The 72089-nt window shown below is 44.5% G+C and overlaps 2 protein-coding genes across 2 annotated transcripts; both read left to right on the top strand.

Annotated features, from left to right (window-relative positions):
* Positions 1 to 29058: 29058 nt before the first annotated feature.
* On the top strand, positions 29059 to 29997 carry LOC143774850 (olfactory receptor 8D1-like). Its single transcript, XM_077262620.1, has one exon. It carries the CDS (start codon positions 29059 to 29061, stop codon positions 29995 to 29997), a length of 939 nt encoding a protein of 312 aa, XP_077118735.1.
* Positions 29998 to 51191: 21194 nt separating this feature from the next.
* LOC143774849 (olfactory receptor 5AR1-like) lies at positions 51192 to 52130 on the top strand. The gene has a single exon (XM_077262618.1). It carries the CDS (start codon positions 51192 to 51194, stop codon positions 52128 to 52130), a length of 939 nt encoding a protein of 312 aa, XP_077118733.1.
* The last annotated feature ends 19959 nt before the right edge of the window (positions 52131 to 72089 follow it).

Here is a 72089-nt window from a genome sequence, read left to right as displayed (position 1 = left end):
GATTGGTCGCGTGACCGCTCATGTGACCGCACACGCGACCAATCACACGCCGCGACGTCATCGCAGGTCCTACACTCACTGCATTCTTAGGAACGGAGGCTGCCGGTTGCATGGCTGAGGTCCGGGTCCATCGGAGGGGTGAGTATATCCATATTTTTTATTTTTATTCTTTATTTTTTACATGAATATGGATCCCAGGGCCTGTAGGAGAGTTTCCTCTCCTCCAGACCCTGGGAACCATACGCACCGCACACGCCTAGGAACTTATAGGAACTTCCGATTCTGATTTCCGATATCACAAAAATATCGGAACTCGGTATCGGAATTCCGATACAGCGAATATTGGCCGATACCCGATATTTGCAGTATCGGAATGCTCAACACTAGTTATAGTGTGTATTGTTATGTACAAAGTGATGCCAATTATGATTGTGTACTTTCGTAGCGGGGCATTATTTTTTTTTTATTATTTATAGTTTGATTTGGGAATTTTGGAGTGTATTTTTTGCTATTAATTTTTATCAGTCTTTTATTTTTACAAAAATGTATCAGTCCCGAAGGGGACTTGAACAATATGATCTTTATATTGTTTGAATAAACCAGTGCAATACACATGTCATGCAGTGCATTTCATCTGCAGTATATCACTAAAGTGAGAACACCCCTCACATATTTGTGAATGTGACCTACAACTTTCATAACATTTTACTCAAATTAAATTCAGATTGAATTAGTTGTTGTCTCTATTTGCAATGGTAGCAGGAGACTTCAGGATTTGCCAAGTATAGAAGAAGCCTGTTAGATCCTATCTATCAGTATTATGCTCACAGGTACAGTATATCACAAAAGTGAGTACATCCTTCACATTTTTGTGCATATTTTATATCTTTTCATGGGACAACACTGAAGATATAACGCTTTGAGACAATGTAAAGTAGTCATGGTACAGCTTGTATAACAGTGTATATTTGGTTTGCCCTCTAAATAACTCAACACACAGTCATTAATGTCTAAACCACTGGCAAGAAAAGTCAGCACACCCGTAAGTGAAAATGATCAAATTGTGCTCAAAGTGTCAACATTTTGTGTGGGCACCATTATTTTCAAGCACGGCCTTAACTCTCTTGGGCATGGAGTTCACTAGAGCCTCACAGGTCGCCACCGGAATCGGTTTTCACTCCTCCATGATGACATCACAGAGCTGGTGGACGTTAGAGACCTTGAGCTCCTCGACCTTCCATTTGAGAATGTCCCAAATATGCTCAATAGGATTTAAGTCTGGAGACATGCTTGGCCAGTTCCGCACATTTACCCTCTGTTTCTTTAGCAAGGCAGTGGTCGTCTTGGAGCTGTGTTTTGGGTCATTATCATGTTGGAATACTGCCCTGCTGCCTAGTTTCCAAAGTGAAGGGATCAGGCTCTGCTTCAGTATGTCACAATGCATGTTGGCTTTCATGGTTCCCTCAAACTGTAGTTTCCTACAGTCAGTAGCACTCATATAGCGCAAACCAAGACACTGCTACCACCATGCTTGACAGTAGGCAAGAGACACACTTATCTTTGTAATGCTCACATGGTTGCCACCATACATGCTTGACACCATCTGAGCTAAATATACCTCATCAGCTCACAGGACATGGTTCTAGTAATTCACGTGTTTAGTCTGCTTGATTTCAGCTGTTTTCTGACTTTCTTGTGGATCACCTTTAGAAGATGATGTGCACTCAATTTCTTTGGTAGACCATGGTGAGGCCTGTTCTGAGTGGAAACTGTCTTGATAGAGTGCTGTATGGTCTTGGCCAAGGTATTGCAGCTCTGTTTAGAGGTGTTGGCAATCTTCTTGTAGCCTAGGCCAGTGATGGCAAACCTTTTAGAAACCGAGTGTCCAAACTGCAATCCAAAACCCACTTATTTTTCTGCAAAGTGCCCTGAATACTGAAGTTTTAGATTAGAATGGCAACTCATACATTATCATGCTATAGAGTTAATATCAAAGAGCTTGTAAGTGCTGCACTCCAAGCCTAAGATACTAGCCACCAATTGTAGTGAAGGTCTGTTCTTGAGATTGGAGAGGATTTTTAATCGAAAGTAAAATTGCAAAGTTGTTTTTTTTACAACCTCTTTATAATTGTAACCCTTTATCGAAATGAGAACAAACATTTAAAGGCAGGGATATCAAAGTCAAATCTACTGAGAGCCAAAGTTAAAAGCCTGCAGAAAGTTTCAGGCCAACAATATTTGATAAAAAATGTCTACAATTGAGGAAGGTTTTCCTTATCAAATAAAACGATTATGTAATTACAAAGGATCAAAAAACCATGAATAAAACAGATAATAAAGTATGATGCAAACAAAAGTGCTCCCAAACACAGTATGGTATCCCACAATGAACTACTCCACACACACAGTATGATGACCCTACTGTACGCCCTCCCTCAGTTCACCCAACAAAGAATGGTGACTTCATCACAGTATGATTCTCCAACTGTAATTCCCATACAACCCTCCATACAGTATAATGGGCACATAAAGTCCTCCATACAGTACAATGGCTCGACAAAGATTTCCATAAAGTATAATGGCTCCACATAGTCCACTATACAGTGTATTGGCCCAAACAAACATAGTCTTGCATAAAGTGTAATGGGCCCCACATAGTGCTCCATGCAGCATAATCGCCCCACACGATGCTCCATACTATAAAATGGCCCCACCTAGTGCTCCTTACTGTATAATGGCCTCACATAGTGATCCATAGTGTATAATGGCCCCACACAATGCTCCATACAGTATAATAGCCTCACATAATGCTCCACACAGTATAATGGCCTCACACAATGCTCCATACTGTATAATGGCCCCACACAGTGCTCCATACTGTATAACTGTATAATGTCCTCACACAATGCTCCACAGAGTATAATGGCCTCACACAATGCTCCATACTTCATAATGGTCCCTGTTATGCGCTGGTGGTTTAGGAGCAACATGGGACGTGCTCTGGAGGAGGTGGTACCTGTACTGACCGCAGTTTCTGAGCTTAACACAACACTAGAAGTAGCCGTGGGATGTTCCTGTCACTCCCTAGACACCTCGTCACAGCCGGAGGACTAACTACCCCTAAAGATAGAAACAGGAAAGCTATCTTGCCTCAGAGAAAATCCTCAAAGGATAGGACAGCCCCCCACAAATATTGACTGTGAGTGGAGAGGGAAATGACATATGCAGAATGAAACCAGGATGTAGCAAAGGAGGCCAGTCTAGCTAGATAAATAGAACAGGAAAGAATACTGTGCGGTCAGTATTAAAAACTAGAAAAATCCACCACCGAGTTTACAAAAATCTCCACACCTGACTAAAGGTGTGGAGGGTAAATCTGCTTCCCAGAGCTTCCAGCTTCACTGAATAAATCCATACTGACAAGCTGGACTAGAAAAAACATAGAAAGTGCAGAAAGATTAAGTCCACAACAAGTGGACTGCAAAAGAACAAGCAGGGACTTATCTTTGCTGAACTGGTCAGAATATCAGGGAAATCCAAGCAGAGATGTGAATCCAACCAGGAACCATTGACAACTGGCACAGGCTGAAGGATAGAACCAGGCTAAATAGCCGAGCCAGAAAGACAATCAGTGGAAGCAGCTGCTGACAACTAAATCCAAGGAGCAGCAGTACCACTTAAAACCACCGGAGGGAGCCCAAGAGCAGAACTCACAAAAGTGCCACTTACAACCACCGGAGGGAGCCCAAGAGCGGAATTCACAACAGGTCCCACACAATGCTTCATACTGTATAATGGTCCCACTGGATGATCCATACTGTACTCCCCTTTTTATTTTGATATTGGTTTGTGGATGACCACCACTGCTGCCGTGCACACTGGGGTTTGCACGCCATTCTTTCTGTGTTCATTGTGAGTGACCTAGGCTGCTGTACACACATACAGCAGCCCTGCCCTGCCCTAGACTCTGTTTGATTGCTCACCTGTGTCTGGGCCTGTCTCACCTTTTATCTGTGATGCTGGTTAGGCATTGTGGACGTTAGACCTGAAATGTCAATGTCCTGACCTGGTCCACCTTTATCTGCTCTTCTCCTTTCTGACGCCATGGGAGTGATTCAGAAAACACTTCAGGTACAATTTGCATTTAATGTGGTTTTGCTTTTAATACATTTAGGGGGCCGTAATGGCACAGCGAATATAAAAAACATAGAGTAGGACTGCCCCATTTGAGAATGCCTTGACGCGGCAGGGTGGCTCAAAGAATTGATCAATTGTTTGCTAAATGTCTCATTTTGAAATACAGTTAGAAATTAATATGTGCATATGCACTTTATTTATTGCATTCTGACCATCAGCAGTGCTGGCTTCTGCCCTTTTTATTTTTGTACTGTATTATAATGGTATAACACAATACTCCATAGTGTATAATGGTCCCACACAATGCTCCAAACTGTATAATGGCCCCACAGGATGCTTCATACTGTATAATAGCCCCACGTGGTGCTCCATACAGTATAATGGCTCACACAGTGTTTCATACTGTATAATGTGACCATATAGTGCTCCATACAGTATAATGGCCAAAATACCATATATACTGGTGTATAAGCTGACCCAAGTATAAGCCAAGGCACCTAATTTTGCCACAAAAAAACTGGGAAAAATTATTGCCTCAATTATAAGCCGGGTATGCATTGTCCCCTAATCCCTATTCTGGCATGCATGGTTCCTCATCCCCATCCTTGTCTGCATGGCTCCTTATCCCCATCCTTGTATGCATGGCTCCTTATCCCCATCCTTGTCTGCATGGCTCCTCATCTCTATCCTTGTATGTACGGCCCCAATGAGAAAAGCATAAAAAAAATCCTATTTACATTCCCTACGTGCCCTTGCAGCATCTTGTTCCTGTGCCAGCAGCATTTGCGGCTGAGCGATCACCTGTCCCCACTCATTAAGATAATGAATATTCACCTCTTTCCATGCCTATTGGAGTGGAGAGAGGTGAATATTCATTACCTTAATGAGAAGGCACTCGTGTTAGCCCGGCAGTTGCTGGAAGCCGGCTGTTGCTGCTGACACTGTGCATGCTATAAGAGAAATGAATATTCACTGTAGGTGCAGTGAAAATTAATTTAGCTTTAGCAGCAGGCACAGGCTTTAGCCACAGCTGCCAGCTCCTGCCTCCTGTCACCCGCTGCTTTGCTGCTCCTCTTCCCCCACCGTCTTCTGGGACAATGACTCGTGTATAAGCCAAGGGGGACGTTTTCAGCACAAAAAAATGGGCTGAAAAACTCAGCCTATACACGAGTATATACGGTAACTCACTTCTGCCTGTTCCAATGCTGATCTGGTCTCTTCATATATCACAATCCTAACTGTTGGCACTACCGTCACTACTCTCCTCAGCCTGCATGCAGACTGATGGGAGGATGCGTGACCTGATGGGACAGCACGCATGCAGAGGAGAGTGGACACAGTGCTAGTGTTGAGGGAGATGGCGAGGAGGCTGCGAAGAGTGGTGGTAGCACTAGTCCTGAGGAGATGGCGTGTTTGCCCACCGGGAGGGCACTGCATGCCCCCTCTGGCACATGTGTCATAGATTCACCGCCACTGGCCTAGGCCATCCTTATGTACTGCAACAATTCTTTTTTTCAGATCCTCAGAGAGTTCTTTGCCATAAAGTGTCATGTTAAACTTCCAATGACCAGTATGAGAGAGTGTGAGAGTGGTGACGCAAAATTTAAAATAAAAACAAAATTCACACCTGAGACCTTGTAACACTAGTGAGTCACATGACACCGAGTAGAAAGAAAAGGTAAAATGTTCACCATTTGACCATTTTCACTTAGGCGTGTATTCAGTTTTATTGCCAGCGGTTTAGACATTAATGGCTGTGTGTTGAGTTATTTAGAGGGTACATTAAATATTCACTGTTATACAAGTTGTACACTGACTACTTTACATAGTATCAAAGTGTCATATATTCAGTGCTGTCCCACTTTTGTGATATCCTGTAATTGTGAGCATAATATTGATAGCCAGGATCTAACAGGCTTCAATACTTGGCAAATCCTGAGATCTCAGGCTGCCATGTCAAATAGAGATAAAAAACTGATTTCATTTGAATTAAATTTGAGATAAAAATGTTATGAAATTCGTAGGTCATGACGAATTTGAGCAATTTGAGTGTGACGCTAGTCACAACCCACAGTCAGTCCGTGAGTCAATGAAGTCAGACGTTCTGGGGTCAATACCAAAAGAACTAAGGGAAAATACAAAATCGTAAGTCAGGTCACATGCCAGGGTCAGAATACCAGAGAAATAGCGGATAAGCAAAGGGGCAATAACAAACGGGTAATCAGAACACGGTCCTATGGTCAGCAGCAGAATATCAGATACAAAGGGGCAAATACAAATGGGTAGTCAGAACACGGTCCAAAGATCAGCAGCAGCAGATCAGAACTTACAGCACAGGGAACAGGCAAACATGCAGCAGGGAGCACAAGCTTAGAACAAGCTTTGACTGACAGTGATCTGGGCCAGACAGCTCATCTAAATAGCAGAGCTATTACCAAGAACATGGAGCACCTGTGGAAATCTCTGCCCCTTCCAGACTCAGATAGGGCAACCGAGCTGTCAATCAAAGCACTGACAGCTCAGCAGTTCCCAGCACAGGATAGGATGACAGAGCTGTCCATTACCGAGTCCCAGACACTCTGAAAAGAGGAATTGTGACAGTTCCTCCTGTTCAAGGGGGGCCACCAGACCCCCACTTTTCCCAGGAAACCTACAATGAAAGCTCCGACCAAATGATCAGCCTTCACTGAGTGAGCCAGAACACAGGATCTCTCCTTGGGTTTACATCCCCTCCAGTGAACAAGATATTTAACAGGGACTTGAAAACATTAGGTACACGAAGGGACTGCAGAAGCTTTAATCTGAAGGCAACTGGATTTATTACCTCCAGAATCTCGTACAGGCCAGTGAATTTTGGACCCAGCTTTGCCGAAGGTACTTTTAACCTAATTTTCTTTGACGATAACCAAACTTTATCCCCAACTTTGAAAGTGGAGCCAGCCGAACATTTCCTATCGGCTTTATGTTTTGCCGTAACTGAACCACCCCAATATTCCTCTGATCCTCCCTCCAAACATCCCCAAGTTTCTGAATGGTCAATTCCACTGAAGGGCATCCAGAATTCATCCTAGAAAATTCACCCAAATGAGGATTAAAACCATAGTTACCAAAGAACAGAGAGGTTCCAGTGGACTGATTCACCCGACTGTTAAAAATGAACATAGATTGTTGAACTCCCATATCAAACCACCCTTCTTGCAAACTTAATAAACTGATACAATGAGAACACTCCTGTGTAGTGTTGAGCATTCCGATACCGCAAGTATCGGGTATCGGCCGATATAAGCTGTATCGGAATTCCGATACCAAGTTCCGATATTTTTGAGATATCGGAAATCGGAATCGGAAGTTCCCAGTGTATGGTTCCCAGGGTCTGGAGGAGAGGAGACTATCCTTCAGGCCCCGGGATCCATATTCATGTAAAAAATAAAGAATAAAAATAAAAAATATGGATATACTCAGCCCTCCGGCGGACCCTGGACCTTAGCGGTGTAACCGACAGCCTCCGTTCCTAAGAATGCAGTGAGTGTAGGACCTGCGATGACGTCGCGGCTTGTGATTGGCCGCGTGAGCGGTCACATGAGCGGTCACGCGACCAATCACAAGCCGCGACGTCATCGAAGGTCCTTCACTCTGCATTCTTAGGAACGGAGGCAGACGCTTGGACCGGTGAGAGCCAGGGGCCGTCCGAGGGGTGAGTATATCAATATTTTTTTTTTTAATTCTTTTTTTATACATGAATATGGATCCCAGGGCCTGAAGGAGAGTTTCCTCTCCTTCAGACCCTGGGAACCATTCCGATATTTTGTGTCCCATTGATATGCATTGGTATCGGGTATCGGTATCGGCGATATCCGATATTTGTTGGGTATCGGCCGATCCAATCCGATACCGATACCTTTGCATATCGGAAGGTATCGCTCAACACTACTCCTGTGTAGTCCGTGGTATAGCTCATGCAGATAACAGGGCAAGCGTGTCAGCTTTATGCTGTATACTCAGTGCAACATGTCACTAATTCCCTGGTTCTGTACCAGGGGGTAAACTTGGTATATAAGCAATGGACCTCCTTTACCTGTAATTTTACCCTTTTTCAAATACATAAATCCCATTCATATAGAATTAATCACTGGATTCAGATATGAATTAATTTTTCATTGTGGAACCGGTTAATTAATTAATCCCTTTGGATACATAAAATGACAGATCGTGGTATAATATTTTTAATATATAAAAAATCTGAATGGAACCACTAAACTTAATTTTATAATAATAATAATAATAATAGTAATAATTTTTATTTTTATGTAGCACTAACATATTCCGCAGCGCTTTACAGTTTGCATACATCATTATCGCTGTCCCCGATGGGCTCACAATCTTAATTCCCTGTCAGTATGTCTTTGGAATGTGGGAGGAAACTGGAGTAGCTGGAAGAAACCCACGCAAACACAGAGAGAACATACAAACTCCTTGCAGATGTTATACCTTCAGGAATTCATGAACACGAACTTATTTAATTTTTAAAACACTTCATAGACATTATTCACACAAATAAATAACACCAGGTATGGAGAGGAATAGATTGAACTGTATTAAAGAACACATCATCTTTTATTGAACTTTAACCCCTTAGTGACAGAACCAATTTTGTGCTTAATGACCAAGCCAATTTTCACAATTCTGACCACTGTCACTTTATGTGGTTATAATTCTGGAATGGTTCAACGGATCCCACTGATTCTGAGATTATTTTTTGTGACATATTGTACGTCATGTGAGTCATAAACTTTCATCGATATGACTTGCGTTTATGAAAAAACTGAAAATTTTGCAATGTTCAAACTTTAAATTTTTATGCCCTTAGATCAGAGAGTGGTGTCACACAAAATACTTAATAAATAACATTTCCCACATGCTTACTTTACATCAGCACAATTTTGGAAGCAACATTTTTTTTATTTGGAAGTTATAAGGGTTAAAAAGCGATTCTCATTTTTACAGCAAAATTTATAAAACCATTTTTTAGGGACCACCTCACATTTGAAGAGACTTTGGGGGGTCAATATACCAGAAAATACCCCAAAGTGACACCATTCTAAAAACTTCACCCCTCAAGGTGTTCAAAACCATATTCAAGAGGTTTATTAACTCTTCAGGTGCTTCACGAGGACTAAAGCAATGGGAAAGGAAAAAATGAACATTTTACCTTTTTCACAAAAAATTACTTTGGAACAAATTTTTTTATTTTCCCAAGAGTAGCAGGAGAAAATGGACAACACAATATGTTGTACACTTTCTCCTGAGTAAGATGGTACCCCATATGTGGGGAAAAGCCACTATTTGGGTGCATGGCAGGGCTTAGAAGGGAGGGAGCACCATTTGACTTTTTGAATGCAAATTTGGCTGGAATCAATAGTGGTGCCATGTTGCATTTGGAGACCCCTGATATACCTAAACTGTGGAATAAAATATGATATGTCAGCAGGAAATTCATCAGCCATGATTAAGACATCAAGCTGAAATTCGTCGGAATAACGCTGCCACTCCATGAATTTTTTATGCGTGATGCTGTGCAATACTTTTTGAGTGGTTTACCATTATCCATATTTTAAATATGAAGAAATAAATAAGAGTTTTACTTGAATTTCCTGCTGGACCTATCGTATTTTTTTCTTGTGGTCTGTGTGCTCCTACCTTGGTGCAGGAACAGATGAGAGGTGGCAGATTTCCAGGGGAGCTGACTACTTGTGTGTTGTTTGTAAACTATGGAATCCCCCAATTCTATCTCCAACCCTAACCTTAATCCCAGCTCTAACAATAACCCTAACCACAACCCTAACTCCAACATACCCCTAACCCTTATCCCAACCCTAACCGTAATCCTAACCCCAACCCTAAGCCTAGCCCTATCCCTAACCCTAGCCCTAAATTAAGCCCAACTCACTTTAGCCCAACTTTAACCCTAACTTTAGCCCAACTCACTTTAGCCCAACTCACTTTAGCCCAATCCTAATGGAAAAATGGATATAAATATGTATTTCTTATTTCATTATTTTTGCCTAAATAAGGGGGTGATATTCTGACTCTGGGAGGCACTATACCCTTATTCCTCAGCGCCGTTAATTAAAGGCGCTGTGGTACTCTTAATTGCCGTCATTAAAAGGTGTACCGGAGGTCGTTAAGGGATTAAGCATTATGTTTTAAGCATCATCAACAGATCAAATAGCCCAAAACATACAGAGACACAAAGCAAATAAACTCCTCTTTGATGTGTGAAACATGAGTTCTAGACCCAAATTTAAGAAATAATTAATAAACATCTTTTATTTTAATTTTATTTTTATTTTAAACATATGAGAACTAAATTTGATATTATAATGTGTTTATACCTAAAATATATGACAATCTTTTTTAATTTTGTGGGTATCATGTGTATCACTGAACTTTGACATGTCTGTCATGTGGTATGTTGGCACTCAGATTCAAAAATCAGACATATACACACATGTGTACATGTGATTGTTTCCTGAAGAAGTGATTTATACGCGTAGAATAAATCACGTATATACTTTATCTATCCATCTTTGTACAGACGACTTTATTCATTCAGCAGTGCGGAAATATATCCACAAATATCCTTTTGTATCCGGACACCAATGGTCACCCGCTGACTAGTGTTGAGCGATACCTTCCGATATCGGAAAGTATCGGTATCGGAAAGTATCGGCCGATACCGTCAAAGTATCGGATCTAATCCGATACCGATACCCGATCCCAATGCAAGTCAATGGGACGAAAATATCGGAATTATAATAAACCCTTTCTTTCCTTGTAGGTTAATTCTACATGAAGGAAAACAACTAAGAATAATGTAGGATGTATTGGGGGAAGTGGCGGAGACATTAAAGGCACAGAGGTTTAGCCCAATCAAATAGAATAGCATGATTTTTTATTTTTTTTATGACGTTCGGCGTTAGAAAGATTTTGACTATGTTATTTTTTTTTTTATTTTGTCAGATATTGATGTTTCACTACTTCCACGTCCTTCACCTTCTTTTTTACTTCTCCCACACTTTCTTCTTCATTATCCTCATCATCAGCTTCTTTGACATCAACTTCTTCACCTTATTCATCTTCTTCTTCATCTTCTACCTATTATTTTTTTTCTTACATTGTTCATATTCTTTTTATTTAACTATTATCTTCTTCGTATTCAACTTCTTCATCATATTCTTATTTGTGACAGGCATTCCCGTAGTTGTTATCTATAAAAGTTTGAAGATTACACCTTCCGTTCTGCCTGTCACAAAAGAGTTACATTTGTCCGCGTTCAGTTTGGCCTGCAGCATCAGGCTTTATCCAGGGGCACCACGAGGAGGAACGGACTCACCCCCATACACTGCTTAGTCTTCTTCTGCTTATAATTTAGATAATATATTTTGCTCTGATATTTAGTCTCATGCTTAATGTTCTCCTGCTCTTTGTTCTGCAGCCTCTTGTTCTTCTGCTTCTCGGTCTTCCAGGTCGTCGTAGTCTCCAGGGTCGACGTCTCCGGGGTCGTCGTCATCGGGGTGGTCTTCAGGGTCATCGTCTCCAGGGTCATCGTCATCTCGGTGGTTGTCGTCTCTGGTGTCGTCGTCATCTTAGGGGTGGTCTTCCGGGTCATCGTCTTTAGTCTCTTGAACTTGGAAATGTAGCAGAAGGTACAAGAAGGCTGAGAAAATGCCGAGAAACAGCTGATGGAACTGGAACTCGGATGGCTACCCGAAGGTCCAAGAGCCAATGGAACTACTGAGGACCAGCTGACGTTACTGGAACCCGGTTACTAAGCAGGAGGTACCCGTGCCTGAAAGCACTACCAAGGACCACCTGACGTTGGTGGAACTCGGATACCCAGAGGGAGGCACCTAAGCCAAAGGCTCTGCCCGGAACCAGCTGACGGTACTGGAACCAGGATGGGGAGCAGAAGGTACAAGAGCAAAAGACACTGCCGAGAACCAGCTGACGGTACTGGAACCCGGATGGGTAGCCGAAGGTCCAAGAGCCAATGGAACTACCGAGGACCAGCTGACGTTACTGGAAACCGGTTACTAAGCAGGAGGTACCCGTGCCTGAAAGCACTGCCAAGGACCACCTGACGTTGGTGGAACTCGGAAACCCAGAAGGAGGCATCTAAGCCAAAGGCTCTGCCCGGAACCAGCTGACGGTGCTGGAACCAGAATGGGGACCTATTCAAGCTTGTCTTCCTAGAGCCCCAACTAGCAGTGTTGGAGCAAAGGGTCAGCAGGGGGAGCAGAGTGTAGGCCGAAGCCTGCACTGGCGGCAGCTTTGGGTCTGTTGTGTCTGCGTGGCTGTTGCAGGACACGTTGCCGGCTACACAGCAGGGGAACAGCTGGCGGTGCTGAACCCCACTGACACATTGGCGAGGTGTTTGGCTCTGTGCAGCCAGCACTTCTGTGCCCCAACTGGCATTGTTAGAGCCCAGGGTCAGCAGGAGAAGTAGAGGGAGCGGAGTGTAGGCCGAAGCCTGCACTGGTGGCAGCTTTGTGTCTGCGTGGCTGTTGCAGGACACGATGCCGGCTACACAGCAGGGGAACAGCTGGCGGTGCTGAACCCCACTGACAGAGTGGCGGGTGTTTTGCTCTGTGCAGCCAGCACTTCCGGACAGCAACTAGCGGTGTTGGAGCCCGGGCTCTGCAGGTGGAGCAGAGTGTAGGCCGAAGCCTAATTGAACCGATTTCAAAGGTAACCTTTAACCCCCCCCTCAGGGGTTACAAACTACAAGAGCCACAGCTTGGGCAGCAGTAATGCTGCACAAGTCTAAGGTTGCTCTTTTAATTTTGCTCCTTGCACATGCAGAAAGAAACACGTCTAACATTTAGGCCCTTAAGCAGTCAAACTGTTTTGGAGGCGTGAGTTCCCTTCGTAATGAGACGCAGCACAGCTGTCAAAAATCCCACCTTGGTGCTGGGCGCGGCCTCCTGAGCGTCGTTATTTGCTGCACAGGAGTCTGCTCTGTCGTGTTATCCCTTGGCCTTGCGCTGTAAGCGCTGCCCATCTTCTGACATCATTTAATGTCGGCCGGTGCGGTTCACGATGACCATGAATCCCAGCCCCGCAGTGTCTTAACATTGTTAAAACACTGCGGGGCTGTGATTCATGGCCTGGCGCAGTACATATGTTCGCCTCTCACACTCGGGTCCTTACACCTGCTTCAGACTGTGCGGCGTCAGCTGATCCCTTATCGCATGCCACGGCCATGAAGCCGCACAGTCTGAAGAAGGTGGAAGGAGATGAGGGACAGGCGAACATATGCACTGCTCATGCCCATCAATCACACCCTCGCAGTCAAAATAAATAAGACACCGAGGGGCGTTGTGTGGGGCAGGGCGGCCGCAGAGGCGCAGCCAACCAAACAATGATGCCAGAAGACGGGCAGCGCTACCAAGGGGGTTGCAGCGTGTCATTACAAAGGAAAGTCACACCTCAGGGATGGTTTAATGGTCACAGAGGACACATTTTAGACGTGTTCAGTTCCACATGTGCAAGGGGAATAAGTTTATGAGCCACCTTGCACACATGCAGCATTACTGCTGTACAAGGTGGCTGTGAAACATACAAACGCCTGGGGGAGGGGGGACAGGTTCCCTTCAATTTCAGTTCTTGTGTCTGCGTGGCTGTTGCAGGACACATTGCCGGCTACACAGCAGGGGAACAGCTGGCGGTGCTGAACCCCACTGACACATTGGCGGGTGTTTTTCTCTGTGCAGGAAGCACATCTGGGCCCCAACTGGCATTGTTAGAGCCCAGGGTCAGCAGGAAGAGCAGGGGGAGCAGAGTGTAGGCCGAAGCCTGCACTGGCGGCAGCTTTAGGTCTGTTGTGTCTGCGTGGCTGTTGCAGGACACGTTGCTGGCTACACAGCAGGGGAACAGGTGGCGGTGCTGAACCCCACTGACAGATTGACGGGTGTTTTTCTCTGTGCAGCTAGCACATCTGGGCCCCAACTGGCGTTGTTAGAGCCCAGGGTCAGCAGGAGGAGCAGAGTGTAGGCCGAAGCCTGCACTGGCGGCAGCTTTAGGTCTGTTGTGTCTGCGTGGCTGTTGCAGGACACGTTGCCGGCTACACAGCAGGGGAACAGCTGGCGGTGCTGAACCCCACTGACACATTGGCGAGGTGTTTGGCTCTGTGCAGCCAGCACATCTGGGCGCCAACTGGTGTTGTTAGAGCCCAGGGTCAGCAGGAGGAGTAGAGGGAGCGGAGTGTAGGCCGAAGCCTGCACTGGTGGCAGCTTTGTGTCTGCGTGGCTGTTGCAGGACACGATGCCGGCTACACAGCAGGGGAACAGCTGGCGGTGCTGAACCCCACTGACAGAGTGGCGGGTGTTTTGCTCTGTGCAGCCAGCACTTCCGGACAGCAACTAGCGGTGTTGGAGCCCGGGCTCTGCAGGTGGAGCAGAGTGTAGGCCGAAGCCTACACTATGTTCCAAATTATTATGCAAATGACGTTTTTCTCAGATTTTCCTAAATGGTCGGTGCAAATGACAGTCAGTCTAATAAAAGTCATCACCCGATAGAGTATACATCGAATTTTATTGAAGAAACCTCCCAATGATAACAGTATAATCTCTAAAATGAATAAAAACTCAAAATGCACTGTTCCAAATTATTATGCACAGTAGAATTTATAAACATTTGGTATGTTTTAAAGAACTGAAAATGCTCATTTGTGGAATTTGCAGCATTAGGAGGTCACATTCACTGAACAAAAAAGCTATTTAACTCCAAAACATCCTAACAGGCCAAGTTACATGTTAACATAGGAGCCCTTCTTTGATATCATCCTCACAATTCTTGCATCCATTAAACTTGTAAGTTTTTGGAGAGTTTCTGCTTGTATTTCTTTGCATGAAGTAAGAATCGCCTCCCAGAGCTGCTGTTTTGATGTGAACTGCCTCCCACCCTCATAGATCTTTTGCTTGATGATAATCCAAAGGTTCTTTATAGGGTTCAGGTCAGGGGAAGATGGTGGCCACACCATGAGTTTATCTCCTTTTATGCCCATAGCAGCCAATGACTCAGATGTATTCTTTGCAGCATGAGATAGTGCATTGTCATGCGTGAAGATGCTTCTGCTCCTGAAGGCACATTTCTGCTTTTTATACCATGGAAGAAAGTTGTCAGTCAGAAACTCTATACACTTTGCAGAGGTCATTTTCACACCTTCAGGAACCTTAAAGGGCCCTACCAGCTGTTCTGGACCAAAACATGACTCCTCAACATCCTTGCTGACGTCGCAGCCTTGTTGGGACATGGTGGCCATCCACCAACCATCCACTACTCCATCCATCTGGACCATCCAGGTTTGCTCGACACTCATCAGTAAACAAGACTGCTTGAAAAATAGTCTTCATGTATGTCTGGGCCCACTGCAACCATTTCTGCTTGTGATCACTGTTTAGGGGTGGCCGAATAGTAGGTTTATGCACCAAAGCAAGCCTTTGAAGGATCCTACACCTTGAGGTTTGAGGGACTCCAGAGGCACCAGCAACTTCAAATAACTTTTTGCTGCTTTGTAATGGTATTTTGGCAGCTGCTCTCTTAATTCAATGAATTTGTCTGGCAGAAACCTTCCTCAATATGCCTTTATCTGCATGAACTCTGTTTCAGTCATAAATCTCGTCATAGTATGATGATCACTCCTAAGTTTACGTGAAATGTCTAATGTTTTCAAACCTTGTCCAAGGCATTGCACTATTTAACACTTTTCAGCAGCAGAGAGATCCTTTTTATTTCCCATATTGCTTGAAACCTGTGGCCTGCTTAATAATGTGGAACATCATTTTTTAAGTAGTTTTCCTTTAATTAGAATCACCTGGAAAACTAATTATCACATGTATTTAAGATTGATTTCAGTGATCCATTGAGCCCTGAGACACAATACCATCCATGAGTTTATTTGAAAAACAAAATGATTAAATCTTTATGACACTTAAATCCAATTTGCATAATAATTTGGAACACAGTGTAATTGAACCGATTTTAAAGTTAACCTTTAACCCCCCCTCAGGGGTTACAAACTACAAGAGCCACAGCTTGGGCAGCAGTAATGCTGCACAAGTCTAAGGTTGCTATTTTAATTTTGCTCCTTGCACATGCAGAAAGAAACACGTATAACAATTAGACCTTTAAGCAGTCAAACTGTTTTGGAGGCGTGAGTTCCCTTCGTAATGAGACGCAGCACAGCTGTCAAAAATCCCACCTTGGTGCTGGGCGCGGCCTCCTGAGCGTCGTTATTTGCTGCACAGGAGTCTGCGCTGTCGTGTTATCCCTTGGCCTTGCGCTGTTAGCGCTGCCCGTCTTCTGACATCATTTCATGTCGGCCGGTGTGGTTCGCGATGACCATGAATCCCAGCCCCGCAGTGTCTTTACAATGTTAAAACACTGCGGGGCTGGGATTCATGGCCTGGCGCAGTACATATGTTCGCCTCTCACACTCGGGTCCTTACACCTGCTTCAGACTGTGCGGCGTCAGCTGATCCCTTATCGCATGCCACGGCCATGAAGCCGCACAGTCTGAAGAAGGCGGAAGGAGATGAGGGACAGGCGAACATATGCACTGCTCATGCCCATCAATCACACCCTCGCAGTCAAAATAAATAAGACACCGAGGGGCGTTGTGTGGGGCAGGGCGGCCGCAGAGGCGCAGCCAGCCAAACAATGATGCCAGAAGACGGGCAGCGCTACCAAGGGGGTTGCAGCGTGTCATTACAAAGGAAAGTCACACCTCAGGGACGGTTTAATGGTCACAGAGGACACATTTTAGACGTGTTCAGTTCCACATGTGCAAGGGGAATAAGTTTATGAGCCACCTTGCACACATGCAGCATTACTGCTGTACAAGGTGGCTGTGAAACATACAAACGCCTGGGGGAGGGGGGACAGGTTCCCTTCAATTTCAGTTCTTGTGTCTGCGTGGCTGTTGCAGGACACGTTGCCGGCTACACAGCAGGGGAACAGCTGGCGGTGCTGAACCCCACTGACACATTGGCGGGTGTTTTTCTCTGTGCAGCTAGCACATCTGGGCCCCAACTGACGTTGTTAGAGCCCAGGGTCAGCAGGAGGAGCAGGGGGAGCAGAGTGTAGGCCGAAGCCTGCACTGGCGGCAGCTTTAGGTCTGTTGTGTCTGCGTGGCTGTTGCAGGACACGTTGCCGGCTACACAGCAGGGGAACAGCTGGCGGTGCTGAACCCCACTGACACATTGGCGAGGTGTTTGGCTCTGTGCAGCCAGCACATCTGAGCGCCAACTGGCGTTGTTAGAGCCCAGGGTCAGCAGGAGGAGTAGAGGGAGTGGAGTGTAGGCCGAAGCCTGCACTGGTGGCAGCTTTGTGTCTGCGTGGCTGTTGCAGGACACGTTGCCGGCTACACAGCAGGGGAACAGCTGGCGGTGCTGAACCCCACTGACACATTGGCTGGTGTTTTTCTCTGTGCAGCCAGCACTTCCGGACAGCAACTAGCGTTGTTGGAGCCCGGGCTCTGCAGGTGGAGCAGAGTGTAGGCAGCAGCCTGCACTGGAGCAAGTTGAAAGGGAACCTTTAACCCCCACCCCCAGGCGTTTGTAGCTGAAAGAGCCATCTTGTACAGCAATAATGCTGGAAAAGGTAAACTTAGCTCTTTTAATTATGGTCCTTGCACATGCTGAACCTAACACTTTTGAAATGTGTCCCCTCACACGGTTAAACCGTCCGGTCGGTGGAACTTTCCTTTGTCATATGACGCAGCACAGCCGTCATTCTTACCCCCTTTGCGCCGTGCGCCGTGCGCCTCCTCCTCAGCGTTGTTTGAATCTGTCCCGGAGTCTGCGCTGTTATGTTATCCCTTGGCCAGGCACACTTAGCGCTGCCCGTCTTCTGACATCATTTGGTGTCAGGCTGGCTGCGCCTGTGCGGCCGCGCTGGGCAAAATCCTGCCTCGCTGTGTCATCTAATGTAATCACTCTGCGGACCTGTGATCCATGGGCATGAGCAGTGCATATCCTCGCCTCTCACTCCCCTCCCTACGGCTTCTTCAGACTGTGCGGTGTCACGGCCGTGGCATGCTATTAGGGATCAGCTGATGGCGCACAGTCTGAAGAAGGCGTAGGGAGATGAGTGAGAGGCGGAGGTTAAGATATGCACTGCTCATGTCCATGGATCACAGATCCGCAGTGGGATTAAATCAGAAGACACTACGAGGCGGGATCTCGTCCAGCGCGGCCGCACAGGCGCAGCCATCCTGACACCAAATGATGTCAGAAGACGGGCAGCGCTAAGTGTGCCTGGCCAAGGGATAACATAACAGCGCAGACTCCGGGACAGATTCAAACAACGCTGAGGAGGAGGCGCACGGCGCCAAGGGGGTAAGAATGACGGCTGTGCTGCGTCATATGACAAAGGAAAGTTCCACCGACCGGACGGTTTAACCGTGTGAGGGGACACATTTCATAAGTGTTAGGTTCAGCATGTGCAAGGAGCACCACGAAAAGAGGCACTTTTCCTCTTTGCATCATTACTGCTGCACAAGGTGGCTCCTTCAGGAACAAACGCCTGGGGGGGGACAGGTTCCCTTAAATTTAACTTGTTGTGTCAGTGTGGCGGTCGCAGGACACGTTGCCGTATACACAGCAGGGGAGCAGCAGGCATTACTGAACCCCACTAACACATTGGCGAGGTGTTTGGCTCTGCGCGGACAGCACTTCTGGATGGCAACTAGCGGTGTTGGAGCCCAGGGACAGCAGCAGGAGGAGGAGGTGGAGGAGATAGGAGGGATTGCCACACACACAGCTGGGGAACAGCTGACGTTACTGAACCCCAATAACAGAGGAGCGACTGTTGGGACTGTGCGGACAGCACTTCTGGATGGCAACTAGCGGTGTTGGAGCCCAGGGACAGCAGCAGGAGGAGGAGGTGGAGGAGATAGGAGGGATTGCCACACACACAGCTGGGGAACAGCTGACGTTACTGAACCCCAATAACAGAGGAGGGACTGTTGGGACTGTGCGGACAGCACTTCTGGACAGCAACTAGCGGTGTTGGAGCCCAGGGACAGCAGCAGGAGGAGGAAGTGGAGGAGATAGGAGGGATTGCCACACACACAGCTGGGGAACAGCTGACGTTACTGAACCCCAATAACAGAGGAGCGACTGTTGGGACTGTGCGGACAGCACTTCAGGACGGCAACTAGCGGTGTTGAAGCCCAGGGACAGCAGCAGGAGGAGGAGGTGGAGGAGATAGGAGGGATTGCCACACACACAGCTGGGGAACAGCTGACATTACTGAACCCCAATAACAGAGGAGGGACTGTTGGGACTGTGCGGACAGCACTTCTGGATGGCAACTAGCGGTGTTGGAGCCCAGGGACAGCAGCAGGAGGAGAAGGTGGAGGAGATAGGAGGGATTGCCACACACACAGCTGGGGAACAGCTGACGTTACTGAACCCCAGTAACAGAGGAGGGACTGTTGGGACTGTGCGGACAGCACTTCTGGACAGCAACTAGCGGTGTTGGAGCCCAGGGACAGCAGCAGGAGGAGGAGGTGGAGGAGATAGGAGGGATTGCCACACACACAGCTGGGGAACAGCTGACGTTACTGAACCCCAATAACAGAGGAGCGACTGTTGGGACTGTGCGGACAGCACTTCTGGACAGCAACTAGCGGTGTTGGAGCCCAGGGACAGCAGCAGGAGGTGGAGGTGGAAGAGATAGGAGGGATTGCCACACACACAGCTGGGGAACAGCTGACGTTACTGAACCCCAATAACAGAGGAGCGACTGTTGGGACTGTGCGGACAGCACTTCTGGACGGCAACTAGCGGTGTTGGAGGCCAGGGACAGCAGCAGGAGGAGGAGGTGGAGGAGATAGGAGGGATTGCCACACACAGCTGGGGAACAGCTGACGTTACTGAACCCCAATAACAGAGGAGCGACTGTTGGGACTGTGCGGACAGCACTTCTGGACGGCAACTAGCGGTGTTGGAGACCAGGGACAGCAGCAGGAGGAGGAGGTGGAGGAGATAGGAGGGATTGCCACACACACAGCTGGGGAACAGCTGACGTTACTGAACCCCAATAACAGAGGAGGGACTGTTGGGACTGTGCGGACAGCACTTCTGGATGGCAACTAGCGGTGTTGGAGCCCAGGGACAGCAGCAGGAGGAGGAGGTGGAGGAGATAGGAGGGATTGCCACACACACAGCTGGGGAACAGCTGACGTTACTAAACCCCAATAACAGAGGAGCGACTGTTGGGACTGTGCGGACAGCACTTCTGGACGGCAACTAGCGGTGTTGGAGCCCAGGGACAGCAGCAGGAGGAGGAGGTGGAGGAGATAGGAGGGATTGCCACACACACAGCTGGGGAACAGCTGACGTTACTGAACCCCAAAAACAGAGGAGCGACTGTTGGGACTGTGTGGACAGCACTTCTGGACGGCAACTAGCGGTGTTGGAGCCCAGGGACAGCAGCAGGAGGAGAAGGTAGAGGAGATAGGAGGGATTGCCACACACACAGCTGGGGAACAGCTGACGTTACTGAACCCCAATAACAGAGGAGCGACTGTTGGGACTGTGGGGACAGCACTTCTGGACGGCAACTAGCGGTGTTGGAGCCCAGGGACAGCAGCAGGAGGAGGAGGTGAACACAGTGTAGGCCGAAGCCTGATTGGAGAAAGTCTAAAGGGAACCTTTAACCCCCCCCAAGGCGTTTGTAGCTGAAAGAGCCAGCTTGTGCAGCACAAAGGATGCAAAAGGAAAAGGTGGCTCTTTTCATTATGCTCCTTGCAAACACAGAACTAAACACTTATAAAATGTGTCCCCTGATACCGTGAGACAGTCCCGGAGGTGGGACATTCCTTCGTAATATGACGCAGCACAGCCGTCATTCTTACCCCCCGGCGCCGTGCCCAGGGTCCTCAGCGTTGTTTGATTCTGTCCTGAAGCCTGTGCTGTTATGTTATCCCTTGGCCAGGCACACTTAGCGCTGCCCATCTTCTGACATCATTTGGTGTCAGGCTGGCTGCGCCTGTGCGGCCGCGCTGGCCGAGAGCCTGCCTCGCAGTGTTGTCTAAATGTTAAGTTCTGCGTGTGCAAGGAGCTAAACAAAAATAGCTACCTTTTCCTTGTGCATCATTACTGCTGCACAAGGTGGCTCTTTCAGTAACAAACGCCTTGGGGGGGGGGACAGGTTCCCTTACATTTCAGTTGTTGTGTCAGCGTGGCGGTCGCAGGACACATTGCCGGCTACACAGCTGGGGATCAGCTGACGTTACTGAAACCCAATAACACTGGGTCGTATGTTTTGACTGTGCAGATGGCACTTCTGAGCCTCAACTGGCGGTGTTGGAGCCCAGGAATTTAAGTTCAGGTGGTAGAAAGATGAACACAACAGGATACCTGGATAACGTAGACAGTCACCTAATTATTTAATCAGGAAGAGGAGTGGCAAATTCCTGCGAGATCCAGGCCTTGTTCATTTTCAGGAAAGTAAGCCGGTCAACGTTATCGGAGGATAGTCGCATGTGACGGTCAGTTAGTACACCACCTGCAGCACTAAAGACGCGTTCCGATAATACACTAGCCGCAGGGCAAGCCAGCACCTCCAATGCATACTGGCTTAGCTCTGGCCATGTATCCAGCTTTGAGACCCAAAACTTGAAAGGTGAAGAGCCGTCTGGGAGTACAGCAAGAGGGCAAGACATGTAGTCTGTCACCATCTGACGGAACCGTTGCCTCCTGCTGACTGGAGCCATCTGTGATGGTGTAGACTTTTGTGGCGGGCACAGAAAACTGTGCCACAGTTGGGCTATACTAGACTTGCCGTGGGCAGAGGCACTGCTTCTGCTCCCTCTTTGTGCAGAGCCTCCACCACTGCCTGGACGCACTGAGCTGCTTTGTAATGCACTAGCAGCACTTCTCTCACTTGGAATGGAGAAGATGATGGAATTCACCAGTGTGTCTTGGTACTCCCGCATTTTTCGCTCCCGGTTCAACGGTGTGATGAGGCTTTCTACGTTGTCCCGGTAGCGAGGATCGAGGAGGGTGAACACCCAATAATCAGACATGTTGAGAATGTGGGCAATGCGGCGGTCGTTTCTCATGCACTGCAGCATGTAATCCACCATGTGCTGCAGACTGCCAACTGGCCAAGAAACGCTGTCCCCTGCTGGAGGCGTGATCTCTGCCCGCTCGTCATCACCCCACCCTCGCTGTACACACTGAGTACTGGACAATTGTGTAACTCCCTCCTCTGGACGGATGTCTTCCTCCTCCATTGACTCCTCCTCATCCTCCTCACAAACTGTCCCCTGCCTACGCGTTTGTGAGGAAACACGTGGCGCTGACTGTCCAGAAGATGATGGAAATGGTGAATCCTCATCCTCCACCTCTTCCACAACATCATCCCTTAGCGCTTGCAGTGATTTTTCAAGCAGGCAGATAAGGGGGACAGTCATGCTGACTAGTGCATCATCTGCACTCGCCATCCGTGTGGAATAATCGAAGGGACGCAAAACCTGGCAGACGTCCTTCATAGTGGCCCACTCTGTGGTTGTGAAGTCTGAACGGCGCGGAGTGCGACTTCTTTGCGCCTGATGCAGCTGGTACTCCATTACAGCTTGCTGCTGCTCACACAACCGCTCCAACATATGTAACGTGGAATTCCACCTGGTAGGTAGGTCACATATGATGCGATGTTCCGGCAGGTGGTGTCGGCGCTGCAGAGCCGCAATGCGCGCTTTTGCCGTGCTGGAACGCCGCAAGTGAGCACACTCTAGGCTGACCTTGTGCAGCAGTGCATCAAGATCCGGATAGTCCCTCAAAAAACTCTGCACGACCAAATTGAGCACATGTGCCAGACATGGGATGTGAGTGAGGTTGCCGAGGCCCAGAGCTGCCACCAGATTTCGGCCATTATCACACACTACCATGCCTGGCTGGAGATTCGCTGGCACAAACCACACATCGCTCTCCTGCTTGATGGCATTCCAGAGCTCCTGCGCTGTGTGGCTTCGATTCCCCAAAGAAATTAATTTCAAGAAGGCCTGTTGACGTTTGGCCACGGCTGTGCTCATGTCGGTCGTAACAGGTAAACGTTCATCACGGGTCCATGTGGAGGTGGACTGTGACGGCTCCTGCAGCGATGATTCTGAAGAACTGGTGTAAGAGGAGGAGTCAATGCGTACAGAATGGATTCCTGCAATCCTTGGAGTGGGCAGGACACGTCCTGCGCCACTCGTACCATCTGTACCCGGCTCAACAACATTAACCCAATGGGCAGTGAGGGAAAGGTATCGCCCCTGTCCATGTTGACTGGTCCACGCATCGGTGGTGAGGTGGACCTTGCTACTGACGGCATTCAGTAGCGCGTGTTTTATGTGTCCCTCCACATGCTTGTGCAGGGCAGGGACAGCTTGCCTGCTGAAGTAAAAGCGGCTGGGCACATTGTACTGTGGGACTGCCAATGACATCAAGTCACGGAAGCTGTCAGTCTCCACCAGCCTGAATGACAGCATTTCCAGTGACAGAAGTTTGGCAATGCCTGCAGTCAGAGCCTGTGCTCATGGGTGGTTTGACGAGAAAGGCCGCCTTTTCTCCCATGCCTGTACTACCGATGGCTGTACACTGGGCTGGGAGTGTGTGGATGACTGGGAAAGTGGTGCTGCGGGTGGAATTACAGCGGGTCTCTGGACAACAGGGCCAGAGGTTCTTCCACGGCGATCCTGGGAGGAAGCCGAACCAGCTGCGTGTGAGCTGGAGGAAGAGGCAACACGAGCTGAAGAGGTGGTAGCTGCCGCTGTTGGTTGGCCTAGCTCTTCAGTGTGTTTTTCTAACTCCGCCGCGTGCCTGTTGCGCACATGTTTCCACATGTTGGAGGTATTGAGGTTGCTGACATTTCGACCTCTTTTGACTTTGTGATGACACACCTTGCATTTCACATAGCAAATGTCATCTGCAACTGTGTCAAAAAAGGGCCAGACACTGCAAGTCTTGGGAGCGCTCTTTTTGGCTTTTGGAACAGACATGCTCCTAACGGGTGCCAAAGTGGAGGCTACAGGCTGCGCAGTCTTCCCCCTCCCTCTACCTCTTTGGCCCGTTCTAGGAATCTCTTCCTCAGAACTGCTCCCACCACCTTCGTGTCCCTCACGCCACAATGGGTCAAGGACCTCATCATCTACACTACCCTCTGCCACCAACTGCTCCTCCTGGGTAGTCTCAGCAGCAGAGCACGCACCAGAAAGTGGCACCTGAGTGTCATCATCAGCGGATGCAGCCTGCGATGTGGTGACCGGAGGCACTGGCCCACCCGCCTCTTCAGAGGAAGAGAGAAAAAGCTGTTGGGCATCACTGCACCCTGCCTCTTCTTCCATTTCTCCAATGCTGCTTGGCTGGCCCCCTGTTTCCAAGCCAAGAGATTCAGAGAACAGAAGTAGAGACGGCTCCTGTCCTGGGCTCTCTGTCTGCCTGGGCAATTTGGCAGGTGGTGAAGAGACAGACGGCTGCTCTCCAGTGCTCTGTGTCTGAGAGGATGTGGCACTAATTGAAGTCGATGCGTTAGCTGCCATCCATCCGACAACGGCTTCAATTTGGTCTTCACGCAGCAGCGGTGTACGGCGCTCTACGACAAAGCTGCGCATGAAGGACTGTTCCCTGGTGAAACTGGGTGCTGGTGAGTCACCGGTGCCCGCAGCAGGCACAGAATCCCCACATCCTCTCCCTGCTCCGCGCCCACGCCCACGTGCCTTACTCACTGCCTTCTTCATCTTGGTTGACTGATAAAGATAAGCAGAAAAGTACTAACGGCTTTGTGTGCTTATTCCTGAACAGCTCCTAACAGGTATAAGAAACACTAATTTTCTAAAGTGTGGACTAGACTTTAATATGAGCTAATGTGGCCTACACAAATGTAAAGTGGTGTCACTGGTGTCTTTGGTGAACTTTATTATTTATTTATTTTTTGGGGGCTGAACTGACAACAGAGAGAGCTGCAGTCACACGGAGACCGTGCAGACAGCCGTAAACGGCGCTGCAAGGCCCAAAAACCCTCCTCTACGTTATCCTATGTAGTGTTTTTCCACAAGTTAGCTGGAGACGGGTGGAAAGACACTAATAGGAATTTTTTGAAAAAATTTGCAGCAGCCTGCACTACTTAAAACAAAAGGAAAATTGATTTTACGGTATGACGCAGTGAAGAACCCTGAGCTGGAGACAACCAGGCTATGGCTGCTCACAGACTACAGGGCGAGCTGCAGTCACACGGAGACCGTGCAGACAGCCGTAAACGGCGCTGCAAGGCCCAAAAACCCTCCTCTACGTTATCCTATGTAGTGTTTTTCCACAAGTTAGCTGGAGACGGGTGGAAAGACACTAATAGGAATTTTTTTAAAAAATGTGCAGCAGCCTGCACTACTTAAAACAAAAGGAAAATTGATTTTACGGTATGACGCAGTGAAGAACCCTGAGCTGGAGACAACCAGGCTATGGCTGCTCACAGACTACAGGGCGAGCTGCAGTCCCACGGAGACCGTGCAGACAGCCGTAAACGGCGCTGCAAGGCCCAAAAACCCTCCTCTATGTTATCCTATGTAGTGTTTTTCCACAAGTTAGCTGGATACAGGTGGAAAGACACTAATAGGATTTTTTTGAAAAAATGAGCAGCAGACTACACTACTTGAAAAAAAAAAAAAAAGAACAGTATGAGGCAATGAACCACCCTCCCTGAACTGAATACAACCAGCTATGGATGGCCTATGGCTGCACTCAGACTAGAGAGTGGGCTGCACTCACACACACACACACAGACCTTGCAGATCGCTGTGAAAACAGCGCTACAAGGCAAAAGCAAGGTGATTAGTGGGTGAACACAGCGGTTGCTAAATTAGCCTTTGAAAAGCACAAAGAAGCAAATCGCTATCTCTAAACCGGCCCTCAGTCAGCAAACAGCGTCCTGTCACTAACTCAATTCACAGCAGAGTGAGCGCAAAATGGCGCCAGCAACTTTTAAACTGCATCATGACATCATTTCAGCAGCCAATCACAGCCTTGCCAGTAGTTTCAGGCCCTCCATGCTGAACAGGATGTGCCCACACTTGGAATCATTCTCATTGGCTGATTTCGTACAAATTTGTGCAGTTTGAATCCTGGGAACTTCCGATTCCGGTATCCTATACGCGGCAAGTATCGGATCTCGGTATCAGAATTCCGATACCGCTAAGTATCGGCCGATACCCGATACTTGCGGTATCGGAATGCTCAACACTACCGCTGACCCATGAATCTGCTGCAGCTGTCATTCATACTTAAAACCTCAGACATTGGATGTATCAGGTTAGCATAATCTGATGATACACGTGTAAGTTTATCGGATAAGACCCTATTTGCCCTGTTTTCTCCATAGCTTTCTATTGTTAACTAAATTTACATTTATTCTAAGACTCTATAGAGAAAAGGCCTTCTTGTTTCACAGTTAAAGCAGTGGGGACAGAAGCAGAAAGCCAGCGCTGCACTCACTTTTCCAATAGCTTCTATCAGTGCCATTGGTCCAGGACCAGGAAATCTCCAGAGGGTAACGATGAAAGAAACTGTAGTAAGTAACCCCTAATAACATCCTGTTCCACAAAGGGCCATAGACACTCCAGGGAAGTGCAGCCGCAGAGTCCTATGACATCCTATTTGAGACTCATCTCAAACAAAACGTCACAGGAAGTGAAGTAAAAAAAAAGCACATTTAGGTTCTATCTGTACAGGGAGAAGTGTATGGTATTTTATAATAAATCTATTTATAAACGTTCTTAGGGTTTAAAAATAGATATTTTGAAAGGACATTTTAAACATCCCTTTAAAGACATTGCTTGAAACCTCTCCATGATTTCAAAAATTTTCTATAAGAAAAAAAAAAGCATTGAGATTGTTTCGCTGTGACGTGTGGAGAAGGTCTTGTCTCTATAGATTCTTAGACTGAACTAAAAGTTAGTACATTGTCAAAAATATTTTATTATTATTCAATATTTCAATATGACATCACTATTGAATAATTTATCAGTAGAGATATCACAAAAATGGGCCGCATACATGACTGAATAGGTTATGATGTATTTTATATATATTATACAGTATATTACATACTGAACATAAGGTGTCATAAAAAGGTAATCATTTTGTAATTTCTCAATGGACCCCAAACCCTAGAGGGTTATTGCATTTTATAAGCAGGCTTTTCAGGTTTCACAGATTGAACAACAATGAAGATAATAAAGCATACTAATATTGAGGTACGTGCACTGCATCAATCCTTTACATAGTTTATGTAACTATAAATGTTTTTTTTCCGTATTTGTTTAAAGAAAGAATTGCATTAATAAAATTAGAACGTTATTTAAGAAATCTCATGCACATCCTTGTTTTTTTCCCTGACTGAATTGAAAACTGCTGTATTTTTTTAAAACAGCAGCATGTCAATTCTTTTTTTTTTGCAACATTTTTCACCCATAGAAGGCAAGAAGTAACTGCAAAAACACAGCAAAATTTGTGCTAACAGTTTTTGCAGCATCTTTGGTGAAAAAAAAATGTTGGTAAGGCAGGATGAAAACCATGAGCATGGCTGTTAGCATTTTCTAATGCAATGCAACTTGCACTTAATTTTTTTTTTAAAGCAATCCTTTTGTTTCTCCCCAATCCAGGCATAGTTCCATTTAATTAGTGACAATAAATTAGTGATATGTATTAACCCCCACTGTTTTTACGCTTGCAATTGTGTAATTTTTCTTGCACTCATATTACGTCTACACTTCACTACACTACATATTAGGCCGGAGACACACTGGTGCGAGATACGGCCGAGTCTCGGTGGTTAAAAGCAAGCTGTGGCACCTGCACTCCGGAGCGGAGCGTGCGGCTCCATGTATTGCTATGCAGCTGCACGCTCCGCTCCGGAGTGCAGGTGCCACAGCTTGCTTTTAACCACCGAGACTCGGCCGTATCTCGCACCAGTGTGTCTCCGGCCTTACGTCTACACTTCTTCATGTCTACACTTCATACATCAATAAAGCTTTTTGGTTCAGAATTGTTACTATTTTGTCAGACAAAAAAAAACTTTTATAAAGCAACTATTTGTTTCTCTCCACTCCAAGTTTAGTTTAATTGAATTTGTGATAATTACGTTAATGGTATGTGGTAAAAGTAAACAATGGCCTCTCGAATACATGTAAAAAGAAAATTTGCCCATAAAAAATTTGATCAAATTGCCCTTTTTTTGGAAAAATCTTGCTTTGGTTCCCTAAAACCTTGCATTGTTTATGTTTGTAAGGTGGAAGCAAAGCTGAGCTTTGGGATCCGCAAACAGGCAGCAAAAATGCAGTGAGAAAAGCATAAAAAAACACAGGAAAATCTGCATTTTAGCTGCAGCTTTTCTACTGACAAAAGATCAGGTTTTAGCTGAACTAAAAAAACAAAACAAATCAAAAAGCAATGCGTTAGCATAACCCTTTGCATATTACTTATGTGTCCATCTTAAACTTTCCTCTTGACTCAACATAGCCAAGATGAAAGGCATGAGATTGCAAGATTTGATGGAAAAAAATAACAACTTTTGCCCTCCAATATTTACTGTACATGTGCTCACTCCATGGTTGTAATATGATTAGCAGTCTGTTGAAGGCCTCTCTTGCATATTACAATTACCGTGCAAATTTGTATCTTGAGCTTTTCGAAATGTACAAAATTGTAAGGATAAACACATCAGTATGTTACTATGTCCCATGTCATCTTACAGCTACTGTAAACTGCAAATTGGACCACCCAACTGAGAATTTAGAAATGAGATTTCCATTCCTTCATATATGCTGATAAATCAGATTCCAGTGCCAGAAGCAGTTACTTATACTAAGACAACATGAACATCTGTCAAAATGGAAGCTTTGAATATGAATTTCACATTGCCGCCTTCTCAATGTCGTCAGGTCAACTTCAATTATTTTTTGGCATTTTGATTATTTATTTAATTACTATGTTGGGAAACTTGACAATCATTCTTCTTGTGTGTTTGGTCCCAAAATTACACACCCCAATGTATTTCTTCTTGAGTAACCTTGCCATTGCAGATGTCACATCCACTTCTACTTCTGTCCCAAAACTACTTTTTATCACCTGGACCCAGGATCACAGGATCTCTTTTACTTGCTGTATGACCCAGTTATTTTTCTTCCTTTTATGTGCTGATGGTGAAGTTTTCTTGCTGACATCGATGGCCTATGATCGCTATGTGGCGATATGTAAGCCCTTACAATATTTCATAATAATGAGAAAGAACGTGTATATTGGAATGGCTACTGCCTGTTGGATACTTGGCTTATTAAATTCTTTATTACATTCATTACTGACATCTTTTCTACAATTCTGTTATTCCAATGTAATAAATAATTTCTTTTGTGATCTAAACTCATTACTTGATCTTTCCTCTACTGACACTCACAGCCAGAAAGTTTTCATATTCTTTGAAATTTGTGGTATTTTCCTTGTTCAATTTATTCTCATCATTATTTCATATATCTTTATCTTCTCTGCCATCTTGAATATTCGTTCCTCAGCAGGACGTATAAAAGCTTTCTCCAGCTGCACCTCCCATCTCATCACAGTTATATTATTCTATGGGCCAAGTACCTTCTTGTACATGAAATCTGACTCTGAAGATTCGAAGGACCAGGACTTGCTGCTATCAATGCTCTACATGGTTGTGGTTCCAATGTTAAATCCTCTGGTCTACAGTCTGAGAAATAAAGATGTTTGGGAGGCAATTATAATTTTAATAAATCAAAGAATGTTAAGGTTCTAGCTACTTTTATAAAGTTTGACAATGCAGTTTTCTACAGCTTTTACAAAAGACCAAAAGCTTACCGGTATTTATTTATAATTGTGTTAAAAAGGTCCTATCACCTCCAGGGGCATATTATGAGATAAAAGGAGACCGAAATACAAACGTTCCTCAAATACTCATGATTATAAAAAAGTAAAAAAAATACTAATTTAGTAAAACAAAACTCTGACTCTTTAAGACAGGGATGATGAAGTCGGGCTCTCCACTGTCTAACTATCTTGACATCTTTTTGAGTTTTCAACAGGAAGAAGGTGAAAAGAGATGTCTCTCACCAATGGCATCATCTTCTGTATTAACGTCAATTCTTTAAATGTATTCCAAACAACATGCACTAGACAGTGTCATGGTGGGTACCAGGGTTTGTGATATGACTCCTGCTATGCTCTAATTCTTTTTATTTGACATACTTTAACTTTACCTTAATAAAGACTATTACTCCATTGCTAAGTGCCAACTACTTTTATCCTTTTCCTGAGCTAAAGTCAGCCTGCATGTTACTGTTTTATTCTTTACGGGATAATGAATCTTTATGAGACACTATTTTTATGAAACCATGAAGAAGATGCTCCAATAATTAAACACAGATGACCGTGATTTCGACAATTATGAAAGGACAAAGGTCCTCCAGACAGGAATCATAAAATGACATAATCTTTATTTACATTTATAAATAAAAAAACCACTTCATAAAAATATAAATAGGCACTTAAGTCTGGAGAGAATAAATATTACCTAAAACACATAATAAAATAATATATATATATATATATATATATATATATATATATATATATATATATATATATACCTTTAAAAGGGATTATTGCCAACATAGCACCAATTAGTAAATAAAGTGCAAAGTGCAAAAATAATTGTGCTATGCAAAGTGATTTAAGACACAAAACAATAAATTAATAATGTTAGAGAGCTCCAGACACTGTTGGAAATTGTTCCTGATTAACTCCTTGTAAGCATAACAGAACACACTTGTGGTTGGAGAAGATAAGTAACAAATCACAGAGGAAACCAGGAACAAATAGTGCACACCATAGCTTTAAGACCACATAGTCTGTCTATATAATGTAAACGGGTGAAAGCTAGGGGCAGTCATACCTAAAATTCAGAAAAAGTCCAGCATACCACTTGACGCAAATTTCGATATTGATCTTCCTCAGAAGGGTTGCAGTTCCTCCACTAGTTTGGGGCCAGTCCCCCACAGTGACCTGGTCATTCCACCTGACTACAGTCGGCATGGATTCGGGCACCACGGGTGAATTCCTCACTTCCCTGGCCCCTAGGACCCCTTCGCTCTCTCTCAGGAGCTCCTCTCTTCACGTCTGTTCCAATCAACTCCTCCCCACTCAATGACAACTTTAACTCCAACTGTCACACCACTCCTTGCCAGAGCTGGGGCCTCTCCCCCCTAATCTGGAGCTATGTATTGTTGGATGCACATATGCGAATCCAGGGTAGTGCCCCCTCCTTACCCGAGAGCGGAGTACCACAACTCTGGCTGAGGTGCAGTACCTCTGTGTCAACTGGACCCTAAGGGGTGCCACATAATTCCCACGCAACTATCCATACAGTATAACTGGCACATAAAGTCCTCCATACAGTACAATGGCTCCACATAGATCTCCATAAAGTATAATGGCTCCACATAGTCCTCCATACAGTGTAATGGCCCTCACATAGTCTTGCATAAAGTGTAATGGTCCCTACATAGTGCTCCATGCAGTATAAAGGCCCCAGACGATGCTCCATACTATAAAATGGCCTCACATAGTGCTCTGTACTGTATAATGGCCTCACATAGTGCTCCATATTATTGAATGGCCCCACACAGTGCTTCATACTGTTTAATGGCCCCACACAATGCTTCATACAGTATAATAGTCCACATAATGCTCCACACTGTATAATGGCCTCAGACAATGCTCAATACAGTATAATGGCCACACATAATGCTTCATACTGTAAATGGCCTCTCATAATGCTCCATACTGTATAATGGCCGCACATAGTGCTTCATACTGTATAATGCCCACATAGTGCTCCATACAGTATAATGGCCTCACATTAAAAAATGTATACCGTATATACTCGTGCATAAGCTGACCCAAGTATAAGCCAAGGCACCTATTTTTGCCACGAAAAACTGGAAAAAAATCAATGACTTGAGTATAAGCCCAGTATGCATTGTCCCCTAATCCCTATTCTGGTATGCATGGTTCCTCATCCCCATCCTTGTCTGCATGGCTCCTTATCCCCATCCTTGTATGCATGGCTCCTTATCCCCATCCTTGTCTGCATGGCTGCTCATCCCTATCATTATATGTATAGCCCCCATGAAAAAAACATAAAATAAACAAAAACATCCTGCTTACCTTCCCTGCACGCCCTCGCAGCATCTTGTTTCTGTGCCAGCAACATTTGCGGCAGGGTGATCACGTGTCCCCGCTCATTAAGGTAATGAATATTCACCCCTCCCTACACCTATGGGAGTGGAAAGAGTTGAATATTCATTACCTTAATGAGTGGGCACCCGTGATAGTCCGGCAGTTGCTGGAAGCCGGCGATTGCTGCTGACACTGTGCATGCTTCAAGAGAAATTAATATTCACTGCCACTGTAGTGAAAATTACTATCTCTTTAGCAGGAGGCACAGGCTTTAGCCGCAGCCGCCGGCTCCTTGTCCCCCGCCGTCTTCTGGGACAATGACTTGCGTCTATGCTGACGGGCGATTTCAGCACACAAAAAAGTGCTGAAAAACTCGGCTTATACGCGAGTATATATGGTAAGTACTCACTTCTGCCTGTTCCAATGCTGATCTGGTCATTTTATATATCACAATCCTACCTGTGGGCATTAGCATAGCCACTCTCCTCAGCCCATGAGCAGACTGATGGGTGGATGCGTGATCTGATGGGACAGCGCGCATGCAGAGAAGAGTGGCCACAGTGTTAGTGATGAGGAAGATGGCGGCACTAGTCCTTAGGAGATGGTGCATGTGCCCAATGAGAGGGCTCTGCGTGTACCCTCTGGCACGCATGACATAGGTTCGCCGCCACTGGCCTAGGCCATCCTTTTGTACAGCAACAATTTTTTTTTCAGATCCTCAGAGAGTTCTTTGCCATTAGGTGTCATTTTGAACTTCCAATGACCAGTATGAAAGAGTGTGAGAGCGGTGACGCAAAATTTAAAATAAACACAAAATTCACACCTGAGAACTTGTAACAATAATGAGAGTTAGGTGTCAAAATTCTTTCACTGCGCTGGATAGATCCCAAGCATTGTCTGGTACTGCGGTCTCCCATTCTGGCCCAGCTGCTGCGATTGCTGCTCAGCACAGCTCGGTCCCAGCGTCTTGCTCAGGCTCTTGGTATATGTTTGGTTACTCCTTGAATGCACACAACAGGGATCACCCAAACAATCTGTCTTTAATTGCAAAAAAGCTTTATTACAGAACCAGAATACACACATAAAAACAATCAAAAACCCCTTAGGAATAGTTCACGTAGATACAGATCCATAATAAAGGGTAAAATACCCCAAAAGTACCCCCTAGGCTGGAAATAACAATATTTGGAAACAATCAAAACAACACAAAACACATTTTTACAGCCCATTGTTCTTACCCTGGACTCCTACACACGTGATTCATCACATCTAATACGACAACTAGAAGGTTTCGATGTCCCCACCAATAATCTACTTGCCACCCTTGATGTAGAAGCGTTGTGTTCCAATATTAACATGATTTAGGTATTGCTGCAATCTCTTATGTCTTGGATAATCATTCCACAAGTGACAGGAAACATGATTTGGATCGCCCCCAGGCGCAGGGCAGTGGGGTACTCGGTACCGGGTCCCTCTGTCTCGGTTCTGGGGATGTCACGGTGGCCCGACCCGGTCCGTGGCCCTGCTAAGGGGTGCCCAATTAAAAGGTGTAGTTTGTCAAGTGTTTGTGACACCACCTGTGGTGTTCGGTCAGGGTGACCGACGCTGCTAGGGGTCCGCTGGGGTGATGGAATGGCAGCTAGATGTTATACCTTCCCACAGGCGAAGTATGTCCCCAGGGCTTCCCTTGAAGAGTAGGTGGTAATGGTGGATGTTGTAAGGCGCGATGAATAATGAGAACACAAAGGTTGCAGTCTCTTTACCTTTTACTAAAAACTTCAGCGTCCACAGTCCAGAGTACCGTTCACAGGGCAGGCTAAGTCCGGCCGGTCCGAAGGCACATCCAGAGTTCCCTTTGCAGGTGGAAATCAGTAGCCTTCCTACTAGCGCCTGTGTGTTGTAGTACCTCCCTGCTGAGCACCACGGGATAGTCCTCACAACTCTCATGTATATTTCTGATGTTCTCTCTCCGTCCCCCAGATGGTATGGCTAGGACGACCCGCATGACGAGGTAGGCCTGGAGCTATTTTATAGGGACCCTAGAGACGCCACCTCCCACAATTTGCCTCCGTTGTCTTCATTAGGTTAAAGGTTGGGCAGCCAACTTGGAATTAACTGTCCTGCCGTGTTTCAAAGTAATGCGTAGAGCCAATTACTCCCTCGGTGTTCCGGCCACCGGCTACGCGCCTCAGAAGGATGTTGCCGATCTTAAGGCAGGACTCCTCCTGGTATTATCTCCTTGTGCTGTGATCTCGTTTCTCACTTCTCCACAATATACTTCGCTTCTTGTCCTTCCTTAGGATGCTGCCGCAATGAGGTGCAGGCGCAGCTCCATAACGTTCTATCTCTTGCTAGGTCTCTGTCAGGATCCCACCCCTGACAGGGACCTCTGTCTGCAGCTCAGATGTTCCTCCTTTTCTCTCTCTGTCTGCCTGACAGGTTTTCTCTGGGTCTCACCCAGGCAGCTTTCTGACTAACTTCCTATCCAACCCCCAGTTTTACCCGAGTGTGAGGAGTGGCCTAATAGATAGAACCTTTTTCTCCCCCTGGTGGCCGGAGTGTGAAGTGTAGTGTGTGACTGTGATACCTGGTCAGGTGAACTCCTTTAGTACCATCAGAAGTACCATCACTCCCGCTGGTGGAAGATCGACAATACTGCAGCGACCAGGACTCTGGGGCGCTGCACTCCCCCCCCCCCCGTTAAATCCAGTACTCCCAGACTGGGAAAAAAAGGACAACAATACATGTTAGCAAAAGACATACAACATTTTTGGAATGCTGTAAACAAGTAAATATAACAATGCTTCCCTTTATGGGAGGTGAGAACACTTGAACGTTGCAAACAAAAACATGTTTACATTGTACTTATAATTTTTAAATAACACCTAACATTAACTAACTATAAATAACTGTTATTACCCATACGGGTATGCTACCTACTAAGTGCAAATACAAAACAGTACTTTTCCTTTAAGGGCGTGTACCCACTAAAGGCATGCTATAAAAACTTAAAAGTGCAAATCAACATTTCCTTTATTTCTCTCACTTTCACGTATGCAAGACTGTCTGTCTACCCCTACGGGCCTACTGCATCTTTCTTTTAGCTTTTCTCTCAGCAATTCTAATATTACTTTAACTTCGATTTTATTCAAGAACATTATAAGACATTTCTATTCCTAGCTACATACTATCACTATGTAAAACATTATCACTGTCTAACTATTTAAGGCAACATTATCATGTTTTGACTACGTGCAACAAATGAAAATCCCCTTTAAGAGGAAACCAAGTCTCTTCTGAGGTAGTGCAAACAATCAATTTGCAAGTCTGTTTAAAGCAAGAACTTCCGCTCTGTAATCAGGAACAGTCTCTTCAAAAAGCTCTTCTTTTTGTAAAACCAGTAGGGAGCACATTTAAGAAGGTGCAAACTATGTACAGCAACAGTTATCATGCGCAGTTCATGATTCAGCAGTTCTTTTTGGTAAAACAATGTTGAACTTGTGCAAAACTAGAAACAATAGGGATCCCGGGTAAACTAAGGGATCCCTTTAAGAGTTAACCCTGGATGGGTTTGAGCAGCAAAAACAGGAAAACAAACAGTTAACTATTTACAGTTTCAGGTTTCCAAGGTTTATTCTAATAATAGGTTGCAAGGCATCAGCCGATATTGAACACTTCTTGACCGGGGAAGCTTTGATCCCGTGTCCTCATCTGCTGCGGTGTCAAGGTCATTGGGTCGTCTCTCAGGTGCGGTCAAATCACCAGGGGCCTGAATTCGAATGTCAGTTTTGGTAGCAAGTTCAGTAGCGGCAATAATGCACACAGTGGTGGTATTAGGAGTTGTCAATTCAGAGTTAGTCGCAGTCAGAATGGCAGGTGGCGCTACAGTAGGTTCACATCGCTTAACGTTCCGTGTTCACCAACCTTGTGCACCCCGATGGCGAGTGTAGGTCACCTGGTCCCCTCGGCGTAAGATGCGGTTCCGATAACCATGGCGGAATTGAACTTCTACGTTATAGCTGGCAATAAAGACTTCAGACGGTAGTCCCGGCTCCTGTATTAAGCCCCAACCCCTCTTCGGGTGAAAGGCTAGTACGGTTCCTTGTTTCACCGGGTTCTTATTACCACATTCGGTCTTTGGATTTTGTACTCTTCGTGGGTCATTTTGTTCTGTCTCTTTTCTGTTTTTCCAGTGCGAAATTAGGCACTGCTTATACTGCTCCCAGGTGAGATCAGCAATATATGTACCTTCTTTTCGGGACCCGTCCGGTCTAATCTTTGGAGCGTCCCATCTGAAGTTCACCCCATCGGCGCTCACATCTAGTGGTTCCCCCATAGTTGTTGGTAACGGAGGTACTATCTTCTGCATGGCGTCAGTGGCTACCATGACGAGCTCAGCGGTGGGGGAGCGGTCACTGTCGGGACGGGGAGCGGTCACGGGAGCAGGATCGGTCGGTGGAGCAGGGGCACTTTCCATACCTGCATCTGATGTGGTTCCACCGATGTCGATCTGTTCTATTGATGAGGACACTGGAATCGGTTGCGGCTTGGGCAACGGGTCTTCCAATGCGACCTTCCTGCACAGCTCCGACTTCCATTTCTTCGTTGTGGTCAGTTCCGCGTTCGGGATAGGCTGACTCGGCTCCTCCACCCGCGGCTCCAAGAGGTCCGGATCCTCCAGCGGCGGTGGGTTCCGATCCACCTCCGGTCAGCGGGGACAGTCCTGGATCACTTCATCGTCGTTCAGGTACTCGCTGGCCGCCCTCGCTGTTTCGAGGTCTGCGCCCACGCATACACATGGCTCCACCATTTTCTGAGGGCGGAGCTCCTTCTTGTCCTGGTTCCCGCTGTTGCAAATCAGGGGGCGGTTCTCCTCTGCTTCGGGGCACATCGTCATCTTGCAGCAGTAGTCAGAGGGGGCGGTCGTTACTTTTGGCGCCGCTTTGGTAGTCTCCTCCCATGGCACGCCCTCCTTCTTCTCCTGCGCTCCTCGTGACACTGTAATGGTGGCGGTTTTGGTGGGAATTTTTGGCGGCAAATGGCAATACACAGTCTTTAAGCAAATCACAGTTCAAGCAGAATTCTGGCACAGTTCTAAAGCACACATGACCCGATTCTCGGGCTTAAGTAGATCCTGTTCGTGATGCCAAAGTTGGATCACCCCCAGGTGCAGGGCAGTGTGGTACTCGGTACCGGGTCCCTCTGTCTCGGTTCTGGGGATGTCACGGTGGCCCGACCCGGTCCATGGCCCTGCTAAGGGGCGTCCAACTAAAAGGTGTAGTTTGTCAAGTGTTCGTGACACCACCTGTGGTGTTCGGTCAAGGTGACCGATGCTTCTAGGGGTCCGCTGGGGTGATGGAATGGCAGCTAGATGTTATACCTTCCCACAGGTGAAGTATGTCCCCAGGGCTTCCCTTGAAGAGTAGGTGGTAATGGCGGATGTTGTAAGGCGCGATGAATAATGAGGACACAAAGGTTGCAGTCTCTTTACCTTTTACTGAAGACTTCAGTGTCCACAGTCCAGAGTACCAATCACAGGGCAGGCTAAGTCCGGCTGGTCCGAAGGCACATCCAGAGTTCCCTTTGCAGGTGGAAATCAGTAGCCTTCCTACTAGCACCTGTGTGTTGTAGTACCTCCCTGCTGAGCACCACGGGATAGTCCTCACAACTCTCGTGTATATTTCTGATGTTCTCTCTCCGTCCCCCAGATGGTATGGCTAGGACGACCCGTATGACGGGGTAGGCCTGGAGCTATTTTATAGGGACCTTAGAGATGCCACCTCCCACAATTTGCCTCCGTTGTCTTCATTAGGTTAAAGGTTGGGCAGCCAACTTGGAATTAACTGTCCTGCCGTGTTTCGAAGTAATGCGTAGAGCCAATTACTCCCTCGGTGTTCCGGCCACCGGCTACGCACCTCAGAAGGATGTTGCCGATCTTAAGGCAGGACTCCTCCTGGTATTATCTCCTTGTGCTGTGATCTCGTTTCTCACTTCTCCACAATATACTTTGCTTCTTGTCCTTCCTTAGGATGCTGCCGCAATGAGGTGCAGGCGCAGCTCCATAACGTTCTATCTCTTGCTAGGTCTCAGTCAGGATCCCACCCCTGACAGGGACCTCTATCTGCAGCTCAGATGTTCCTCCTTTTCTCTCTCTGTCTGCCTGACAGGTCTTCTCTGGGTCTCACCCAGGCAGCTTTCTGACTAACTTCCTATCCAACCCCCAGTTTTACCCGAGTGTGAGGAGTGGCCTAATAGATAGAACCTTTTTCTCCACCTGGTGGCCGGAGTGTGAAGTGTAGTGTGTGACTGTGATACCTGGTCAGGTGAACTCCTTTAGTACCATCAGAAGTACCATCACTCCCCCTGGTGGAAGAGCGACAATACTGCAGCGACCAGGACTCTGGAGCGCTGCAGATTCCATTATTTTGGAATTATTAAACGTAGTCCTGGAAAAGAACTACTTTGTGTTTGACAGGACCTTCTTCAAACACGTATCCGGTACTGTGATGGGGGCTAGATGCGCTCCCTCATATGCAAACCTTTTTTATGGTGGTGGGAGGAAACATATGTGCAGGAACTTTCAGCCTATCATTCTCATGTGCTGCGATGGCATCGTTTCATCGATGACATTGTTATTGTATGGTCTGGGATGGTCGAACAGTTTGACTGTTTTATTAAGGAGCTGAATGATAACTGTTTGAATATTAAGTTGACATCCTTTTCTTCCACCAGCTCAGTCGATTTCCTTGACTTGAAATTATTGCTTCATGGGAACCAAGTTACCACCACCTTGTACCGTAAGAAGACTGCCACCAATAACCTTTTGCACTATGAGAGCTTCCACCCGGTCCATCTTCGCAAAGGTATACCCAAGGGGCAGTTTTTGCGGCTCAGAAGAAACTGTAGCTGCTTGGAGGATTTCAGTACTGAATCATGTGCACTTACTGATAGATTCCTTAAGCAAGGCTACCCATGGAAGGCTGTGTCCAGAGCCTTTGAACACTCCCATAACTGTGCAGAGAGAAAGTTTTACAATCTAGGGTGAGAAAAACTACCAACATAATCCATATGGTAACCCAATTCAATAATCAATGGGGTGATGTATATAACATCTTGAACAAGAATTGGGGTATCCTGTTGAGTGAAGTTAAACTTAAACCCTTCATCGGTGATCGTTCACAATTGGTAGCAAGACGAGCAAGAAATCTTAAGAATTGTCTAACTAATAGTCATTTCAAACGACCAACCACTAAACTTAGGATTGGTAATCCAAACAAGGGTACTTTCCCGTGTGGGGATTGATCAGTTTGTCACTTAATGATTTCTAGTACTGGTATTTCATTGAATTATTTATCCACACAGGTCCAGTCCAAAGCGTATTTCAACTGCCGCTCACGCAATCTTGTCTACGCTCTGATCTGTGGGTGTGATAAATGATAAGTGATGTAGGCCAGACTACCCAGGAGTTGCGTCAGAGGACCCAACAACACCTTTCCAACATTGCCACTGCAAGAAAAGATAGATCAAAATGTAAATCCATCACCTCAGTGGCTGCACACTTTTTGGATGTCCATCATGGTTCATCAGACACCTTGCGTGTCATGGGATTGGAAGGTGTTCGCACCAATATTAGGGGGGTAGGATTACAGATGAACTCCTTAGGTGAGAGGCAAGATGGATTTTTGACCTGGGCAGTCTCTCGCCAGGAGGACTGAATTGAAGAATTATTATATACAGGGTTCTACAGGAAAGCTCTGAACTAATCTCCCGATATCTTCCCTCACGTAATCTCCGGTCCTCCCAAGACCTCCTTCTCTCCTCCAGACTTATTCGCTCCTCATCCAATCGCCTCCAAGACTTCTCACGAATATCCCCCATCCTCTGGAATTCTCTGCCCCAACACGTCCGACTATCAACCACATTCGGATCCTTCAGACGGAACCTGAAAACCCATCTCTTCAGGAAAGCCTACAGCCTACACTGACCCCGCTGCCTCCTCATCACTACCGAAGCTAACGCCTCACCAACACCGGAGCTGCAGCAACCCTCAACCTATTGTTTCCTTCCCCATAATCCTTTAGAATGTAAGCCCGCAAGGGCAGGGTCCTTGCCCCTCTGTATCAGTCTGTCACTGTTAGTTTGTTTACTGTAAGTGATATCTGCAACTTTTATGTAACCCCTTCTCATGTACAGCACCATGGAATCAATTGTGCTATATAAATAATAATAATAATCAGATTATCAATTCCTGTTTCAGTTTTCAGTGAAAAATAACTACTTTGGTCACCCTTATATTGGTTTTCCTTGTTTTTCTCATCCCTCCCCCCCTCTTTATCGTTTCTCCTTTTTATAGACTTCTAAGCCCTCTGAATTGGAAGAAGCACTGAAAAAGCATAAGAGAAGACTGATGGTGGTGCCTCATATGTCTGATCACCTTGACCGCAGTCTCGAGGCTCTCAGGACAGAGACATTCACCTTTTTTTATATATAATTTTGTTGCTGTTTGGTATCTTTATTTATTTATATATATTTTTTTTCCTGTTTTTTGGTTCTATATACATTTTCTCTAGTTTTTTCAAATTTTCCCATTTTTATTTCATTTTATTTTATTTTTTCAACTTTTATTTATTTTTTCATACTTCTTTATATTTTTCTTTATTTATCTCTGCAAATTATATTGTCCATTATTATCTGTTCCTTTTGTTATTTTTGTATTACACATTGATTTGCAATATGAACTAATGTTTTGTATTTTATCTGCTATAACATCCTATTATAGCCAATGCTTTGTTAGTGCTGGTTCCATCAGGTTGTGGTTATAGGACCGAAAGTGACCACCAGCCGCATGCGCAGTAAGGTTCTCAATTGTTCAGGAGATGTACGCAGGTGCTGAAGCTGAAGTACATCTCCTGATAGAGATGTACCTGTGACTTCCGCCCCACACAGGGTCGGCGCAAGCGCTCTGCATACGTGAACTCTCACTCACTTCCGGGTCACTGCTCACGGCGCACTTCGTGCACCGCCGCTGATTCATTTAGCTGCCGCCTCATATGCAGCCAGGACACAGCTGGTATGCTTTATTATAATTTGTTCTCTATTTAAAAGCAAAGTACGGGGGACCAGGGTATATCCACCTTGAGAAAAACACCGTGAGTGTCGGAATGCAAGGGGTCCAAGTATCCTGGAGGCTGGATTCTGTGTTGGGGCAACCTTCTGACTATGCCAGGGCTAAGTATTGACTGCCGTCATACCAATCAAATCTACCTTATTTGGTTTAACAGTCAAGGGATGATTGGGACCCCATCTTATCGATATCACACGTTTTTCATTAGGACCATTGTGCAGGACAAATTGTCCAATTATACATGCTCAGTAGGGACAATATATTTTTTTGTTGTTGTCCGGTTGCTCATGTTGTGCTGGGAGCTTGCTCCCAGCGAGTACTCATAGTCCACGTGTGTTTTGTGTTGTTTTGATTGTTTCCAAATATTGTTATTTCCAGCCTAGGGGGTACTTTATGGGTATTTTACCCTTAATTATGAATCTGTATCTACGTGAACTATCACTAAGGGGTTTTTAATTGTTTTTATGTGTGTATTCTGGTTCTGTCATAAAGCTCTTTTGTAATTAAAGACAGATTGTTTGGATGATCCCTGCTGTGTGCATGTACATTTTCTCATTCAATTAGCTAATGTCTCTGACATGCACTAGGTGATCCCCATATAAGTATTGAATAGAATCCCTCAATGTCTGTCCACTATTTCATCCTTCTTCTCCGCTAGATTTCTGAAACTTAAAATGGACAAAACAGAATTCATCATCTTTCCCCCATCTCACGCGACCCCCCCCCCCAACGAACCTATCCATTACAGTGCATGGCTGCCCACTCTCCCCAGTCCCACGAGCTCGCTGCCTCGGGGTAATCCTTGACGCTGATCTCTCCTTCAAACCACATATCCAAGCCCTTTCCACTTCCTGCCGACTTCAACTCAAAAATATTTCACGAATCCGTACATTCCTCAACTAAGAATCTGCAAAAACCCTAGTCCATGCCCTCATCATCTCTCGCCTTGACTACTGCAACCTCCTGCTCTGTGGCCTCCCCTCTAACACTCTCGCACCCCTCCAATCTATTCTAAACTCTGCTGCCCGACTAATCCATCTGTCCCCCCGCTATTCCCCGGCCTCTCCCCTCTGTCAATCCCTTCACTGGCTCCCCATTGCCCAGAGACTCCAGTACAAAACCCTAACCATGACATACAAAGCCATCCACAACCTGTCTCCTCCATACATCTGTGACCTCGTCTCCCGATACTTACCTACACGCAACCTCCGATCCTCACAAGATCTCCTTCTCTACTCCCCTCTTATCTCCTCTTCCCACAATCGTATGCAAGATTTCTCTCGCGTATCACCCCTACTCTGGAACCCTCTACCACAACACATCAGACTCTCGCATACCATCGAAACCTTCAAAAAGAGCCTGAAGACCCACCTCTTCCGACAAGCCTACAACCTGCAGTAACCACCGATCAACCAAACCGCTGCATGACCAGCTCTATCCTCACCTACTGTATTCTCACCCATCCCTTGTAGATTGTGAGCCTTCGTGGGCAGGGTCCTCTCTCCTCCTGTACCAGTTATGACTTGTATTGTTTAAGAATATTGCACTTGTTTTAATTATGCATACCCCTCCTCACATGTAAAGCGCCATGGAATAAATGGCGCTATAACAATAAATAATAATAATAATAATAATAATTAGTATTGCACTATATTGTCAGTGGACGGTGCCCGCCCATATGTTTGTCCTATGTTTGGTTACTACTGGCACTTCAGCCAAGTCTATGGTAACCAGTGATATGCAGGTGCAGTCTTGTGTTTTGGAGTCTAAGTTTAGAGATCACCTTACTGAACATGTTTTTGATGTGATGGCTTCTCATTGGTCGTCGGACGTTAGCTGCTCTGATGATGTGGCAGCCCCGTATTGGTCTGCTGGCGAGGTCTTGGCTGACTGGGCATGAGTGTTTGGGGTGGAGTCTAGCGTACAAAAGGCTCTCAGCGGTGCACGTGGGCGAACTAGTGTCATTTATGTTTGGTGTGTGTGGGTGGCTACTCTACCACTCAGTCTGCATGTTTTTGTGTGTGTCTTTTGCTCTGAGACTGTACACGTTGGCAGGCAGGTTGCACATTTATGCGGTTTCGTTCCCTTGGCTCAACGCCTGAGTCTTTCGTTTACTACATGCTTGGGGTGCCAGTCAGGCATAGGTTCAGTAGGGACAGGACAGGGGTAACTAGCTGCTTGGCTTAGCATCTGTTTCGTTCTTGTGTGCGGTTAGCACAGTTCAGTTACAGTGCAAGCTCAACCCTTATGCTTTACTTCTCTGTGAAAGTGACTTTGTATTGTACCTAGAGTCAAAGAGCTCTTCCTTTCAGGTCAGTATCTGCTTCATTTGTGTGTGCGGTTAGCACTGTTAGTTGCAGAGCTAGCCCAATCCACGTGCTATTATCCCTGTGACGTTAACAGGGTATAGCACTTTGCATACTCATGCCGTACCTCTCGGTGAAGTAACTGCGCTTGGTACCCAGTGTTCCATTCACACTGAGCGGTGTCAACACAGTGTGTTTTAGGTAACACTTGCTGTTGTGTTCCATCATTGTTCACTGGCAGCAGGGTTCATCTCTGCATGGTAGACCCCGTTTTACTATTGCACTTCATTTTATATTTTATTTAGTGCAATCCGACAACCCTAACAGTGAGTGACATGACACTGGGTAGATGAAAAGGCAAAATGTGCACAATTTGACCATTTTTACTTAGGGGTGTATTCAGTTTAATTGCCAGCGGTTTAGACATTAATTGCTGTGTGTTGAGTTATTTAGAGGGCACACTAAATATTCACTGTTATATAAGCTGTACACTGACTACTTTACATAGTATCAAAGTGTCATATCTTCAGTGCTAATTATGCAAATTGTCTCTTCAGAGAGGAAGAGAGCTAGAACTCTAGTGCTACCTATTGGAAGGTAGCAATCCTACAAGTCAATGTTGACCCTTTAACGAGCCTTGTCACATGACTTAGGATAATAGCCAAACCAGAATCTCAATTTGCAGACACTTTATGCTGTCCCACTTTGTGATATACTGCAACTGTGAGCATAATATTGATAGGCAGGATCTAACAGGCTTCTATACTTGGCAAACCCTGAGATCTCAGGCTACCATGTGAAATAGAGATAGAAAACTTATTTATTTGAATTAAATTTGAGATAAAAATTTTATGAAATTTGTAGGTCATGACGAGTTTGAGCAATTTGAGAGTGACGCTAGTCACAACTCACAGACGGGCCGTGAGTCAAGGAAGTCAGACGTTCTGGGGTCAATACCAAAAGAACACGTAGTAAAGTAAGGGAAAATACAAAATCTTAAGTCAGGTCACATGCCAGGGTCAGAATACCAGAGAAATAGCGGATAAGAAAAGGAGCAATAACAAACGGTAATCAGAACAAGGTCCTAAGGTCAGCAGCAGAATATCAGATATAAAGGGGCAAATACAAATGGGTAGTCAGAACACGGTCCAAAGGTCAGCAGCAGCAGATCAGAACTTACAGCACAGGAAACAGGCAAATACACAGCAGGGAGCACAAGCTTAGAACAAGCTTCTGACTGGCAGTGATCTGGGCCAGACAGGTCACCTAAATAGCAGGGCAATTACCAAGAACAGGGAGCACCTGTGGAAATCTCTGCTCCTTTCAGTCTCAGATAGGTCAACCGAGCTGTCAATCAAAGCACTGACAGCTCAGCACGCCCCTGCACAGGATAGGAGAATGGCAGAGCTGTCCATCATCGAGTCCTAGACATTCTGAGCAGAGAAATCATGACAGTACCTCCTCTTCAAGGGGGGCCACCGGATGTCCAGGTTTCCTAGGAAACCTACGATAAAAAGCTCCAACCAAACGATCAGCCTTCACCGACTGAGTTGGAACCCAGGATCCCTCCTCGGGTCCATATCCCCTCCAGTGAACAAGATATTGGAGGGAATTTTGGACCCTCCGAGAATCCACGATTCTCTGCACCTTATTGTTCAAATCTCCATCAACAGAGACTGGAGGAGGGAAAGAGGCAGGCAACACAGAAGGAACAAACTTCTTTAAGAGAGATTTGAAAAACATTAGGGATACGAAGGGACTGCAGAAGCTTTAATCTGAAGGCAACTGGATTTATTACCTCCTGAATCTCGTATGGGCCAATGAATTTCGAACCCATCTTTGCCGAATGTACTTTTAACCTTATTTTCTTGGACGATAACCAAACTTCATCTCCAACTTTGAATGTGGAACCAGCCAAATGTTTCCTATCGGCCTTACGTTTTTGCCAAAAGTGAGCCACCCCAATTTTCCTCTGAACCTCCCTCCAAACATCTCCAAGTTTCTGAATGGTCACTTTCACTCCAGGGTATCCAGAACTCATCCTAGAGAATTCGCCAAAATGAGTATGATAATGGAGATATTACAGTGGACTGATTGACATGATTGTTAAAGGCAAACATAGATTGTTGGACTCCCATATCAAACCTTTTTCCCCATTAGTACACTGGAACAATGAGAATACTCCCGTGTAGTCTGTGAGATAGCTCATACAGATGACAGGGCAAGCGTGTCAGCTTTATGCTGTATGCTCAGTGCAACATGTCACTAATTCCCTGGTTCTATACCAGGGGTTAAACTTGGTATATTTACAAGGGACCTCCTTTACCTGTAATTTTGCCCTTTTTCAAGGACATGAATCCCACACATATGGAATTAATCGCTGGATTCAGATATGAATTCATTTTTGAATGAAACCACTAAAATTAATTTAATTAAACCTCTCCAGGAATTCATGAACATGAGCTTATTTAATTTTTAAAACACTTCATAGACATTATTTACATGAATAAATAACACCAGGTATGGAGAGAAATAGATTTAAACATATTAAAGAACAAATCATCTCTTATTGAACCTTAATCCCTTTGTGACAGCCAATTTTATGCTTAATGACCAAGCCAATTTTTACAATTCTGACCACTGTCACTTTATGTGGTTATAACTCAGGAATGCTTCAATGGATCCCACTTGTTCTGAAATTGATTTTAGTGGCAAAATTTCTTTGATATGACTTGCGTTTATTTATGAAAAAAAAATGAAATATGAAATTTTGAAAGGTTTGCAATTTTCAAACTTTGAATTTGTATGCCCTTAAATCAGAGTATGGTGTCCCACAAAATACTTTAGAAATAACCTTTCTCACATGTTTACTTTACATCAGCACACTTTTGGAAACAGTTTTTTTTGTTTGGAAGTTATAAAGGTTAAAAATTGTCCAGCGATCTCTCACTTTTCCAACAAAATGTACAAAACCATTTTTTAGGGACCACCTCACATTTGAAGTGACTTTGGGGTGTCAATATAACAGAAAATACCCAAAAGTGACACCATTCTAAAAGCTGCATCCCTCAAGGTGCTCAAAACCACATTCAAGAAGTTTATTAACCCTTCAGGTGCTTCACGAGGACTAAAGCAATGTGGAAGGAAAAAATTAACAATTTACTTTTTTCACAAACATTTTACATTGGAACCAATTTTTTTTTTCTCAAGGGTATCAGGAGAAATGGATGACGAAGTTTGTTGTACAATTTCTCCTGAGTACATCGATACACCAAATATCGGGAAAAACCACTGTTTGGGTGCATGGCAGGGCTCAGAAGGGAGGGAGCACCATTTGACTTTTTTAACACAAAATTGGCTGGAATCAATGGGGGTGCCATGTTGCGTTTGGAGACCCCCTGATGTACCTAAATAGAGGAAACCCCCAATTTTAACTCCAACCCTAACCCCAACACACCCCTAACCCTAATCTCAACCCTAACCATAACCATAACCACAAACCTAACCCCAACACACCACTAACCCTAATCCCATCCCTAACCATAACCCTAACCACCAACCTAACCTTATCACACCCCTAACCCTAATACCAACCCTTTCCATGACCCTAATCATAAACCTAAACCCAAAACACCCCTTACCCTAATCCCAACCCTATCCATATCCCTAAACACAAACCTAACCCTAACACACTCCTAACCCGAACCCTAACCGTAATCCTAACACTAAGCCTAATCCTAACCCTATCCCTAACCCTAACTTTATCCCAACTCACTTTAGCCTAACCTTAACCCTAACTTTAGCCCAACTCACTTTAGCCCAACTCTAACCCTAATGGAAAAATGGAAATAAATATATATTTTTATTTCATAACTATGGGGGTGACAAAAGGGTTTTTTTATTTACTATTTTTTTATTTTGATCACTGTGATAAAGTCTATCACAGTGATCACAATGAACCAATAAGAAAAATTTACTATTGTTGCCGGGTGCCAGCCGGCAGATCTCGGCGATCACACTGCGCATGCGTCTTTCATTTTCTTCCTGGAAGAAGATGCTAAGGGCCAGGGGACAGGATCGAGGGAGGCAGGAGGATCCAGGGACACTGGAGGTATCGGGGGCCTTGGGGGATTCCTTTTCTCTTTGCTCTGATGACATTTTTTCCTGGAAGAAGAGACGCCGGCGGCCCGGAGGACTTCACGGGGGGATGCAGGGACACCAGAGGTACTGGGGAGGGTGATCGAAGGGCTGGGGGACCCTATTTCTCTCTCCTCTGATGTGCGATCACATCAGAGGAGAGAAAAATTAAATGGAAAATCAGACTTTTTTTTTTGCGGTCACCGTTATACCATTAATAATGGAGATCGCAACACCAGCGTCGGTAAAAACCGACCCAAATCATGTTCTCTGGGGTCTCAGCTACCCACTGTATCTGAGACCACAGATAAATTTCGACTCTGGGGGGCAATATACCCTTATTCCTCAGCGTTGTTAAGGTGCTGTGGTTTAAGTACCGTTAACTGTCCCCGTTAAAAGGCGTATCGGTGGTCATTAAGGGATTAAGCATTATGCTTTTAGCATCATCAACAGATGAAATAGCCCAAAACACACAGAGACACAAAGCAAAAAAAAATTCTCTTTGATATGTGAAACATGGGATCTAGGCTCAAATTTAATTAATAATGAATAAACATGTTTTATTTTAATTTTATTTGAATTTTTAACATATGAGAACTAAATTTGATATTATATTCTGTTTCTGTGAATATGTTATGATTTATATTATATATTTTATGCAGTATATTACATTCTCATACTGTACTTTTTTTTTTATATGGTGTCATAAAAAGCTAATCATTTTGTAATTTCTCAATGGACCCCAAACCCTAGAGGGTTATTGCATTTTATAAGCAGGTTTTTCGGGTTTCACAAATTGAACAACAATGAAGATAATAAAGCACACTAATATTGAGGTACGTGCACTGCATCAATCCTTTATATAGTTTATGTACACTATAAATGTTTTTTTCTATTTCTTTAAAGAAAGAATTACATTCATAATATATTAGAACACTATTTACGAAATCTCATGCACATGCTTGTTTTCTTTTCCTGACTGAATTGAAAACTGCTGCATTTTTTAAAACATCAGCATGTCAATTCTTTTTTTTTCACCATTTTTTTACCCATAGAAGGCAATGAAGGGAAATGCTGTAGATACAGTATAGTATATCTTGACAAAGTACAGTATCTCACACAATCCTTATTGAAACAATGACTAAAGGCCCCGTCTCACATAGCGATTTACCAACGATCACGACCAGCGATACGACCTGGCCGTGATCGTTGGTAAGTCGCTGTGTGGTTGCTGGGGAGCTGTCACACAGACAGCTCTCTCCAGCGACCAACGATCAGGGGAACAACTTCGGCATCGTTGAAACTGTCTTCAACGATGCCGAAGTCCCCCTGCAGCACCCGGGTAACCAGGGTAAACATCGGGTTACTAAGTGCAGGGCCGCGCTTAGTAACCCAATGTTTACCCTGGTTACCAGCGTAAATGTAAAAAAAACAAACAGTACATACTCACCATCTGATGTCCGTCAGGTCCCTTGCCGTCTGCTTCCTGCTCTGACTGAGCCGCCGTACACTGAGAGCAGAGCGCAGCGGTGACGTCACCGCTGTGCTGTGCTCTCACTGTACGGCCGGATCTCAGTCAGAGCAGGAAGCAGACGGCAAGGGACCTGACGGACATCAGATGGTGAGTATGTACTGTTTGTTTTTTTTACATTTACGCTGGTAACCAGGGTAAACATCGGGTTACTAAGCGCGGCCCTGCGCTTAGTAAACCGATGTTTACCCTGGTTACCAGTGAAGACATCGCTGGATCGGTGTCACACACACCGATTCAGCGATGTCAGCGGGACCTCAACGACCAAAAAAAGGTCCAGGCCATTCCGACACGACCAGCGATCTCGCAGCAGGGGCCTGGTCGCTGGTACGTGTCACACATAGCGAGATCGCTACTGAGGTCGCTGTTGCGTCACAAAACTTGTGACTCTGCAGCGATCTCGCTAGCGATCTCGCTATGTGAGACGGGGCCTTAAGTATGGAATGGACAAGGCAGCTGTTAGGTAGATTCATAATTGGTTTAGTGATCGGACCCAAAGAGTGGTCATAAATGGCTGCACATCCAGTTGGAAGAATGTCTCAAGTGGGGTACCACAGGGTTCTGTCCTGGGCCTTGTATTGTTCAACATCTTTATCAATGATTTAGATAAAGGAATTGAGGGTAAACTGATTACATTTGCTGATGACATAAAGCTAGGAGGGATAGCTAATACTAGAGAAGAGAGAGAGAGGATTCAAAAAGATGTAAATAAACTGGAGCAGAGGGCAGCAACTAACAGAATGGTTATTAACAAGGACAAATGCAAAGTACTACATCCGGGCAATAAAAATGAAAAAAGAATATACAGAATGGGAGGAATAGGGCTACTTGGGTATACTATAAATCCAATGATTACTCCTGCTTGAGGATACACAATCTATATAGCATAATGATTAGAAAACTAACCAGAAAATATTGTATCCAAATCAAAAGGATAAGAACCTGTTCTACGCAAAGTACATATAAGCATATAACCATACACGTATTTTTGAACAATGATAGAAAACTTTATTGAATTGTATAAAAACAATGATGAAGATTAAAAAATAGCCAACAGTGCTAGAGTGAGCCAAAAAACAGAAGAAGCATCACCATAGGATGGGCAGGATATTTACAAGAATAGGCATAACAAACTGTAGTGCAATAAGTCAATGCATGGATCATAGACTGCGGGGTAAGGAATAAATTACAGGCTTCATATAGTCAATAGTACCATTATACAATCCAAAAAGGCCCCTGATGCTAAGATCCATAGATCCCTAATACATAAATAAAGTAGTGCACACAGTGAAATGCATAGTAAGTACAAGTATAGCTTACCAACACCCAAATGGTGATGCTACGGCCCCATGGGGCTTTTGCCCTCCAATATTTACTATACATGTGATCACTCCATGGTTGTAATATGATTAGCAGTCTGTTGAAGGTCTCTCTTGCATATTACGATAACAGTGTGAATTTGTCTCTTGAGCTTTTAGAAATATACAAAATTGAAAGGATGAACACATCAGTATGTTACTATGTTCCATGTCATTTTACAGCTACTGTTTTCGGGCAAATTGGACCACCCAAATGAGAAATTAGATTTACATTCCTTCATATATGCTGATAAATCAGATTCCAGTCTCTGAAGCAGTTACTTATACTAAGACAACATGAATATCTGTCAAAATGGAAGCTCTGAAAATGAATTTCACATTGCCGCCTTCTCAATGTCGTCAGGTCAACTTCAATTATTTTTTGGCATTTTAATTATTTATTTAATTACTATGTTGGGAAACTTAACAATTATTTTTCTTGTGTGCTTGGTCCCAAAATTACACACCCCAATGTATTTCTTCTTGTGTAACCTTGCCATTGCAGATGTCACATCCACTTCTACTTCTGTCCCAAAACTACTTTTTATCACCTGGACCCAGGATCACAGGATCTCTTTTAGATGCTGTATGACTCAATTATGTTTCTACATTTTATGTGTTGATGGTGAAGTTTTCTTGCTGACATCGATGGCCTATGATCGCTATGTGGCGATATGTAAGCCCTTACAATATTTCATAATAATGAGAAAGAACGTGTATATTGGAATGGCCACTGCCTGTTGGATACTTGGTGTAATAAATTCTCTATTACATACATTACTGACATCTGTTCTACAATTCTGTTATTCCAATGTAATTAATAATTTCTTTTGTGATCTAAATTCATTACTTGATCTTTCCTCTACTGACACTCACAACCAGAAAGTTTTCATATTCTTTGAAATTTGTGGTATTTTCCTTGTTCAATTTATTCTCATCATTATTTCATACGTCTTTATCTTCTCTGCCATCTTGAAGATCCATTCCTCAGCGGGACGTATAAAAGCTTTCTCCAGCTGCACATCCCATCTCATCACAGTTATATTATTCTATGGGCCGAGTACCTTCTTGTACATGAAACCTGAATCAAAAGATTCAAAGGACCAGGACTTGCTGCTATCAATGCTCTACATTGTTGTGGTTCCAATGTTAAATCCTCTGGTCTACAGTCTGAGAAATAAAGAGGTTTTGGAGGCAGTTATAATATTAATAAATCAAAGAATGTTAAGGTTCTAGCTACTTTCATAAAGTTTGACTATGCAGTTTTTTACAACTTTTACCCAAGACCAAAAGCTTACCAACATTTAATTATAATTGCATTAAAAAGGTCCTATCACCTCCAGGGGCATATTATGAGATAGAAGGAGACCAAAAAACAAATGTTCCTCAAATACTTATGATTAGGAAAAATTAAAAATATACTAAGTAAAACAATGCTCTGAATCTTTCAGAAAGGGATGATGAAGTTGGACTCTCCACTGTCTAACTATCTTGACATATTTTCGAGTTTTCAACAGGAAGGTGAAAAAGAGATGGCTCTCACCAATGGCATCATCTTCTGTATTAACATCAATTCTTTAAAAGTATTCCAAACAACATGCACTAGACAGCGCCAAGGTGGGCACCAGTGTTCCTGAGATGTCTCCTGCTACTCTATGATGCTTTTTATTTGACATACTTTAACTTTACTTTAATAAAGAAGATTACTCCACTGCTAAGTGTGAACTGTTTTTACCCTTTTCCTGAGCTAATGTCAGCCTGCATGTTACTGTTTTACTATTTACGGGATAGTCCTTATTACTGTATTCTTATGAGACACTACTTTTATAAGACTTACTATTTTTGCGTTGGAAGACACAACTCTACTGGAGGAGACTGGGTGTAAACATAGGAGAGATCTGTGCTGCAATCTTACTTTTTTTCTGGATGTTGTGATAAGTGAAGTATGATGGACTCCTGTGTATTATGGAGAAGAAGGAGAAGGAGTGTAGAAGAACCAGCTACAGATCTGTCAAGGCTTCAGCTAAATGGAATATTGTGCTCTCTGTGTGTATGGAGAAGCAGTTTTCTCCGCATAGTAGATCATCCATTTACATGAAGCTAATTCATCTTTTAGTATTAACTGTTTAGAAGACATCATGTCCTCCTTTTACAGATTTTACTGCTATAGAAGCAGCTGTATTTTCTCCTTTATCTTGGCTGTGTAACAAATGGAGACATTTCATAAGATTTTCTATCACTAACAACAGTTGCATGAAATAAAGTCCTCCTGATAGTGGAACACAGGAAAACTTTTCCTTCAATTTGCATTATGCTAATTCAAAGCAAATTGTGATGCATTGATTAATGATTTTACCATACTCGTATGTTACTTTTGGTGAAATTATCAGCCATTTTTCTTTTCAGATTAAGCTGTATTTTTTATGGTACTACTTTGGGGTACATGAAATGTTTTTGTCACTTTTTTATTTCATATTTTTTTTTGAGAAAATGAATGAAACAAAAACAATCATGGCTTTGCTCATCATTTTTTTCTGTGTTATTTTGCAAGCTAAACAATTAAATGATTAAATAATTATAGTGCGTATTGTTAAGGATAAAGTGATGCCAATTATGATTGTGTACTTTCGTAGGAGCATTATTTTTACTTTATTATTTATTGTTTCAATTGGGAATTTTTGAGTGTATTTTTTATTAATTTTTATCAGTCTTTTAATTTTACAAAAATGTATCAGTCCCGAAGTGGAATTGAACAATATGATCTTTACATTGTTTGAATAAAACTGTGCAATTCACATGTCGTGCAGTGCATGTCATCTCCAGTATATCACTAAAGTGAGAAAGACCCTATCATTTTTGTGAATATGACCTACAAATTTTATAAAATTTTACTCAAATTCAATTCAAATTAAATCAGTTTTCTATCTCTATTTGCAATGATAGTCCCTCAGGATTTGCCAAGTATAGAAGCCTGTTAGATCCTATCTATCAATATTATGCTTACAGGTACAGTACAGCTTTGGCAAAAATTAAGAGAACACAACATCAAATCCCTGTCATGGGCAGCCCAATCTCCAGACCTGAACCCCATTGAAAACCTCTGGAATGTAATCTAGAGGATGATAGATAGTCACAAGCCATCAAACAAAAAAGAACTGCTTACATTTTTGCTCCACAAGCAGTGTGAAAGACTGGTGGCAAGCATGCCAAGATGCATGAAAGCTGTTTGCTGGTCTTCTTGTGCATCTTCTTTAGAAGATGGTGTGCACTCAATTTCTTTGGTAGACCATGGTGAGGCCTGTACTGAGAGGAACATGTCTTGTTGGAGCACTGCATGGTTTTGGCCAAGGTATTGCAGCTCAGTTTAGGGGTGTTGGTAACCTTCTTATAGCCTAGGCCAGTGATGGCGAACCTTTTAGAGACCCAGTGCCCAATCTACAATCCAATCCATCCTGTTTGCGTTTAGTTGGACCATCAACAGGACAATGATCCCAAACACACCTCCAGGCTGTGTAAGGGCTTTTCGACCTAGAAGGAGAGTGATGGGGTGCTACGCCAGATGACCTGGCCTCCACAGTCACCAGACCTGAACCCAATTGAGATGGTTTTGAGCTGGACCGCAGAGTAAAGGCAAAAGGGCCAACAAGTGCTAAGCATCTCTGGGAACTCCTTCAAGATTGTTGGAAGACCATTCCCGGTGACTACCTCTTGAAGCTCATCAAGAGAATGCCAAGAGTGTGCAAAGCAGTCATCAAAGCAAAAGGTGGCTACTTTGAAGAACCTAGAATATAAGACATAATTTCAGTTTCACACTTTTTTGTTAAGTATATAATTCCACATGTTAATTCATAGTTTTGATGCCTTCAGTGTGAATGTACAATTTTCATAATCATGAAAATACAGAAAAATCTTTAAATGAGAAAGTGTGTCCAAACTTTTGGTCTGTACTGTATATATATATAGACTGTATATACAGTATGTTTTCATGAATATTTGAGCCCATGGATCCATTGTATGTCCATTTTGCAAGGTTGCGAGAAAAAAACGCAGAATGGATGACATAAGGATTACATTATGAGGATGACATGCGTAAATACGCAGCCACACCTTGCCTACGGATGACATACAGATCACTGTTTTGGGATCATTTCTGTGTATTACGCCTGTAAAAAACAGCCCGTATTTCCCTACGCTAAGTGTGACGCCGGCCTAACACTGTCTGCGGCTTTCGCTATTCAGCTACCTTCAGTTTTCCATCTCTGCACGGTGGACCCCGGGTGGCGAACGTACTTCATTATTATATTTTATATAGTGCATTCTGCCATCCCTAACAATGCCTATGCTCAAATTATTTTCATTCTTTTATAGGGGTACCATCCTTTTTGTCTGGGTCATTTTCCATTTTGTCTGCTGAACCACAATTCAAAAACTATTTCTGATTCTCATCAATTGATATTCAGTAAATTTAAATTGAAAATTACTTTTGTCAGCTTGAAGTTATTTCACTGACCACTGTAGGTTTATCTTACTTTATTGGAAGGGTACCAACAATTTTGTCCACATGTGTACATGTATTTACTTTTTAATTACTTTTCATGTGTGAAAAGGGTAGTGATTACAATTTTTATATTTTTTGCTTTTCGTAAAACTTTTTCTTTTATTTTCAAGTGCCTCTGTAAATGCCGCTGTGAGAGATCAACAGAAGTAATCAGTTACAGATGCAAAATGAGCTCCACTCCATCCGCGGATGTTAGGGGCAGATTATAGCTTAATAGTACAGCCCTTTTCTGCCTGTTCTGGTAAGATTAAGCGTCAAGACTTAAGACATATTGCATTTTTTCTGCGTTTTTTTTATTCAAAATTTCAGATACTTTTTACGATACCAGCAAAGTCTAAGAAATTTTAGAAATCTGAGGCACACAGCTTGGTTTGTCCTCAGTATTTTGTAGAATGCCTTGGTTTTTGAAAAATGCAGTATGTCACTTCTTTCAGTGTTTTTTCAACATTTTCACCCATAGAAAGCAATGGGTAAGTGCAGAAATGCAGCAAAAAATGCAGGTATCAGGTTTTCTTGCATTTTTTGTGAAAAAAAGCAGGTACAGCAGTAAAGGCCCCGTCTCACATAGCGAGATCGCTAGCGAGATCGCTGCTGAGTCACAAGTTTTGTGACGCAACAGCGACCTCCATAGCGATCTCACTATGTGTGACACGTACCAGCGATCAGGCCCCTGCTGTGAGATCGCTGATCGTGTCGGAATGGCCTGGACCTTTTTTTGGTCGTTGAGGCCCCGCTGACATCGCTGAATCGGTGTGTGTGACACCGATCCAGCGATGTCTTCACTGGTAACCAGGGTAAACATCGGGTTACTAAGCGCAGGGCCGCGCTTAGTAACCCGATGTTTACCCTGGTTACCAGCGTAAATGTAAAAAAAAAAAAACAATACATACTCGCCTTTCGGTGTCCAGGTCCCTTGCCGTCTGCTTCCTGCTCTCACTGACTGCCGGCCGTACAGTGAGAAGTGAGAGCACAGCAGTGACGTCACCGCTGCGCTCTGCTCTCACTGTACGGCGGCACTCAGTCAGAGCAGGAAGCAGACGGCAAGGGACCTGGACACCGAAAGGCGAGTATGTACTGTTTGTTTTTTTTGGTAACCAGGGTAAACATCGGGTTACTAAGCGCGGCCCTGCGCTTAGTAACCCGATGTTTACCCTGGTTACCCGGGTGCTGCAGGGGGACTTCGGCATCGTTGAAGACAGTTTAAACGATGCCGAAGTCGTTCCCCTGATCGTTGGTCGCTGGAGAGAGCGGTCTGTGTGACAGCTCCCCAGCGACCACACAGCGACTTACCAACGATCACGGCCAGGTCGTATCGCTGGTCGTGATCGTTGGTAAATCGCTTAGTGAGACGGGGCCTTAAGTGAAACACATTTATATTTGCAATTTTTCCAAATTTAAACTATAATGTCTTGATGTTCATGGTAGTTGAGAATAACAGTTTAGAACTAGTATAATTTAATAGGATTAGTACAGTTTAATTGAATTAGTGAAGTGTAAAAAAGAAAACAGTGTCCAACCAAGGAGTGAAGTTGAACAATGCGTGTAGCCGACCAAAGTGTAAAGGTAAATAGTGTCCTACCAACTGAAAGCTCTGTCCATGTCTTAAGGCCCCGTCTCACTAAGCGATTTACCAACGATCACGACCAGCGATACGACCTGGCCGTGATCGTTGGTAAGTCGCTGTGTGGTTGCTGGGGAGCTGTCACAAAGACCGCTCTCTCCAGCGACCAACGATCAGGGGAACGACTTCGGCATCGTTGAAACTGTCTTCAACGATGCCGAAGTCCCCCTGCAGCACCCGGGTAACCAGGGTAAACATCGGGTTACTAAGCGCAGGGCCGCGCTTAGTAACCCGATGTTTACCCTGGTTACCAAAAAAAACAAACAGTACATACTCGCCTTTCGGTGTCCAGGTCCCTTGCCGTCTGCTTCCTGCTCTGACTGAGTGCCGCCGTACAGTGAGAGCAGAGCGCAGCGGTGACGTCACTGCTGTGCTCTCACTTCTCACTGTACGGCCGGCAGTCAGTGAGAGCAGGAAGCAGACGGCAAGGGACCTGGACACCGAAAGGCGAGTATGTATTGTTTGTTTTTTTTTACATTTACGCTGGTAACCAGGGTAAACATCGGGTTACTAAGCGCGGCCCTGCGCTTAGTAACCCGATGTTTACCCTGGTTACCAGTGAAGACATCGCTGGATCGGTGTCACACACACCGATTCAGCGATGTCAGCGGGGCCTCAACGACCAAAAAAAGGTCCAGGCCATTCCGACACGACCAGCGATCTCACCGCAGGGGCCTGATCGCTGGTACGTGTCACACATAGCGAGATCGCTATGGAGGTCGCTGTTGCGTCACAAAACTTGTGACTCAGCAGCGATCTCGCTAGCGATCTCGCTATGTGAGACGGGGCCTTTAGGTAATCTATTCTCAACCATTTCACCTCACCCCACAGTTAGATTTTCCAAAAATGGCATTCTGTTTCATATATTTCTTGCATTGGTGATCTGTGTTCATGCTTATGTTGTGGAAGCAAAGCTAAACTATGGGATTCTGAAAAAAGGAAGCAAAGTATGCAGAAAAAACAGCTTTTTGTATGCAGCATCTTTACTGCCAAGACGGCAGGATTTCTTGCAGAAAAACGCTCAACAAAAATGCAAAGTGTGAACATACAGTGCCTTGCGAAAGTATTCGGCTGCCTTGAAATTTTCAACCTTTTCGCACATATCATGCTTCAAACATAAAGATCTCAAATGTACATTTTTGGTGAAGAATCAACAAGTGGAACACAATTGTGAAGTTGAACGAAATTTATTGGTTATTTAATATTTTTGAGGAAATTCAAAAAACTGAAAAATGAGGTGTGCAATATTATAGTCCCCTTTACTTTCAGTTCAGCAAACTCACTCCAAAAGTTCATTGTGGATCTGTGAATGATCTAATGTTTCCTAAATGCCTAATGATAAATATAATCCACCTGTGTGTAATCAAGTCTCCGTATAAATGCACCTGCTCTGTGATAGTCTCAGGGTTCTGTTTGAAGCACAGAGAGCATCATGAAGACCAAGGAACACAACAGGCAGGTCCATGATACTATTGTGGAGAAGTTTAAAGCTGGATTTGGATACAAAATGATTTCTAAAACTTTAAACATCCCAAGGAGCACTGTGCATGTGATCATATTGAAATGGAAGGAGTATCATACCACTGCAAATCTACAAAGAACCAGCCATCCCTCTAAACTTTCATCTCAAACAAGGAGAAGACTGATCAGAGATGCAGCCAAGAGGCCCATGGTCACTCTGGATGAACTGTAGAGATCTACAGATGAGGTGGGACAGTCTGTCCATAGGACAACAATCAGTCATACACTGCACAAATCTGGCCTTTATGGAAGATTAGCAAGAAGAAAGCCATTTCTCAAAGATATCCATAAAAAGTGTTGTTTAAAGTTTGCAACAAGCCACCTGGGAGACTCAACAAACATGTGGAAGAAGGTGATCTGGTCAGATGAAACCAAAATTGAACTTTTTGGCAACAATGCCAAACAATATGTTTGGCGTAAAGGCAACACAGCATATCACCCTGAACACACCATCCCCACTGTCAAACAAGGTGGTGGCAGCATCATGGTTTGGGCCTGCTTTTCTTCAGCAGGGACAGGGAAGATGGTTAAAATTGATACACATCAAAAACATACAATATAAAAAGCAGAAAATGCCGTAGGGGACACTCAGCAAAAGCAAGTGGCAGAAAATAAATAAATGTTTTGTTTTTTTTAGGGATAATAATGGTGCTCAAAGCAGATACATACTTGTACAGTGACTCCCTACCATACAGATTGAACCCCAATACCAAAATTGTCACTCTATCGTGGCTAGAACACAGCTCAGGTGTAAACAATATAGCCTAAATAATGTCCTAAGTACAGTGCCTTGCGAAAGTGTTCAGCTCCCTGGAACTTTTCAACCTTTTCCCACATATCATGCTTCAAACATAAAGATACCAAATGTAAATTTTTGGTGAACAATCAACAACAAGTGGAATACAATTGTGAAGTTGAATAACATTTATTGATTATTTTAAATTTTTGTGGAAAAAATTAAATCTCTGAGCAGACATAAATACTCGGAGACCACCCGATCTCGGGAAAACCCGAACAACGAGTATACTCGCTCATCACAAGTTCCTGCATCGTCCACACAGGCTCCCCGAAATCGCGCTGCTGCGCAGGTGTACTTATCTGCCCTATTGAGGGCAGAACAAAGTACTGCAGTGCGCAGGCATCGGGAAAGGTCAGAGAGGCCCAGTACCTGTAGTACTGCAGTAGTTTGTCCTACCGTCAATAGAGCCTGCGCAGGAGAGCGATTCTGGGGAGGACGGGATCGCAAGAAGATGGGAGGCGCCGGACCAAGAAGAACAATACCCATCGGACCAGACTGCCCCGCAGGTGAGTATAATAAAAATTATTTTTCTTTTCTTACAGGTTGGATTTGAAGCTTAAATACAGCATTATAAAATGCTGTTTATAAGCCCTGAAGGGGGTGGTCGTAACTCGTATCAGCCAAACCTGGTGACAGGTTCACTTTAAGGCTTTGACTAGTTGATGGGGAGTTAGTTTCACCAGATTAGTTGGCCAACTTTCCATGTTATCACGCCCCTGTGGATTTACATGAGCTAACATCAACATCAGCTCCAAATCTTGTGGATGTACTCAGCTTTTTTCAATCATGTGTTTGTGCCAGCTGTCTTGTTCCTCCTGAATCTGGCTGTTCTTCAGCTCCTCCATGGACATGAGCTGTCTTCTACACTTCTGATCATGCACACTGCATCTCTGAAGCAGGAAGCATACACCCGGCTACATAGGCGCAGTGACGCTGCAGAAATTAATGTTGCGCACGTGTGAGATTTGTAGGAGCTGGTGATGGAGTTGGCTCATGCAAATTATGTTATCACGCCCATACAGACGTGATAACTTGGAAGAAGGGCTGACTAGTCCAAGGAAACTAACGCCCCATTAACTAGTCAAAGTCCTAATTAGCTTGGTAAATGGAGATAATATAAATACTTTTTTAAAACTCGTTTTTAATGAATAACATTATACAGGGCTGGATAGGCAAGGGATTTAGTCCTACAAAGGTGAATGCTGCTGGGTTGGATGGCATGGGGCACCCGACACTTTCCCTTTAAGCTTTCAATGAATGTGTTTTCATTATATGTATGGGCTCATATGCACACAACACCTGTGAATTGTGCAGATACTTTCTTAGGGTTGGCGGATCACATTAAGTATAAATTAAAGTGAAGTGCAATCACAACCCTGGGTCCACCGTGCAGAGATTTAAAACCATAGCTAGTGAACAATGGCGGAAGTGTGCGGCATGTGATCTTGAAAGCACACGGGGTTAAATGTCACCCTATGTGAGCAGAAGGTAATTAACCAGCTCTGTTCACTTCACAGAGGGGTAGAGACAGAAATGCAGCTGTCCCATGAATGTATGGTACAGCTAGATGCCACGCTAGTGGAAATGGTGCAATGTGAAATCATCTGCTACTTCACAAGAGAGCGCTACCCTCTGAGGGGCAAGGGAACAGGTAGTGGACACAGTCACAGCATATGCACTCACATGAACTCCTCTCCGGAGGTGCCGGAATTATAAAGGCTATACGATCGCCCTGAGCATACACACAAACTCGTCTCCAGAGAAGCCGGAATTCTAAAGGCTATATGCCTGCCCTCAGCACAAGCAGACAAGTCCACACTACCATAGTGTTCCACACAAACAAGTAGCATAAATGATCTTAGCATGCCAGCGGGCGTGCCAAAAATCCTTTTAAAGATTGTGCCAATCAGACAGGACCTTGCTTGTGGGCCAATCCGGAGTTGGCACAGGACCTGAGCAGCTGATAACCAACAATGAGAGGTCACCTCAGGAGCATGCACAGTGGAGTGATTTCTGGACTTAGACCATGAACGTCTGTTCGCTGCCACCTATTGCTAGTTACTATAGCTGTAACTGGAGAGCCAGCAGTAACTAGACGAACAGCATGAGTCTGAGCAAGATGCTGAGACCAGCATCTCTGCTGAGCAGGCTCCACTGTGGTCAAAGAAGAATGGGAGACTGCAGAGGGAGACAAGGCTTGGTATCCACCTCGTGCAGTAGGAGAATCCCAGCGCCTAACATTTCTTCCTCCCTAGCGCCCTCCGGCGAGCTTTGCTATGCTCAAAGGCCGCAATAAGCTGAGGGGCATGAATGTGCTCAATCAGCACCCAATCCCTATCCTCCAGACCAGGACCCTTCCAATCAACCCAAAAAAATGTTTTGACAAGCACAACCTTGGCACCAACAATAGCGTTTACCTCAAAATTGTCTGAAGACGAACCCAAAGTCCCAGCAGAAGACCCAGTAAATTGAGACATATGAACGGGTTTCAAGAGAGAGACGTGAAATGTGTCAGTGATATTCAGGCACGGTGGAAGGGACAGGCTATATACTACAGGATTAACCTGTTCAAAGACTTTAAAGGGACCCAGATAGAAAGGAGCAAACTTAGTGGACTCTACGTGCAACTTGATATTATGAGCTGAAAGCCACACTAAGTTGCCGGACGTGAAGACTGGAGCGGGACGGCGATGCGCATCAGCAGGGACCCTCATTCTCTTCTCAGAGGCCAGAAAGGCATCCTGCATGTGGTCCCAGATGTCACGAGCCTCCACAGCCCAGTCTACCACCCTAGAGTCGGAAGACGAAATGGGAATGGGCACGGAAACACGCGGATGCTGACTGTAATTAAGGAGGAATAGTGTCTGCCCTATAGAATCGGCGACAGCATTATTAAGGGCAAATTCTGCCCATGGCAGCAAGGATGCCCAGTCATCATGCCTGGCAGAGACAAAGTGCTGCAAATACGTGACCAGAGTCTGATTGGGCCTCTCCAACAATCCACTCATCTCGGGATGATATGCTGAGGAGAGATTAATCTCAATACTGAGCAGCCGACAGAGCTCTCTCCAGCACCGAGAAGCGAACTGCGGACCCCAGTCACTGACTCTTTTATCAGGCATCCCATAGAGATGGAAGACATGCTTCATGAAAAGCACAGCCATAGCCCATGCTGATGGTACACGCGGAAGGAGAACAAGATGTACCATCTTGGAGAAATGATCGGTGACTACCCAGATGACAGTATTGTTACGGGACTTGAGCAAGCCCACAATGAAGTCCATTCTAACCATTTCCCAGGATCTCTCTGCCATCAGCAGGGGGTGTAACAAACCCACGGGCCTCTGCCGGGAAGGCAAGTTCTTGGCACAAGAAACACATGCCTGAACATAGTCCCAAATGACATGTGCCATCCACGGCCACCAATATGACCTCACCAGAAGCTCAGTAGTCCTCTTGGTCCCGAAGTGCTCACCCAAATTAGATGTGTGAGCCCAAGAGAGGACCTCTGGCCACAGGTTCGGAGGTACTAGAGTCTTGCCTGGAGGCACCGACGTTAACTAAACAGGAGACACCATTTGCAGACTCTCCAAGGGAACAATTAGCTATGGTTCATCCCCTTCTTCAGAAGAGACGATGGAACGGGACAAGGCGTCAGTCCATAAATTCTTTTCGCCTGAGAGAAAGTGTATGGTAAACTTAAATTGGGAGAAGAATAAAGATCACCTGGCCTGACGGGAATTTAACCGTTGGGTCGTTTGCAGATAGAGCAGATTCTTATGGTCTGTGAAAACCTGGAAGGGATGCCGAGCTCCCTCCAGGAGATATCTCCATTTGGAGAAGGCCAACTTCATAGCCAGTAGCTACCTGTCCCCAATGGAATAATTCTTCTCTGCCGGTGAGAAAGACTTAGGGAAGAAAAAGCAGGGCTGTATCTGACTGTTAGCATCCTTCTGGTATAAAACAGCTCCCGCACTAATGGAAGAGGCATCCACCTCCAGTATAAAGGGCCTATCCACATCTGGCCGATGTAACACAGGAGCCCTAGCAAAATGGGACTTTAATAAGACAAAGGCCTCAGAGACCTCCTTAGACCATAGCTTAGAGTGAGCTACCTTCTTAGTGAGAGCTACCAAGGGAGCCACCAGAGTAGAGAAGTGGAGAATGAACTGGCGGTAGTAGTTAGTAAATTCCATAAAGCGCTACACCGCTTTAAGTGAATGTGCATCTTGCCAGTTCAACACCGATTCCACCTTGGCAGGATCCATAGCCAAACCCTTGGCTGAGATGATATAGCCAAGGAATGGTAGGGACTCCTGCTCAAAGACACACTTTTCAAGTTTAGCGTTGGCACGCAAGAGTTCAAAGACTGTGGCAATATCTCTACGATGAGCATCCAGATCGGGAGAGATAATAAGGATGTCATCCAAATAGACAACTACTGAAGTGGATAACATCTCCCAAAAGATGTCACTGAGAAAGTCCTGGAAGACGGTCGGGGTATTACAGAGGCCGATGGGATTACCAAGTATTCATAATGTCTATCCCAGGTGTTAAATGCCGTCTTCCATTCATCATCCTCGCGAATGCGTTTTAGATTACAGGCGCCTCGCAGATCTAACTTGGTAAATATCCTAGCACCCCGCAGTCTGTCAAACAGCTCGGAGATGAGTGGCAGAGGATATTTATTCTTGACTGTGATGGCATTCAGACCCCTACAATCTATGCAAGAATGAAGTTCCCAATTCTTCTTTTGAACAAAGAAGAACCCAGCTCCTGCAGGAGACACCGATTTCCTAATAAGACCCCTCACTGGATTCTCCCTTATGTTCTCCGACATTGCCTTTTAGGAGTCGAGTTCCCGCCGCTGCACAGGGGGAATCTTGATCCATGTCTGCTAGGGTCTCCAATTCTACATCAGCCACAGTGGAGCCTGCTCAGCGAAGACGTCGGTCCCAGTGTCTCACTCAGTCTGATACTGTGCAAAGGGTTACTGCTGCCTTTCCAGGCTCTGCTGTTGGAGCCTGCATTGGTCAGCGGTGAGCAGGTTTTTCTGAGACTAAGTCCTGATTTGCACACACTGAGCATGCCCAAGGTAAAACCTCTCATTGGAGGTCAGGGGTCACATGCCCAAGTACTACTGCAGCTCCCATTGGTCCTCTAGGAAGGTCCTGAAGTTGCTCTGGTATTGCAGCAACTTCCATTGGTTCCCTAAGAAGGACATGAAGCTGCTGCAGCTATAAAAGGTTTGCATGGCCGCACGGCCATGCGCTAGTATCTCCTCGTGTCATGAGCTTGTTATTTGTGGTCACGCCTGTATGTATGTATTCAGGAACCCGGCTGAAATAAGCCCCTAGAATACCGGCACCTCCGGTGAGGAATTTTGAATGTATGTATTCAGGGACCCGGCTGAAATAAGCCCCTAGAATACCGGCACCTCTGGTGAGGAGTTTTGAATGTATGTATTCAGGGACCCAGCTGAAATAAGCCCCTAGAATACCGACACCTCCGGTGAGGAGTGTTTGTGTGCTTTTCTGGTGCATGACCACTGACTGCCATCAGCTCAGCAGTTAGCTGTGTTCCCCTGTGAAGCTAACAGGGCACAGTATCTTGTTTCTAGCAGATCTGTGAAGTTAACAGAGTTCGCTTATACCGGCATATAGCGCCACCATTTGCCAGCAGCAGGTTCCTCTCCTGCACTGTGGACCCCGGGTTGTGAACGCACCTATTTATACATATATATACTCGGTGCATTCCGCCAACCCTAACATTGCCTCAGTCTCTGGGAGCGACAAAGGGTAAAAACGCCCATGAGAAAGTTCTGCCCATGGGATGAGGTCTATCGGGCAATCATAGGGATGATGGGGAGGAAGAATCTCCACAGCATTTTTAGAAAATACATCCACATACTGCCAGTAATGCTTGGGCAGCAAGGTTAGATCTGCGGGAACCTCGGATGACCCAACCTGAACTTGTGCCTTGAGACACTGTCCCTGGCATGCCTTACTCCATCCTTGTATACACCCCGTGGCCCAAATGATATGAGGTGAATGATGGCACAACACCTCATCGATACCCTCGTGGATGACGAAGAAGGAGATTAACTCCCGATGTTCTGGAGAAACCTTGAGGGAAAGGGGAATGGTTTGATGGGTGATCTGAGTGGGTAATGTAGAACCATTAAGCACTTTAACTGTAACGGGCCTGGAGAGCATAACCAGGGGTATTGCATGCTGTTGGGCAAAAGAATAGGACATAAAATTACCCTCTGCCCCAGAATCCATGCAAGCCTCTGCATGGAGAGAGATCGACCTATAGGACAGTGTCACCTTAAAAGTAATTTTGGAGGAAAACGCTGCTGTGACTGGTGAGCCATCTTCTATGGCCACTAGACGCAGTCATTTCCCTGCTGCTGGGGACACTTATTGGCATAATAACCAGACTGCCTACAGACATGGCAGATCGTAGGTTCTCGAGCGGGACGAGATTTAGATACCGCTCGAGAAATCTCCATGGCGTCCTGTAGCTCCAGAACCTGGACCGGGGATTCTAGATTCTTGGCAAAGATTGGAGCCAGCCGAAACCTCTGCTGACACTGGGCTCGCTCCAACCCTCGCACAGAATGACGAAGGTCGATGTGAATGGAGGCAGAAATTAACTCCTCCAGTGTGGCAGAAATCTCCCTAATGGCCAGAGCATCCTTTACATGATAAGCCAGTCCCTTCCAGAAAACAGGGATAAGAACTTTATCCGGCCACTCCAACTCGGAAGCTAGAGTTCGGAATCGGATGAGTAATGATTGACCATGGAGGAGCCCTGGGTTAAAGCCAGAAGTTGGAACGCGGTATCGTGGGTAACACGAGGCTCTAAAAAGAACAGTTTCAGGGCACTAAAAAAAAAGAGACGCTCTGCACCACCTGATCATTGCACTCCCACAGCAGTGTTGTCCACTCCAACGCTCTGTCTGTTAACAGTGAGATCACGAATCCGACCTTAGCCCGTTCGGATGGGAAACATGATGTCAGTAGCTCCAAATGTATAGCACACTGGTTAACGAATCGGGCTGAGGGAGACGAGAGAGGGATGGAACAGAGGTGGCAGCAGACACACGAGATGCAGCTTCAGAGGCTGCATGAGCCACTACCGTGGTAACATCCATGGCTGAGGTCACGAGCTCAAGAGCGGATGACCTGCACTCCAGCTGCTGAATGTACCACTGTAAACCCTTAAGGTGAAGTGTGATCGCAACCTGAGGTCCACTGTGCAGAGATGTAAAACCGCAGCTAGTGAACAAAGCATGCGGCAAGTTTTCTTGAAAGCACACGGGGTTATATGTCACGCTGTGTGAACAGAAAGTAATTACCCAGCTCTGATAGCTTCACACAGGGGTAGAGACAGAAATGCAGCTGTCCCTGGACTGTATGGTGCAGCTAAATGCCAAGTAGTGGAAATGGTGCTATGTGAAATATCCTGTTACTTCACCGGAGAGCGCTGCCATCTCAGGGGCAAGGGAACAGGTAGTGGACACAGTCACAGCGTGTGCACTCACACAAACTTCTCTCCGGAGGTGCCGGAATTCTAAAGGCTATGTGCCTGCCCTGAGCACACACAGACAAGTCCACACTACCGTAGTGATCCACACACACAAGTAACATAAATGATCTTAGCGCATTGACAGGCACCAAAGATCCTTTTATAGATTGTGCCAATCAGACAGGACCTTGCTCGCAGGCCAATCCAGACCCGGCACAGGACCTAAGCAGCTGATGACCGACCACCAATGAGAGGTCGCCTCACGAGCATGCTCAGTGGAGTGACTTTTTGACCCAGGAACGTCTGTTCGCTGCCGCCTATTGCTAGTTACTATAGCTGTAACTGGAGAGCCAGCAGTAACTAGACCAACAGCATGAGTCTGAGCAAGATGCTGAGACCGATGTCTCTGCTGAGCATGCTCCACTGTGGTCGAGGAAGAATGGGAGACCGCAGAGGGAGACAAGGCTTGGTATCCACCTCGTGCAGTAGGAGAATTCCAGCTCCTAACATGCTTAGATGCAAACAGGTTATGTTCTACGGTTGGATAGTCCTATCGAATAGTTAATAATTGAGAAAAAATTCCCATTATTTTTTTCTCCTCCCAATGAGAATAAATCCCCAATCACATTAACGGTATAAAATAGACTCCCCGGTCACAACAAGATTACAAGCCGAAAAAATCTAATTGGAAACCCTTTCTAATTCTATCTGGTTCTGAGGTATTTCAGTAATATAAATGTTTCAACATTTTCATTAGATGCATATTGTTTACAGAAAAAGGGGATATTCCTATGTGGTCACATATTGCTGCTGTTATTTTATTTTTATTTTTTTTAATGGCACCATCAATTTACGTACATTCTACATTACGGTGATACATTGCACCACTCTATTTAATTTTTTCAGACAACAGCAACTGTGTTAATCTGATATACTGGGCAGAACTTTAGCCAAACGAGCCTAAAGTAAAAAAAAGAATAGGGTATATATAGATGAGGTCATGTGAAAGTATTATGCTGCTCTAAAGATGTCAAGTGTAGATAGTTTTGCAATATGGATTTGGCCTTATGCAGAATAAAGCAAGTGTGAACAGGTGCAAGATTCTATGACTGCACATACAAAAGCATACAGCAGCACTCTGTAGGCGGTAAGATATACGCAAACATTGAATATGTGAAATTTGAACTGCACTATTCCTATATAGAATATACTTACAAAATTAAGATACTTAGCGCACCAATTGGCCAATTCATGACAGCCCACCAGACATGACAAAGCAACCTGTCTTTGATGGGACCCTCAACCTAATATTTATCCAACATGTTTCTCTAGGCTGGATCTAGTGCTGGACCCTTCCCACACTTTATACTTGTAGACTTTAAGTAAGGGAGAGGCATCCTTGATAAACATTAGGTTTAGGGTCCCATTAAAGAAAGGTTGACTTGTTGTGGCTGGTGGACTCTCATTAATTGGTCAATTTGCTCTTCATTTTTAAGTATATTCTGTTTCAAGGGAATGCATCCAAATTTCATATATTTAATGTTTGCACTCTTTAATGTTTACAGAGATTGCTGTATTTTTTTTTGTTTCCGGTGTATTGCATGATCAGTTTATGAGCTGCAATGCCAGGAATGACAATGGATCTCCTGACCCGATCCAACAGCCTAATGTATAGCTGTGAGGCATGAGGATGTTAGTTTGGGTGGGGAGACCTACATTGCAGTCTGAGCATGTGGAGAGGTGATAAGAAAGGAGGCTGCCATTGGCGGAGTGTTGTTGGTGTGTTAGGTGGCATCTTTTCATAAAGGAAATATGGAATGGGCGTTGTTATAATTTAGTATTTTGTAATATTTTATTTTTCAAGGACATTTCTTCAAATACAACAAATACTTAGCTATATTGGGTTTCATTTTTTCTCTCTTTTGCATGACTTTTGCAGATTTACCCATCGGTATAAAAGAATACAGTGGTATGGATGTGTGTAGCTTGTGTGTCTTGTTTATTTGTGATATGCTACTAGAAATTAATTTAAAGGGTCTCGAAAACCTCTGTTGAAATAATTTTTGGGGTACTTTTGAGATAATTGAGATAGTCTTATATGCAGGACCTTTAAATGTTAGTGTCAGTAGTTCACCCTGATGTCACATTTATACACTGATTTACCACCGAAAAATGAAATATTGAGACATACTGTTATTCTTCTGGGTATTTCTAACAGAAAGCAGAGGTCCCATGAAGTGTAAAGCTCATCTAATTATTATTAACTTGAAAACAGTAGGTGATAAAAAATATTTCCAGCAAATGGAGCTTCAGGAATAAAAATTTTTTTAGAAAATGGGTAATCATTGAACACAGATGTGTGAATCCGGCTATATAATTTGCTGGCAGAACGTTTTCATTGTTCTGGAGAAGAACTAATATTCACACCAATTTCTTCAAAAACTTGGTCTGGTCTATAAGACGCCCCATTATAGCTGGCTATCTTCAACAAGAGAAATAGTAGTCTGCTTTCGCTTCTAAGCTTAGTCATTTGTCAAGACTTCTTATAAGGTCAAAGTTTGACTTAAAGGAAATCTAGTGAGACACCTTTCTTGGTTCTTGAACAGAGCAAATGTGCATAACGATCAACCAGAAATATTTCTCACATATAGATTTCAAACTCCTATATTTCAGGATAATGCCAGATAGTATTAGAGTATCTCCTATGACCAGTGCAAAAAAAACAGAAGTAATGGAGGATATTTCAGACATGTCAGCCATTTTATTGCCACACAGAAGCCCTATCTGCATTAAATCTTACATGTGCCCTTCGAATTTTATATAGAATCTTAATCTATAATTTCGATCTGGGTATCACTCCAAATCTAGATTTTGTTGCTTAAAGGAAACCCCAAGATGCATCCAGACATAGAAGAGAGTGATTTTAAAATTCGAGAGATAAGCAATTATTTTTTTAAAATTAGTCTTGGGATGTTACCCTCTGTGAATCTTGATGTCATAAATCCCTTCCAAATTATCTTGAATAAAGGCCATTATTATTACCAATATTTTTACACCTGAATTGACAATTGATTTTGGTTCATTGGATTCCACATTTCTTTGTCTCAGGTAAGTTTTAATACCACAAAAATTACAGTTTTGTACATGGAGTCTGGAAATTCTCCTGATTCAGGAGCTTCTTTAACAGGGTTGTCCGGCCTTAAGCTTCAAGTCTGCAGTCACTCTATGAGACTGCAGACTTGTGAATCCTCACTACACGTGCACAATGCATGCTGTGAGGATTCTCCGATGGCCTCAAATATGCAATTTTAATATATGTCATTATGTGCCTACCAGACATGCATTGCCTCACTCATTGCAAGTGTATTGAGTGAGACCAGACATGTCTAGTTGGAATGTGGCCAGATGTATGCAAATCGTTGGCATCGGAGAATCCTCACAGCATGCAGTGCACGCGATGTGAGGAGTCACAAATCTGAAGTCACATAGAGTGACTTCAGACTTGTAGCCAACAAGATAGGAGAACTCCTTTAAGTGCCTGTAGTAATCAGGGAAGGACAGTTAGATCATATTTCCTGTAGATTTTTAGTGATAGTCCAATAATACCTTGAGTTGTATAAAGCCCACCCAAAAGTAGGTGGTCTTGTTTGGGTTTGTTGTGCTCTCAAGTGGGTTAGGGGCATTTCCAGTGGGACAAAATTTCCCCTTTTAAGCATGAAAAATAGTTAATACTGAAAACATATAAAAATAATTGTCACCATTTTAGGGAACAGGTTCCTTCCGGTTTCTCCACAGAAGCAGGAAGGAGGTTCGTACCTGTTTATTATACATTATTATAATTGTCGCTATCTAACTATTAACGGCGTTTACATCATTGTATGTAAATAATCATGAATATATGAAAATTTTTGTCCACAGGTCAACAACATGAATGCCTGTATAAATGCTAACTCTGCACATGAATTTTACATTGTCGCCTTCTCGATGTCTTCAGTGGGACAACTTGTGCTATTTTTAGGGATAATGATCATTTATCTGCTGACTTTTTTGGGGAATGTCTCAATTATTTTTCTTGTGTACTTCGCAGCAAAACTTCACACACCAATGTATTTCTTTTTGTGCAATCTTGCTGTTGTGGACATCACATCCAGCTCTACTTGTATTCCTAAGCTTCTTACTATCACATTGACCCAAGATCACAGGATCTCATTTGATTGGTGCATGACCCAGATGTTTTTTTTCCTCTTGTGTGCCAATGGTGAAATTTTCATGCTGACATCGATGGCCTTTGATCGCTATGTGGCGATATGTAAGCCCTTGCAATATCACACAATAATGAGAAAGAACGTGTATGTTGTAATGGCGGCCTCTGCATGGACCGTCGGCACTTTAAATTCTATATCGCACGCGGTACTTACATCCATATTGGAATTCTGCAATTCGCATGATATCAATAATTTCTTTTGTGATCTGAACTCAGTGATTGCTCTTTCCTCTACAGATGTTACCAGCCGGAAGGTTTTTATGTTTTTTGAAACTGTCATCATATCTTTTGTACAATTTCTACTTACTATAATTTCTTATATCTTTATCTTCTTCGCCATATTTAAGATCCGTTCATCAGCCGGACGAATGAAAGCTTTCTCCAGCTGCACCTCGCATCTCATCACAGTTATATTATTCTATGGGCCACTTATGTTTTTGTATATGAAGCCTGAATCTGAAGAATCGATGGAACAGGACATGTTACTCTCGATGCTCTATATTGTTGCTGTCCCAATGTTAAATCCTTTGGTCTACAGTCTAAGAAATAAAGAGGTGTGGGAGGCTGCTGTAACATTAACCAAAGAAATAAAATTGAAGGCCTATCTACGAGATCAAAAATTTCGTTGACAGCACTACCAGAGTGGGCATGGGAATAAATCAAGGGATCATGCACAATCTGGACTACTTCCCATTTGACTCAAGACAAGCTGTTACAAGTCCAGAAAATTCTAAATACTCCAACAGCAAAGATATTGATGCTCCTGCAACTATGGGATGAAAGTCCTGAGTTCAAAGACTATTGGGAACCATGGCTTGAGTTCAAAGATCACTAACCAATTTTTACAGAGCACGGACAGAGGGCATTGGTGCAGCCAACCGTTGAAAAGTAACTATGCA

The sequence above is a fragment of the Ranitomeya variabilis genome, chromosome 5 (genome assembly GCF_051348905.1).
Source record: "Ranitomeya variabilis isolate aRanVar5 chromosome 5, aRanVar5.hap1, whole genome shotgun sequence".
Taxonomy (NCBI): domain Eukaryota; kingdom Metazoa; phylum Chordata; class Amphibia; order Anura; family Dendrobatidae; genus Ranitomeya; species Ranitomeya variabilis.
The sequence above is the reverse complement of the archived record's forward strand: the minus strand, read 5'-3'. Positions and strand labels throughout refer to the sequence as shown.

Coding starts and splice junctions, on each gene's coding strand:
- LOC143774849 (XM_077262618.1), top strand. CDS start 51,192: ATGAATATCTGTCAAAATGGAAGCTCTGAAAATGAATTTCACATTGCC.
- LOC143774850 (XM_077262620.1), top strand. CDS start 29,059: ATGAACATCTGTCAAAATGGAAGCTTTGAATATGAATTTCACATTGCC.